Source organism: Rhinoraja longicauda, chromosome 43, assembly GCF_053455715.1.
Source record: "Rhinoraja longicauda isolate Sanriku21f chromosome 43, sRhiLon1.1, whole genome shotgun sequence".
Classification (NCBI taxonomy): Eukaryota; Metazoa; Chordata; class Chondrichthyes; order Rajiformes; family Arhynchobatidae; genus Rhinoraja; species Rhinoraja longicauda.
Window position 1 is genome coordinate 4,360,452 of NC_135995.1, and position 71,775 is coordinate 4,432,226.

The window sequence follows — 71,775 nt, forward strand, 5'->3', positions numbered from 1 at the left end:
CCCCTCCCTCCCCTCCCCCCTACCCCCTCCCCCCTTCCCTCCCCCTTCCCCCCTCCCCTTCCCCCCTCCCCTCCCCCCCTGCCTCCCCCTCCCCTCCTCCCTCCACACCTCCCTCCACACCTCCCTCCTCCCTCCCTCCCCCCCTCCCGGTTACAATGGAAACCCTACGAGGATGGGCCCAACGGGAAAAGAGGGGTACTGGGAAAAGGGGAGGTCCCCCTTCCCCCCTCAACCCCTTCATCCCCCCTCCTTCCCACCTCCATCCCCACTCCCTCCCCCCTCCTCCCCCTCCCTCCCCAACTCCCTCCCCCCTCCCTCCCCCCTAACTCCCCCCTCCCTCCTTCCCTCCATCCCTCCCTCCCCCAATCCCTCCCCCTCCCTCCACCCTTCCATCCCTCTCCCCCTCCCCCCTCCTTCCACCCTCCCCCCCCCTCCCCGTTACAATTGAAACCCTACGAGGACGGGCCCAACGGGGAAAGAGGGGTACTGGGAAAAGGGGAGGTCCCCCTCCCTCCCCCCTTCCCCCTCCCCTCCCCCCCTCCCCTCCCCCCTACCCCCCTCCCTACCCTCCCCCCTCCCTCCCCTCCCCTCCTCCCTCCACACCTCCCTCCTCCCTCCCTCCCCCTTCCCTCCCTCCCCTCCTCCCGGTTACAATGGAAACCCTACGAGGACGGGCCCAACGGGGAAAGAGGGGTACTGGGAAAAGTGGAGGTCCCCCTCCCTCCTCCCTTCCCCCCCTACCCACCTCCCTCCCCCCCTTCCCTCCTCCCTTCCCCCCTCCCCTCCCCCCTCCCCTCCCCCCTCCCCTCCCCCCTCCCCCTCCCCTCCACACCTCCCTCCTCCCTCCCCCTTCCCTCCCCCCCACTCCCCTCCCGGTTACAATGGAAACCCTACGAGGACGGGCCCAACGGGCACACTTGTGCTAGTAACATATAACATATAACAACTACAGCATGGAAACAGGCCTGTCCGGCCCTATCAGTCCACGCTGACCATTCTCCCTGACCTAGTCTCATCTACCTGCACTCAGACCATAACCCTCCAATCCCCTCCTATCCATATACCTATCCAATTTACTCTTAAATAATAAAATCGAGCCAGCCTCCACCACTTCCACCGGAAGCCCATTCCATACAGCCACAACCCTCTGAGTAAAGAAGTTCCCCCTCATGTTACCCCTAAACCTTTGTCCCTCAATTCTGAAGCTATGTCCCCTTGTTGGAATCTTCCCCACTCTCATTGGGAAAAGCCTACCCACGTCAACTCTGTCCGTCCCTCTCAAAATTTTAAAACCTCTATCAAGTCCCCCCTCAACCTTCTACGCTCCAAAGAATAAAGACCCAACCTGTTCAACCTCTCTCTGTAGCCTAAGTGCTGAAACCCAGGCAACATTCTAGTAAATCTCCTCTGTACCCTCTCCATTTTGTCGACATCCTTCCTATAATTTGGCGACCAGAACTGCACACCATACTCCAGATTTGGCCTCACCAATGCCCTGTACAATTTCAACATTACATCCCAACTTCTATACTCGATGCTCTGATTTATAAAGGCAAGCATATCAAACGCCTTCTTCACCACCCTATCCACATGAGATTCCACCTTCAGGGAACAATGCACAGTTATTCCCAGATCCCTCTGTTCCACTGCATTCCTCAAATTAGTAGTCTAATGTAAATAAAAAACAAAACAAAAAAACAATATATATATATATATAATATATTATATATACACCGATGAGGCAAAAATTATGACCTGTTGAGCCAAAACATTATGCCCACCTGCCTAATATGCTGTTGGTCCTCCGTGTGCAGCCCCATACGCGGCAGGGTGCGATGCACTGTGTATTGTGACACATTCCTCCCCTCACCACCTTTAACATTTTCTGTGACTTGTGCCACAGTCGACCTTCTGTCGGTTCGGACAGACGGGATAGCCTTCGTTGCCCTCGTGCATCGATGAGCCTTGCGCACCCAACACCCTGTCTGTCGCCAGTTTGTGGTTTGTCCCTGCTCGGACCACTGTCGGTAGGTACTCACCACTGGAGCACCCCACAAGCCTTGCCGTTTCACAGATGCTCTGACCCAGTCGTCTGGCCAGAACAATTTGGCCCTTGTCAAAGTCGCTCAGGTCTTTACTCCTGCCCATTTCTCCTGCATCCAACACATCAACTTCAAGAACTGACTGTTCACTTGCTGCCTAATATATCCCACCCCTTGACAGGTGCCATTGTAACAAGATAATCAATGTTATTCACTTCGCCTGTCAGTGGTCATAATGTTTTGGCTGATCAGTGTAAATATATATATTGTATGTGTTATACTATATATATATATTATATATATTATATGTAGTCTAAAATAATTAAATCAAAATAAAAACAAAAACAAAAACAATTTTTTTTAAAAAATCCAAATAAATCCGTCTAAAATAAATAAATCGAATAATAAAAACGAAACAACAAAAAAAAAAACTTTTTTTTTTAAATCCAAAAAATAACAAAAATATCTATGTACAAACTCTCGTTTGTTTGTTTGTTTGTGATTGAACTACAGCCAAAACGGTACACGATAGCCAAGTCAAGTCAAGTTTATTTGTCACATACATATACAAGATGTGCAGTGAAATGAAAGTGGCAATATAGAAACATAGAAAGGTGCAGGAGTAGGCTATTCGGCCCTTCGAGCCTGTACGCACCGCCATTCAATATGATCATGGCTGATCATCCAACTCAGTATCCTGTACCTGCCTTCTCTCCATACCCCCTGATCCCTTTAGCCACAAGGGCCACATCGAACTCCCTCTTAAATATAGCCAATGAACTGGCCTCAACTACCCGATTTCCTCTTTCACTTGGGATAATAAATGCTTTTGATATTAGTGTTAATTATCCTTTCAGATCGAAAGCCGTGCTGAACTACTGCCCTATCTCATTGGTGACGCTCGGACGATCCTTGATCGGACTTGATCCAGTCTGAAGAAGGGTCTCGACCCGAAACGTCACCCATTCCTTCTCTCTCCCGAGATGCTGCCTGACCCACTGAGTTACTCCAGATTTAAACCAGCATCTGCAGTTTTTATTTCCTACACTTGATCGGACTTTGCTGGCTTTAACTTGGATTGTGCTAAACTACAAAACAGAATAGAAAAAATAGCGCAACAATTTTAGGCCCACCTTACTCACCGTCGTCGCTTTAATGGCAAGTAGTTTCATTGAAATCGGTGTTACATTTTTAAAGTTATTAACATTCTAAAGTTTTAAAGCTATCTCCTAGGGAAGGAGGAGGGAGGGAGGGGGGTGGAGAGAGGGAGGGAGGATAAGGGGGGGTTGGGGGGAGGGGAAGGGGGGAAGGAGGGGAGGGGAGGGGGATGGAGGGAGGGGTGGGGGTGGAAAGGTTGCTGCACCAATGCAGGAGAGATTGGGCCCAACGGGTTCTAGTATAATTTAAAATCAAAAAATTAAAATTAAAAAAATTAAACAGAAAATAACTTTTTTTTAAATCAAGTCAAGCGTGTTTTTATTCATATCATATCATATCATATCATTCATATCATAATACATACAGCCGGAAACAGGCCTTTTCGGCCCTCCAAGTCCGTGCCGCCCAGTGATCCCCGTACATTAACATTATCCTACACCCACTAGGGACAATTTTTACATTTACCCAGCCAATTAACCTACATACCTGTACGTCTTTGGAGTGTGGGAGGAAACCGAAGATCTCGGAGTAAACCCACGCAGGTCACGGGGAGAACGTACAAACTCCTTACAGTGCAGCACCCGTAGTCAGGATCGAACCTGAGTCTCCGGCGCTGCATTCGCTGTAAAAGCAGCAACTCTACCGCTGCGCTACCGTGCCGCCCAAATTTGTCAGATAGAACAATGAAATTCTTACTTGCTGCAGCACAACAGAATATGTAAACATAGTAGACTGTAAACAACATAATAAGCAAGAGAAAAAAAGGTTCAGTGTGTATATGCACACATACTCACAAGTACACACACATGTAATGTATACATATACACAAACACATATACACATACTCAATAACACATATACACATACTCAGCCATGATCGCATTGAATGACGGTGCTGGCTCGAAGGCTGAATGGCCTCCTCCTGCACCTATTGTCTATTGTCTATTGTCTACAACAAACAATAGTAGTGTAATAATAACAATAACTAGACCAAGTGGGCCCATTGGGCCCAACCCACTCCTGTATTGGTGCAATACTCTCTCCTCCTCCTCCTCTCTCCCCCCCCCCCCCACTCCCCCCTCCCCTCTACCCCCCTCCCCTCTCCCCCCCTTCCCCTCTCCCCCCCTCCTTCCCTCCCCCTCCTCCCCCTCCCCCCTAGGAATACCTCTCCTCCATTGGTGCAGCACCCTCTCCCGCCCACTCCCCCCTCCCCTCTCCCCCCCCTCCCCCCCCCACTCCCCTCTCTCCCCCCCCCCTCCTTCCCTCCCCCTCTCCCCCCTAGGAATACCTCTCCTACATTGGTGCAGCACCCTCTCCCCCCGCCACTCCCTCCTCCCCCTTCCTCCACCCCCCTTCTCTCCCTGCTCCATTCTCTCCCCCTCCACCCCCCAACCCCTCCCCCTTCCCCTAACCCCTTTCCCTCCCCCACTCCATCCCCTTCAATCCCCCTTATCTTCCCTCCTCCCCCCTCCCTCCCTCCTCCCCTCCTTCCACTCCCCTCCCTCATTCCCTCCCTCCCAAGAGATAGATTTAAACCTTAAAATGTGAATAACACTGATTTCAATGAAACTTCTTCCATTAGCACCGTAGGGACGACGGTGAGTAAGGTGGGTCTAAAAGTGTTGCGCTATCGTGTACCGTTTTGGCTGTAGTTCAGGAACAAACAACGAAAAAAACGAGAGTATCTAGTATCTAGATAATAACAGTCTATTGTAGTTCAGAACTTATTTGGAGTTGTAGTGTTAATAGCCTGATAGCTGTGGGGCAGAAGCTGTTCCTGAACATGGACGTTACCGTTTTCAGGCTCCTGTACCTTCTTCCGATGGCAGGGGTGAGATAATAGACAATAGACAATAGGTGCAGGAGGAGGCCATTCAGCCTTCGAGCCAGCACCGCCATTCAATGCGATCATGCTGATCACTCTCAATCAGTACTCCGTTCCTGCCTTCTCCCCATACCTCCTCACTCCGCTATCCTTAAGAGCTCTATCCAGCTCTCTCTTGAAGCATCCAACGAACTGGCCTCCACTGCCTTCTGAGGCAGAGAATTCCACAGATTCACAACTCTCTGACTGAAAAAGTTCTTCCTCGTCTCCGTTCTAAATGGCCTACCCCTTATTCTTAAACTGTGGCCCCTTGTTCTGGACTCCCCCAACAATGGGAACATGTTTCCTGCCTCTAATGTGTCCAATCCCCTAATTATCTTATATGTTTCAATAAGATCCCCCCTCATCCTTCTAAATTCCAGTGTATACAAGCCTAATTGCTCCAGCCTTTCAACATACGACAGTCCCGCCATTCCGGGAATTAACCTAGTGAACCTACGCTGCACGCCCTCATGAGAGATGAGAGTGTGGCCAGGCTGGTGTGGGTCTCTGATGATGCTGGGCAGGAAAATCAGAGACCGGATGCTTCTTTGAGAGGGACATTAATTTGTCTGTTTTTCCCCCTTTTCCTCTCTCATAAAGTCACAGAGTCATAGAGTGATACAGTGTGGAAACAGGCCCTTCAGCCCAACTTACCCACACTGGCCAACATGTCTTATTGAAACATATAAGATAATTAGGGGATTGGACACATTAGAGGCAGGAAACATGTTCCCAATGTTGGGGGAGTCCAGAACAAGGGGCCACAGTTTAAGAATAAGGGGTCGGCCATTTAGAACGGAGATGAGGGAAGAACTTTTTCAGTCAGAGAGTGGTGAAGGTGTGGGATTCTCTGCCTCAGAAGGCAGTGGAGGCCAGTTCGTTGGATGCTTTCAAGAGAGAGCTGGATAGAGCTCTTAAGGATAGCGGAGTGAGGGGGTATGGGGAGAAGGCAGGACGGGGTACTGATTGAGAGTGATCAGCCATGATCGCATTGAATGGCGGTGCTGGCTCGAAGGGCTGAATGCCTCCTCCTGCACCTATTGTCTATTGTCTATTGTCCCATCTACACAATACAATACAATATATCTTTATTGTCATTGTACAGGGGTACAACACGATTGGGAATGCGCCTCCCATAAGATGCAATAAATTAATTAGCTAGGCAGTATTAATTTAAACAACGCAATGAAACAAATTAGAACAGTTTTAAAACAGAATAAAGTGCAAGTAGATCTGTGCCGGTTCACTGTGCGATGTGACCATCCAGCTCAGCAGGACCGGTTCATAGCAGCTATGGCCCTGGGGATGAAACTGTTCCTGAGTCTGGAGGTGCGGGCGTAGAAGGCCTTGTATCGTCTGCCCGATGGTAGAAGTTCGAACAGACTGTTGCAGGGGTGTGAAGAGTCTTTGTGGATGCTGGTGGCTTTTCTGAGGCACTAGTCATAGAATGATACATTGCGGAAACAGGCCCTTTAGCCCAACTCAGCCACACCGGCCAACATGTCCCAGCTACACTAAGTCATAGTGATACAGTATGAAAACAGGCCCTTCGGCCGAACTTGCCCACACCGGCCAACAATGGCCCAGCTACACTAGTCCCACCTGCCTGCGCTTGGTCCATATCCCTCATAACCTGTCCTATCCATGCACCTGTCTAACTGTTTCTTAAATGTTGGGATAGTCCCAGCCTCAACTACCTCCTCAGGCAACTCGTTCCATACACCCACCACCCTCTGTGTGGAAAAGTTATCCCTATTCCTATTAAATCTTTTCCTATTAAATTAATTTGGATTCCCATTAAATCTTTTCCCCTTCACCTTGAACCTATGTCCTCTGGTCTTCGATTCCCCTACTCTGGGCAAGAGACTCTGTGCGTCTACCCGATCTATTCCTCTCATGATTTTGTACACCTCTATAAGATCACCCCTCATCCTCCTGCGCTCCAAGTAATAGAGACCCAGCCTGCCCCAACCTCTCCCTGTACAGGAGCTCCTCAGCATCCGATAGGGTTCCGTTCAGAGAAACCCATCGGAAACCGAAAGTATTGTAAGTCGAAATGCAACGAATAGGTGCGATCACGTGGCCGGAAGCAAGCCGCGGCTCGCTAAGGGTTGCTGCCGTTTGCACCAGCGCAAGTCGAAACATCGTAAGCCGGGAAGCACCCTCTAGTCCTGGCAACATCCTTGTAAATCATCTCTGTACATATCATATCATATCATATATATACAGCGCGGAAACAGGCCTTTTCGGCCCACCAAGTCCGCGCCGCCCAGCGATCCCCGTACATTAACACTATCCTACACCCACTAGGGACAATTTTTACATTTACCCAGCCAATTAACCTACATACCCGTACGTCTTTGGAGTGTGGGAGGAAACCGAAGATCTCGGAGAAAACCCACGCAGGTCACGGGGAGAACGTACAAACTCCTTACAGTGCAGCACCCGTAGTCAGGATCGAACCTGAGTCTCCGGCGCTGCATTCGCTGTAAAGCAGCAACTCTACCGCTGCGCTACCGTGCCGCCAAGCTTGACAATATCTTTCCTAGAACATGGTGCCCAGAACTGAACACAATGCGGTCTCACCAACGTCTTATACAACTGCAACATGACCTCCCAACTTCTATACTCAATACTCTGACTGATGGCCAAAGTGCCAAAAGTGCTTTTTTGATCACCTTATCTACCTGCGACTCGACCTTCAAGGAACCATGCACCTGTGCTCCTAGATCCCTCTACCCTACATCACTCCCCAGAGGCCAATGGAGAACAATAGGATTTCAAGAGTCAAGAGAGTTTTATTGTCATTTGTCCCTATCAGAACAATGAAATTCTTAAGATCGTCACAAAATGCTGGAGTAACTCAACGGGTCAGGCAGCATCTCTGGAGAGAAGGAATGGGTGACGTTTTGGGTCGAGAACCTTCTCCAGACTGATGTCAGGGGAGAGGGAGATACATCGATAAGTAAGTGTGAGGTCTGAAACCAGGATAAAGGGGATGCTGGAGTATGTTTGTAATAGATAGGTTTATAAAATACTAGACCAAGTTGGGCCCAAACCTCTCCTGCATTGGTGCAGCACCCTCTCCTCCCCTACTACACCTCTCCCCCCTCCCCCCCTCCCTCCTTCCCCCTCCCCTCCCACCTCCCTCCTCCCCTTCCTCCCTTCCTCCCTCCACCCCCTCCCCCTCCCCGTCCCCTCCCCCCCACTCCATCCCCCTCAACCCCCCTTATCCTCTCTCCCTCCCTCCCTCCCTCCCTCCCTCCCTCCCTCCCTCCCTCCCTCCCTCCCTCCCTCCCTCCCCTCCCTCCCTCCCTCCCTCCCAAGGAGATAGATTTAAACTTTAAAATGTGAATAACTTTAAAAATATAACACTGATTTCAATGAAACCTCTTCCATTAGCACCAAAGGGACGACGGTGAGTAAAGTGGGCCTAGAATTGTCGCGCTATCGTGTACTGCTTTGGCTGTCGTTCAGGAACAAACAAACAAACAAACAAGAGTTTTAGTGTATAGATGTCAGTCGATAAGACAGATCGGTATCGACACATCTATTATAAACCCATTGGCTCCCACGGCTATCTAGACGAAACTTCTTCCCACCCTGCTACCTGTAAAGATTCTATTCCCGACTCCCAAATCCTCCGTCTATGCCGCCTCTGCGCCCAAGAGGAGGTGTTCCATACCAGGACATCCGAGATGTCCTCATTCTTTAGGGAAGTGGGGTTCCCCTCTCCCATCATGGATGAGGCCCTTGCTCGTGTCTCCTCGGTACCCCGCCGCGTCACCCTTGCTCCCCCTCCCCCTAGTCACAACATAGACAGAGTCCCCCTAGTCCCCACCTTCCACCCCATCAGCCGTCACGTACAACACATAATCCTCCAACATTTCCGTCACCTCCACCACCACTAGTCACATCTTCCCATCTCCACCCCTTTCTGCTTTCCACAGAGACCGTTCCCTCCGCAACTCCCTGGTCCACTCGTCCCTTCCCACCCAAACCACCCCCTCCCCAGATACCTTCCCCTGCAACCGCAGGAAACGCAACACCTGTCACTATACCTCCCCCCCTCGACTGTGTCCAGGGACCCCGACAGTCCATTCAGGTGAGACAGAGATTCACTTGCACCTCCTCCAACCTCATCTACTGTATCTGCTGTTCAAGATGTGGGCCGGTGATACATCGGTGAGACCAAACGCAGACTGGGCGATTGTTTCGCTGAACACCTCCGCTCAGTCTGCCTGGACCTACCTGATCTCCCGGTTGCCAAACATTTTAACTCCCCCTCCCATTCCCACACTGACCTCTCTGTCCTGGGCCTCCTCCACTGTCAGAGTGAGGCCCAGCGCAAATTGGAGGAACAGCACCTCATATTTCGCTTGGGCAGCTTACACCCCAGCGGTATGAACATTGACTTCTCTAACTTCAAGTAACCCCGGCATTCCCTCTCTCTCCATCCCTCCCCTTCCCAGTTCTCCGACCAGTCTGACTGTCTCGAAGGGCTGAATGGCCTACTCCTGCACCTATTGTCTATTGTCTGTTGTCTATTGTCTCTGACTAAATATTATCTCTATTTGCTTTGTTGTTACCTTCTCCCAGCCAACAATGATCTATGTTACATTTTCTGTTACTGTTTGTCATCAATATCAATTTGGATGAGAACATACAGGGGGGCCAGGTTAGCAAGTTTGCAGATGAGACAAAAGTGAGTGATTTTGCAGATACTGAAGATGGTTGTGAACGATTGCAGCAGGATCTGGATCTCTGTACTCCCTCTAAGGCAAGAACGTCTTCGATTGGCCAGGTGGGCGGAGGAATGGTTGATGGAATTTAATACAGAGAAATGTGATGTGCTGCATTTTGAGAAGTCTAACATGGGCAGGATCTACACAGTGAATGGTAGGGCTCTGGGGAGTGTTGTAGAGCAGAGGGATCTAGGAGTACAGGTTCCTTGGCATTCATAGCAAGAGGATTTGAGTTTAGGAGCAGGGAGGTTCTGCTGCAGTTGTACAGGGCCTTGGTGAGACCGCACCTGGAGTATTGTGTGCAGTTTTGGTCTCTTAATCTGAGGAAAGACGTTCTTGCCTTAGAGGGAGTACAGAGAAGGTTCACCAGATTAATCCCTGGGATGGCGGGAGTTGCATATGAGGAAAGACTGGATAGACTGGGCTTGTACTCGCTGGAATTTAGAAGACTGAGGGGGGATCTTATAGAAACATATAAAATTCTTAAGGGGTTGGAGAGGCTAGATGCGGGAAGATTGTTCCCGATGTTGAGGGAGTCCAGAACCAGGGGTCACAGCTTAAGGATAAGGGGGAAGTCTTTTAGGACCGAGATGAGAAAACATTTCTTCACACAGAGAGTGGTGAGTCTGTGGAATTCTCTGCCACAGAAGGTAGTTGAGGCCAGTTCATTGGCTATATTTAAGAGGGAGTTAGATGTGGCCCTTTTTGCTAAAGGGATCAGGGGGTATGGAGAGAAGGCAGGTACAGGTTACTGAGCTGGATGATCAGCCATGATCATATTGAATGGCGGTGCAGGCTCGAAGGGCCGAATGGCCTACTCCTGCACCTACTTTCTATGTTTCTATGAGTCGCAGGTAGATAAGGTGATCAAAAAGGCTTTTGGCACTTTGGCCTTCATCAGTCAGAGTATTGAGTATAGAAGTTGGGAGGTCATATTGCTGTTGTATAAGACGTTAGTGAGGCCACATTTAGAGCATTGTGTTCAGTTCTGGGCACAATGTTTTTTATTTTTTTATATTTTTATTTTTGAAAAGCATATGTACAAATAGAAATAAAAGACACATTTGTTACAGAGTTCTTACATAGCTTCAATTTTTAAATTTTTAAAGAGAGAAAATAAAAAATAAAGAAGAAAGGAAAAAAAAACAACAAAAAAAAACTATAAACTATTGGGAAGAGGGAATAAGAGGATTAAAAAAACGATATAACTATAAAAATTAAAGGGAGTAGATCCGGGAGACAATAACCACAGTTGTACATCCAACCCTTAACTCAAGTTTCAACTTTTAATTTACATTTTTTATTTTAGTCCTGTGCCAAACCCATTTACTTTTCTAAAAATTCAATAAATGGAGACCATATTTTAAAAAATAACTCAGGTTTGTCAATTAAGGCAAATCTTATTTTTTCCAAATGCAGGGTCTCTGTCATTTCCGTAGTCCACATTTTAATTGTGGGGGTTATTGTTTTTTTCCAAAATGTAAGTATTAATTTTTTCGCAGTTATTAGACTGTAATCAAGAAAATGTACCTGACTTGTTGTAAAGTTTGTAGTATGTTCTGATAATCCTAATATAATTAATTTTGGATCCATATCCAATTGCTTGTTAATAACTTTAGAAACTATTTAAAAAATCTCCAACCAGAAGTTTTGCATTTTTATACAAGTTATGAAAATATGAGTTAAATTAGCTTCTTGAAATTGACATTTATCACAAATAGGAGAGATACTAGGAAAAATCCTATTTAATTTCGTCTTCGAATAATGTAATCTATGTATTATTTTAAATTGTATTAAGGAATGTCTAGTATTTAATGAACATTGGTGTATATGTTGTAAACTTCCATCCCATATATCTTGCATTATAAGTTGATTCAATTCGTCCTCCCATGCTCGTCTATATGATTCTGATGACAGAATGTCAGTGTCAAGGAGAGTATTATAAATAAAGGATATTAATTTATTTGAATTATAATGTCGATTCAGGCATACATCAAGTGTTTCTGGACCTCTAAACTTATATTCTTGCATGTGTAATTTTACATAATCTCTAAGTTGTAAATATCTAAAATAATTATTAACATGTAATCCGTACTTCTGCTGTAAATCCTGAAAAGAAAGAAAAGTTCCCTTATGATAAAGATCTCCCACCCTTTTAATTCCATAACTTTTCCATTGAGCAAATCCTCTATCTAAGACAGACGGTTTAAAAGAAGGGTTATTCGCAATAGGAAGGAAAACAGATAATTTACTCAATTTTAACGTAAGATTTAATTGTTTCCAGATACGGGTAACACTGTGTATAATGGGATTACCTCCATATGTTTTTTTATTTAAATTTATTGGAGCTCAGAGGATCGCACCGATATCAAATGGTAAACAATCCTCTTTCTCCATCTTTAACCAATCCGGTTGTTGATCAGAATCATCCAACCAGCAGGTTATATTTTTAATCTTAACCGCCCAATAATAAAATAAAAAGTTAGGTAAAGCAATTCCTCCATTAGTTTTAGACTTACATAGATGTCTTTTGTTTATTCTATGAGTCTTGTAGTCCCAAATAAAATTAGTAACAATTGAATCAATTTTTAAAAAAAACTTTTTTGGAAGATAGATCGGAATTGCTTGAAATAAGTATAGTAGCTGTGGAAGAAAGATCATCTTTATAGCATTACTACGACCAACTAATGATATAGGAAGTGTTTTCCAAAATTGGATATTTCTGTGTAATTTAGTGAGTAAAGGAGGAAAATTTAATTTAAATAAAGAAGTATATTTCCTAGTCACGTAAATTCCAAGATATTTAAACTTTTCATAGGCAATTTTAAAAGGAAATTGTTGAAGTATGGCCGGATTATGCTCCATTATTGGCATAATTTCACTTTTGTACCAGTTAATTCTATAACCTGAAAATGAACCAAATTGAGTTATGAGATTTAATAATGTTATAGGAAAGATGTTGTCAAGCTTGAAAGAGTACAGAAAAGATTTTCGAGGATGTTGCCAGGACCAGAGGGTGTGAGCTACAGGGAGAGGTTGAGTAGGCTTGGTCTCTATTCCTTGGAGCGCAGGAGGATGAGGGGTGATCTTATCAAGGTGTACAAAATCATGAGAGGAATAGATTGGGTAGATGCACAGAGTCTCTTGTCTAGAGTAAGGAAATCGAGGACCAGAGGACATAGGATCAAGGTGAAGGGGAAAAGATTTAATAGGAATCTGAGGGGTAACATTTTCACACAGAGGGTGGTGGGTGTATGGAACGCGCTGCCAGAGGAGGTAGCTGAGGCTGGGACTATTCCAACATTTAAGAAACAGGTTAGACAGGTACATGGATAGGACAGGTTTGAAGGGATCTGAACCAAATGTTGGCCTGTGTGGGCAAGTTGGGCCAAAGGGCCTGTTTCCACCCTGAATCACTCGATGACTCTTTGACACATAAACACCCAGTCTGCGTTTGGTCTCTCCGATGTATAAGAGCCCACATCATGAACAACAGATACAGTAGATGAGGTTGGAGGAGATGCAAGTGAACCTCTGCCTAACCTGAAATGACTGTCAAGGTGCCTGGACAGACTCGAGGGAGAAGATACAGGGGGACAGGTGTTGCATCTCCTGCGGTTGCAGGGGAAGGTACCTGGGGAGGGGGTGGTTTGTGTGGGAGGGGACGAGTGGACCAGGGAATGGCGGAGGGAAGGCGGAAAGGGGTGGAGATGGGAAGATGTCACTCATGCGATGGCATTGGAGGTGGCAAAAATGTCGGAGGATTATGTGTTGTATGCGACGGCTGATCAGGATTAGATCCAGGCACCTCCTCCAACCTCATCTACTGTACCCGTTGTGACAATTGACAATAATTGACAATTGACAATAGGTGCAGGAGGAGGCCATTCGGCCCTTCGAGCCAGCACCGCCATTCAATGTGATCATGGCTGATCATTCTCTATCAGTACCCCGTTCCTGCCTTCTCCCCATACCCCCTGACTCCGCTATCCTTAAGAGCTCTATCTAGATGTGGGCTGATACATCGGCAAGATCTAAACGCAGACTGGGCGATCGTTTCGCTGAACACCTTCGCTCAGTCCGCCTGGTCTAGTATATGTGTGTGTATACAACAGAATATGTAAACAAAGCAGACACAAAATGCTGGAGTAACTCAGCGGGACGGGCAGCATCTCTGGAGAGAAGGAATCCCGGTTGCCAAACACTTTAACTCCCCCTCCCACTCCCACACTGACCTTTCTGCCCTGGGCCTCCTCCACTGTCAGAGTGAGGCCCAGCGCAAATTGGACGAACAGCACCTCATATTTCGCTTGGGCAGCTTACACCCCAGCGGTATGAACACTGACTTCTCTAACTTCAAGTAGCCCCGGCATTCCCTCTCTCTCCATCCCTCCCCCACCCAAGTCGCACCAGCTTCTCGTTCTCACCTCGCCCACTGCTAACAATGGCCTGTTTCCATTATCATCGTTACTTTTTTGCATATCTTTCATTCATTTGTTCTATATCTCTCCACATCACTGTCTATATCTCTCGGTTCCCTCCCCCCTAACTCTCCCTTCACCCATTCCTTCTCTCCAGCAGCTATTTACGATATACATCAATGACTTGGATGAAGGGATTAAAAGTACCATTAGCAAATTTGCAGATGATACAAAGCTGGGTGGCAGTGTGAACTGTGAGGAAGATGCTATGAGGTTCAGGGTGACTTGGGCAGGTTGTGTGAGTGGGCGGATGCTTGGCAGATGCAGTTTAATGTGGATAAGTGTGAGGTTATTATTATCTGAATCGTGTCAAGTTAGGAAAAGGGGACGTACAACGTGATCTGGGTGTCCTAGTGCATCAGTCACTGAAAGGAAGCATGCAGGTACAGCAGGCAGTGAAGAAAGCCAATGGAATGTTGGCCTTCATAACAAGAGGTGTTGAGTATAGGAGCAAAGAGGTCCTTCTGCAGTTGTACAGGGCCCTAGTGAGACCGCACCTGGAGTACTGTGTGCAGTTTTGGTCTCCAAATTTGAGGAAGGATATTCTTGCTATTGAGGGCGTGCAGCGTAGGTTTACTAGGTTAATTCCCGGAATGGCGGGACTGTCATATGTTGAAAGACTGGAGCGACTAGGCTTGTTTACACTGGAATTTAGAAGGATGAGAGGGGATCTTATCGAAACATATAAGATAATTAGGGGATTGGACACATTAGAGGCAGGAAACATGTTCCCAATGTTGGGGGAGTCCAGAACCGGGGGCCACGGTTTAAGAATAAGGGGTAGGCCATTTAGAACAGAGATGAGGAAAAACTTTTTCAGTCAGAGAGTTGTGAATCTGTGGAATTCTCTGCCTCAGAAGGCAGTGGAGGCCAATTCCCTGAATACATTCAAGAGAGAGCTAGATAGAGCTCTTAAGGATAGCGGAGTCAGGGGGTATGAGGAGAAAGCAGGAACGGGGTACTGATTGAGAATGATCAGCCATGATCACATTGAATGGCGGTGCTGGCTCGATGGGCCGAATGGCCTACTCCTGCACCTATTATCTATTGTCTAAGAATAAGGGGTAGGCCATTTAGGACTGAGATCAGGAAAAACTCTTTCAACCAGAGTGTTGTGAATCTGTGGAATTCTCTGCCACAGAAGGCAGTGGAGGCCAATTCACTTGACGTTTTCAAGAGAGAGATAGATTTGGCTCTTGGGGCTAACGGAATCAAGGGATGGTAGCGCAGCGGTAGAGTTGCTGCTTTACAGCGAATGCAGCGTCGGAGACTCAGGTTCGATCCTGACTACGGGTGCTGCACTGTAAGGAGTTTGTACGTTCTCCCCGTGACCTGCGTGGGTTTTCTCCGAGATCTTCGGTTTCCTCCCACACTCCAAAGACGTAAAGGTATGTAGGTTAATTGGCTGGGTAAATGTAAAAAATTGTCCCTAGTGGGTGTAGGATAGTGTTAATGTGCGGGGATCGCTGGGCGGCACGGACTTGGTGGGCCGAAAAGGCCTGTTTCCGGCTGTATATATATGATATGATATGATATGATATGGGGAGAAAGCAGAAAGACCGTGGATGATCAACCATGTTGGTATTGGATGGTGGTGCTGGCTCGAAGGGCCGAAGGGCCTACTCCTGCACTTATTTTTCTATGTTTCCATTTTCCTGTGCCTTAAAGATATCCACTGATATTATAATTTACATGTGTTCATTATAATATACTTCACATGTGTAAATTATAATGTTTTATTCTGAATTGTTTACTGTATGTCGTGTTGTTGCTTGTGAGTGGAGCAGCAAGGCAAATTCCTTGTATGTGTACACACTTGGCGAATAAAATTTATTCTATTCAATTCAATTGGTGTTTTATCCCCCCTCCCCCCGAGGAGTTTGCATCATGGGAACGTCTGACGTCATAAGGTGCGGGCGGGGGGGGGGGGGGGGGGGGGCGCCCGGGGAGGGGGCGGGACACGACACATACGGGCGTAAGAACGTAAGCAACTGATGCGGCCCTTTTATATATCAAAAAATGTATTCAATTATTTAATAATAATAATAATGCATTTTATTTATATAGCGGTTTTCATATACTCAAAGACGCTTTACAGAGATTTAGAGAATATAGGGAAATGAATAAATAGATAAATAAGTAAATAAGTAAACGAACAGAGAAAGGAGACAGAAGGTGAGGTGACCTTCGGTGGTTGAAGGCAGTGCTGAACAGGTGAGACTTCAGCGATGTTTTGAATGTGGTGAGTGAGGAGGAGTCTCTGACGGTTTGGGGTAGTGAGTTCCATAGGGTGGGAGCAGCGATGGAGAAAGCCCTGTCCCCCCAGGATCTGAGTTTGGTCCGGATGTGGGGGGACAGGAGGTTGGCAGCAGCAGAGCGGAGGGTGCAGGTGGGAGTGTGTCTGTGGAGGAGGTCAGTCAGGTAGGATGGGGCCAGGTTATGGAGGGCTTTGTAGGTCATGAGGAGGATTTTGTACTGGATTCTCTGGGGGATGGGGAGCCAGTGGAGTTTGTAAAGGACGGGGGTGATATGGTCACGGATCGGGGTGTGGGTGAGTAGACGGGCAGCGGAGTTTTGAATGTATTGAAGTTTACTGATGATTTTTGAGGGTGCGCCATAGAGGAGGCTGTTGCAGTAATCCAGACGGGAGGTGATGAAGGCGTGGATGAGGGTTTCTGCAGCTGTGGCCACCAGAATACGATACAAACAAATATACCAAATGAAACTACTATACAACTATATTACAATCCCTATCCAGGATGTATTCCACCCCCTGCAGTGCCCAGTGGTCCCGGAAATCCCCCACGGTGCCCATGGACAGCGCGTAGTCCCTCTCTAACACCACCCGGGCGTGGACGTAACCCCGGAAAAGGGGCAGGCAGCCGGCTCGGGCAGAGCCCTCTTCCGCCTGGCGCCGTGACTCACGGATGGCCAGCTTGGCCAGGCCCAGGAGCAACCCAACCAGGACATTCTTGGCCCTACCCTCTCCCCTACCGACACACAGGGTGTCCAAAGATGAGGATGGTGGGTGTGAAGTGCAGCCAGAAGGCAAGGAGCAGCCCCTTTAGATATACTGATGCTGCCCTGGCCTGGATGTCTACCCTGGACCTACAACTTTAGGCTGTGCATGCCATACGCAAGAAGCAGACTGTATGTGTCGTGTTGTTGCTTGTGAGTGGAGCAGCAAGGCACATTTCCTTATATGTGTACACACTTGGCCAATATCATTTATTCCATTCAATTCAATTGGTGTTTTATCCCCCCTACCCCCTGCGACATGGGGAACGTCTGACATCATGAGGAGTGGGGCGGGGGAGACTTCTGGTCCTGGTTCTGGTTGATTACTGCGCAAACACCTCATAAGTGGTGATCTGGTGCAGGTCGGAGTGAGTAGAGTAGTGATTAAATTTTGAAGTGGGCCTTTTTGAGATCTAGTTGCTCAATCCCCTGTTTAAATGACTTAACACCGGGAGCGGCACGTGTGTTGGGTGGTAACATATTCCATTCCCTTATCGTCCTTAGGTAAAGGGAATATTGGTAGCAATGTTTATTGAAATTCAGCGAGTTGATGATGTAGGGACTGGTATTTTGTCTCGTTTCATGGCAGTTGGTGCTCTGGGATGACGGGAGATTTGATGGCGTGATTTTGTGAATCTCTTTGTAAATTGCAATAAGTCTTAGCCTGATTCTGCCGAGCTCTACGGTATCCCATCGGAGAGAAGTCAGCATATTATTCACACTTGATTTGCACTTGTAGTCATATAACCATATAACCATATAACAACTACAGCACGGAAACAGGCCCGTTCGGCCCTACCAGTCCACGCCGACCATTCTCCCTGACCTAGTCTCATCTACCTGCACTCAGACCATAACCCTCCAATCCCCTCCTATCCATATACCTATCCAATTTACTCTTAAATAATAAAATCGAGCCTGCCTCCACCACTTCCACCGGAAGCCCATTCCATACAGCCACCACCCTCTGAGTAAAGAAGTTACCCCACATGTTACCCCTAAACTTTTGTCCCTCAATTCTGAAGCTATGTCCCCTTGTTGGAATCTTCCCCACTCTCAAAGGGAAAAGCCTACCCACGTCAACTCTGTCCGTCCCTCTCAAAATTTTAAAAACCTCTATCAAGTCCCCCCTCAACCTTCTACGCTCCAAAGAATAAAGACCCAACCTGTTCAACCTCTCTCTGTAGCTTAAGTGCTGAAACCCAGGCAACATTCTAGTAAATCTCCTCTGTACCCTCTCCATTTTGTCGACATCCTTCCTATAATTTGGCGACCAGAACTGCACACCATACTCCAGATTCGGCCTCACCAATGCCCTGTACAATTTTAACATTACATCCCAACTTCTATACTCGATGCTCTGATTTATAAAGGCAAGCATACCAAACGCCTTCTTCACCACCCTATCCACATGAGATTCCACCTTCAGGGAACAACGCACAGTTATTCCCAGATCCCTCTGTTCCACTGCATTCCTCAATTCCCTACCATTTACCCTGTACGTCCTATTTTGATTTGTCCTACCAAAATGCAGCACCTCACACTTATCAGCTTACATACAAAGCGAGTTGCTCGGCCTTGTACTTTCTCCAGGGTGATCTTGTTGTTGTTGTTGAAAGGATCCCATACAGCTCCACAATACTCCAATTTGGGCCTGACCAGGGACTTGTAGGCGTTCTCTTTGACCAATGTACTACACGCATGAAAATTTCTTTTAAGAAGGCTGAGCGTTCTATTTGCTTTGTTAGACACTTGACCAATATGCATCGCCTAACTTAAATCTTTGCTTAATTCGACTCCTGGATATGCGTGATGGTCGACAGCAAGTAATGTATGGCTACCAATGTTGTATTCCAATAAAAGTGGTTTAGTCTTGTGTGGGACATGCACGGTGTGACATTTGGTTGTATTGAATGACATCTGCCCCACTCACAGAGAGCATCCAGATCCTTCTGTAAGGACAAGCCGTCTTCAGGTGTTTTAATCTCTCTATAAATTGTGGCATCATCTGCGAAGAGTCGAACTCTGGGCGAAACTGCATGTGGAATGTCATTGACAATAGACAATAGACAATAGGTGCAGGAGTAGGCCATTCAGCCCTTCGAGCCTGTACGCACCGCCATTCAATGCGATCATGGCTGATCACTCTCAATCAGTACCCCGTTCCTGCCTTCTCCCCATACCCCCTCACTCCGCTATCCTTAAGGGCTCTATCCAGCTCTCTCTTGAAAGCATCCAACGAACTGGCCTCCACTGCCTTCTGAGGCAGAGAATTCCACACCTTCACCACTCTCTGACTGAAAAAGTTCTTCCTCATCTCCGTTCTAAATGGCCTACCCCTTATTATTAAACTGTGGCCCCTTGTTCTGGACTCCCCCAACATTGGGAACATGTTTCCTGCCTCTAATGTGTCCAATCCCCTAATGATCTTATATGTTTCAATAAGATCCCCCCTCATCCTTCTAAATTCCAGTGTATACAAACCTAATTGCTCCAGCCTTTCAACATACGACAGTCCCGCCATTCCGGGAATTAACCTAGTGAACCTATGCTGCACGATATACAGTAGGAAGAGCAATGGACCCATGACAGTTCCCTGTGGCACACCTGATGTCACAGGAGTTTCAATAGCCGTCTCTCCCTCCAAGAGAACTCGCTAGTGTCTCCTTGTCAAGAAGATCTCAGTCCATTTTAAGAGTTTGCTGTCTATTCCTGCATGGTTGAGCTTGTACAGGAGCCGCTTCTGGGGAACCTTATCAAAAGCCTTACTGAAGTCTAATATAATCAGGTCAATCTGACCCTTGTTATCGAGTGACCTGGCTAGGTCATCGAGTTGGGTTTCGCATGATTGACCCTGTCAAAAGCCATGTTGGTGGTTTGTTAGTACCTTGTGGAAGTCAATATGGTGCATGATGTGTCGGTGGATTATATGTTTGAGAATCTTGCATGGCGTGGAGGTCAGTGGAACTGGGCGATAGTTTGCAGGATTTATCCTACCTCCTTTTTTATAGATGGGGAGGCGCGCACGTACAGACGTGCGTGAGCGGGCAACGACGTTGGGGAGGGGCATCGTTGCGTCATACAGAACGCCTGACGTCATAAGGAGCGGGGAGGGTGGGGGGCCCGCCGGTGGAGGGGGGGAAACGGGCACGTACGGACTTACGGACGTAAGGGCGTACGTACGTGCGTGGGCGGGCACCGACGTTTTTTAAGAAAGGAGGGAGAGAGAAAACGGGTAATTATAGACCAGTTAGTCTGACATCAGTGGTGGGGAAGATGCTGGAGTCAATTATAAAAGACGAAATTGCTGAGCATTTGGATAGCAGTAACTGGATCATTCCGAGTCAGCATGGATTTACGAAGGGGAAATCATGCTTGACAAATCTACTGGAATTTTTTGAGGATGTAACTAGGAAAATTGACAGGGGAGAGTCAGTGGATGTGGTGTACCTCGACTTTCAGAAAGCCTTCGACAAGGTCCCACATAGGAGATTAGTGGGAAAAATTAGGGCACATGGTATTGGGGGTAGGGTACTGACATGGATAGAAAATTGGTTGACAGACAGAAAGCAAAGAGTGGGGATAAATGGGGCCCTTTCGGAATGGCAGGCAGTGACCAGTGGGGTACCGCAAGGTTCGGTGCTGGGACCCCAGCTATTTACGATATACATTAATGACTTAGACGAAGGGATTAAAAGTACCATTAGCAAATTTGCAGATGATACTAAACTGGGGGGTAGTGTGAATTGTGAGGAAGATGCAATAAGGCTGCAGGGTTTATTCACAAAATGCTGGAGTAATTCAGCAGGTCAGGCAGCATCTCGGGAGAGAAGGAATGGGTGACGTTTCGGGTCGAGACCCTTCTTCAGACTGATGTCGGGGGTGGGACAAAGGAAGGATATAGGTGGAGACAGGAAGATAGAGGGAGCTCTGGGAAGGAGGAGGGGAAGGGAGGGACAGAGGAGCTATCTGAAGTTGGAGAAGTCGACGTTCATACCACCGGGCTGCAAACTGCCCAGGCGAAATATGAGGTGCTGCTCCTCCAATTTCCGGCGGGCCTCACTATGGCACTGGAGGAGGCCCATGACAGAGAGGTCAGACTGGGAATGGGAGGGGGAGTTAAAGTGCTGGGCCACCGGGAGATCAGTTGCGTTAATGCGGACCGAGCGCAGGTGTTCAGCGAAGCGATCGCCGAGCCTGCGCTTGGTTTCGCCGATATAGATCAGTTGACATCTAGAGCAGCGGATGCAATAGATGAGGTTGGAGGAGGTGCAGGTGAACCTCTGTCTCACCTGGAAAGAATGTTTGGGTCCTTTGATGGAGTTGAGGGGGGAGGTAAAGGGACAGGTGTTGCATCTCGTGCGGTTGCAAGGGAAAGTGCCCGGGGTTAGGGTGGTTTGGGTAGGAAGGGACGAGTGGACCAGGGAGTTGCGGAGGGAACGGTCTCTGCGGAATGCAGAGAGGGGAGGGGATGGGAAGATATGGCCAGTGGTGGGGTCCTGTTGTAGGTGACGGAAATGTTGGTGGATGATATGTTGGATCCGCTGGCTGGTGGGGTGGAAGGTGAGAACGAGGGGGATCCTGTCCTTGTTGCGAGTGGGGGGATGGGGAGCAAGAGCGGAGCTGCGGGATGTAGAAGAAACCCTAGTGAGAGCCTCATCTATAATGGAGGAGGGGAAGCCCCATTTTCTGAAAAACGAGGACATCTCGGAAGCCCTAGTCTGAAACACCTCATCCCGGGCGCAGATGCGGCGTAGACGGAGGAATTGGGAGTAGGGGATAGACTTTTTGCAACTGATCTCCCGGTGGCCCAGCACTTTAACTCCCCCTCCCATTCCCAGTCTGACCTCTCTGTCATGGGCCTCCTCCAGTGCCATAGTGAGGCCCGCCGGAAATTGGAGGAGCAGCACCTCATATTTCGCCTGGGCAGTTTGCAGCCCGGTCGTATGAACGTCGACTTCTCCAACTTCAGATAGCTCCTCTGTCCCTCCCTTCCCCTCCTCCTTCCCAGAGCTCCCTCTATCTTCCTGTCTCCACCTATATCCTTCCTTTGTCCCACCCCCGACATCAGTCTGAAGAAGGGTCTCGACCCGAAACGTCACCCATTCCTTCTCTCCCGAGATGCTGCCTGACCTGCTGAATTACTCCAGCATTTTGTGAATAAATCGATTTGTACCAGCATCTGCAGTTATTTTCTTATACTAAAGGCTGCAGGGTGACTTGGACAGGTTGTGTGAGTGGGCGGATACTTGGCAGATGCAGTTTAATGTAGATAAGTGTGAGGTTATTCACTTTGGAAGTAAGAATAGAAAGGCAGATTATTATCTGAATGGTGTCAAGTTAGGAGGAGGGGGAGTTCAACGAGATCTGGGTGTCCTAGTGCATCAGTCGCACGGTAGCGCAGCGGTAGAGTTGCTGCTTTACAGCGAATGCAGCGCCGGAGACTCAGGTTCGATCCTGACTACGGGTGCTGCACTGTAAGGAGTTTGTACGTTCTCCCCGTGACCTGCGTGGGTTTTCTCCGAGATCTTCGGTTTCCTCCCACACTCCAAAGACGTACAGGTATGTAGGTTAATTGGCTGGGTAAATGTAAAAATTGTCCCTAGTGGGTGTAGGATAGTGTTAATGTACGGGGATCGCTGGGCGGCCCGGACTTGGAGGGCCGAAAAGGCCTGTTTCCGGCTGTATATATATATGATATGATATGATAGTCAATGAAAGGAAGCATGCAGGTACAGCAGGCAGTGAAGAAAGCCAATGGAATGTTGGCCTTCATAACAAGAGGAGTTGAGTATAGGAGCAAAGAGGTCCTTCTCCAGTTGTACCGGGCCCTGGTGAGACCGCACCTGGAGTACTGTGTGCAGTTTTGGTCTCCAAATTTGAGGAAGGATATTCTTGCTATGGAGGGCGTGCAGCGTAGGTTCACTAGGTTAATTCCCGGAATGGCGGGACTGTCGTATGTTGAAAGGCTGGAGCAATTAGGCTTGTATACACTGGAATTTAGAAGGATGAGAGGGGATCTTATTGAAACATATAAGATAATTAGGGGATTGGACACATTAGAGGCAGGAAACATGTTCCCAATGTTGGGGGAATCCAGAACAAGGGGCCACAGTTTAAGAATAAGGGGTCGGCCATTTAGAACGGAGATGAGGAAGAACCTTTTCAGTCAGAGAGTGGTGAAGGTGTGGAATTCTCTGCCTCAGAAGGCAGTGGAGGCCAGTTCGTTGGATGCTTTCAAGAGAGAGCTGGATAGAGCTCTTAAGGATAGCGGAGTGAGGGGTATGGGGAGAAGGCAGGAACGGGGTACTGATTGAGAGTGATCAGCCATGATCGCATTGAATGGCGGTGCGTACAGGCTCGAAGGGCTGAATGGCCTCCTCCTGCACCTGTTGTCTATTGTCTATTGACGTTGGGGAGGGGCGTCGCTGCGTCATACAGAACGCCTGACGTCATAAGGAGCGGGAGACGGGCACGTACGTACGTGTGCGTGCGGGCACCGGCGACGTCTGGGAGGTGCGTGGTTGCGTGTTATAGAACGCCTGACGTCATAAGGAGCGGGGTGGGGGAGACGTGCACGTAAGGTCGTACGTACGTACGTACTTGCGTGATCGGGCACCGGCGGCGGCGACATCGGAGAGGGGCGTGGTTGCGTCATACAGAACGCGTGGCGTCACAAGGAGCGGGGGCGCGCACGTCGGGCGGCGAGAAGGTGCCAGAAGGAGCAGCAGCTGCGGAGGAAGATGGCGACGGAGAGGGAGACGACGACGGGCCGTTTCGGGAGGCGGAGGCGCCAGGAGGCCCCGGCGGCCGCTGCAGCTGCCAAGCGGGCGCGCTGGTGGGGGGAGGAGGAGGCGCTGGCCCACTACCACATGCTGTCCCTGCACCAGATGTTCCAGCGTGTCGGCGCTCAGCTCAGCCCGGCCGACGTGGCCGCCCTGGCCTTGCTACTGCCCGACGGCCCCGACACCGGGCCCGGGCCCCCGACACGGACACCAGGCACCGGTAACCCCGGCACCCACACGCGGCCCCGGGCCCCCAGCGGCGTGCGTCTCCTCTACGACCTGGAGCGCCGCGGCCTGTGCGACGAGGCCCGACTCGGGCCGCTCCTCCAGCTGCTGCGCCGCATCACCCGCCACGACCTGCTGCCCAGTGTCGGCCAGAGGCGGGCGGCAGCAGGTGAGCCTGGGGGGGGGAGGGGATGGAATGGAAGGGTGGGGGCAGAGGAGAGGGGATGGGGGGTGGAAGGGTGGGGGCAGAGGGGATGGGGGGCAGGGGGTGGGGGAGAGGGGGCGGGGATGGAAGGGTGGGGGGGAGAGGGGATGGGACAACAGGAGGGAGAGGGTAAGAGGGGATAAGGGGAAGAAAGAGGATGAGAAAAGGGGGAGAGAGGACAGGAGAGGAGGAAGAGGGTGAAGAGGATATGAGGAGAGAAAAGGAGGAAGACATGAGGGGAAGAAAGAGGGTGGGGACAGGAGGGGAAAGATGGGGGAGAGGAGGACAGGAGGGAGAAGAGGGAAGGAAGAGAGAATAAGGCAGATGGGGGAGAGGAGAGAAAAGGAGGAAGAGGGTGACAGCAGGTGAGCAAGAGGGTGGAGGGAGAAGGGGGTGAGGGAAGAGGGGAAAAGAGGGGGAGGGGAGTGGACAGGGGAACGGGGAAGGATAGGGAGAAGAGGACAGATGGGGAAACGAGGGGAGAGAGGAGGAAAAAAGGGGGGAGATGGAGGACAGGCGGAGTGGGGAGAAGAGGGGAGGAGAGAATAAAGGAGAGAGCAGAGGACAGGAGGGAAAAAGAGGGGAGGGAGAGGACAGGAGAGGAGGAGGAAGATGAGAGGGGAGAGGAGGAAAAGTGGAGGGAAGAAGGAAGATAGGTGAGAGGGTGTGGGTTCTTAATTTACTCGGGTTGCATTCATCTTCCTCTGGGTGTGTAGGAAGGAACTGCAGGTGCCGGTTTACACCAAAGATAGACAAAATGCTGGAGTAACTCAGCGGGACAGGCAGCATCTCTGGAGAGAAGGAATGGGTGACGTTTCAAGTCGAGACACTGCTTCACACTGAGAGTCAGGGGAGAGGTAGACACAGAGACTCTGAGTTACTCAAGCTTTTTGTGTCTATTTTCTAAACCCCTCCATGTTTACAGAGGAAGTTGTGGAGGCAGTTACCAGAACTGCATTTAAAGGGCATTTGGACAACTAGATACATAGAAAATAGGTGCAGGAGGAGGCCATTCGGCCCTTCGAGCCAGCACCGCCATTAATTGTGACCATGGTTGATCATCCACAACCAGTAACCTGTGCCTGCCCTCTCCCCATATCCCTTGATTCCACTAGCCCTTGGGGCTCTATCTAACTCTCTTTTGAATGCATCCAGTGAATTGGCCTCCACTGCCTTCTGTGGCAGAGAATTCCACAAATTCACAACTCTCTGGGTGTGTAGGAAAGAACTGCAGAAGCTGATTTAAATCAAAGGTAGACACAAAATGCTGGAGTAACAGGCAGCATCGCTGGAGAGAAGGAATGGGTGACGTTTTGGGTCGAGACCTTTCTTCAGACTGGTGGACAACTACATGGATAGGAAAGGTTCCAGGGATAGGGTGAGACACGGGCAAATGGGTCTAACTCGGGAAGACGTTATATTGAAGATGAAGGCAGCATAATTAGGAATCGATATAGGGTGAGTACACAGCCTTATTGAAAGGATAGTGGAATCAAGAAACAGAAGGCATAGGTTTAAGGAAAGAGTGTCTTGCTGATGCATTTTTACCCCTCCATATTTATAGAGGAAGTAGTTTAGGCGGTTGCCATAACGGCGTTTAAAATACTTTTGGGGGGTAACTTTTTCACATAAAGGATGGTGGGTGTATGGAACGAGCTGCCAGAGGAGGTAGTTGAGGCTGGGACTATCCCATCATTTATGCCATAACAGCATTGAAAATACATTTGCACGGCTCCATGAGTGAAAGGTTTGAGGGGTAGATTTGAGACATTGGCAAAGGGGTCTAACTCTTGAAGAGATTCTATTGTTTGACTTTGTACTATTAGACTTTACGCTACTTTATTTGTTTTTATAACTTGAACTTTTTGTTTATTCTAGTGTCTCCTGAATGCTTTGTTTGCATATAGAGTCATAGAACGATACAGTGTGGAAACAGGCCTTCCAACCCAACTTGCCCACACCGGCCAACATGTCCCAGCTACACTACTCCCACCTGCCTGCTCTTGCCCCAGATCCCTCCAAACCTGTCCTATCCATGTACCTGTCTAACTGTTTCTTAAACGTTGGGATATTCCCTGCCTCAACTACCTCCTCTGGCAGCTCATTCAATACACACACCACCCTCTGTGTGAAAATGTTACCCTACGGATTCCTATTAAATCTTTTCCCCTTCACCTTGAACCTATGTCCTCTGGTCCTCGATTCGGACTCTGCCAGAGGGGGCAACTTTTTCCACAGTGAGCATGATGGTATATGGAATGAACTGCTAAAGGAGGTAGTTGAGATAGTTACAATTACATTTAAAAGAGGCATATGGATGGAAAATATTTAGTGTGATGTGTAGGAGGCACCTGCAGATACTGGTTTAAACCAAAGACAAACACAAAATGATGTAGGATATCAGCGGGACAGGCAGCATCTCTGGAGAGGAGGATTGGGTGACGTTTCAGGTCGAGACCCTTCTTCAGACTGGGGGGCGGTTAAGGCAGTTCAAGGCAGTTAACTTTACTAATGGCACACAGTTTCGGAAATGTCAATAACTGATGACAAGCAGTTGTACTACTCCTTGATAAAACGGCACCTGGTGTTTTGTGTATCATTGTTTTAACTGAAAGGAGGTGGTTGGCACAAAAGAAACTCCAAATAGCCTACCATATGAAGAGAGATTTGGTAGACTGGACCTGTATTCTCCAGATTTTAGTAGAATAAGATCTCTGCAAGTTGCCTCAAAGGGCTTAATAGTGTGAATGGGTAGAGGAAGAAACTGGAATAAATTAACTTCAAGTAACCCCTGCATTCCCCCTCTCCATCCCTCCCCCACCCAAGTTGCACTAGCGTCTCGTTCTCAATAAATGAAAATGACCATGAAATATCGCCTTAAAAATATCCATTGACCTGGCCTATGTGGCAAAAAATTCCACAGATTCGCCAACTTCTGACTTAAGAAATTCCTCCTCAACTCCTTAAAAGAATGTCCTTTAATTCTGAGGCTGTGACCTCCGGTCCAAGACTCTCCCACTAGTGGAAACATCCTCTCCACATCCACTCTATCCAGGCCACTCACTATTCTGTACGTTTCAATGAGCTTCGCCTCATTCGTCTAAACTCCAGCAAGTGTAGGCCCAGTGCCGTCAAACACTCTGGGCGAGTATAAACCTACTCATTCCTGGGATTGTTCTTGTGAACCTCCTCTGGGCCCTCTGCAGAGCCAGCACATCCTTCCTCAGATATGGTGCCCAAAATTGCTCACAAATTGCTCAGTTGATAATTCATAGCATCGCAGAAACATAGAAAATAGGCGCAGGAGGAGGCCATTCGGCCCTTCTAGTCAGCACTGCCATTCAATATGATCATCCAAAATCAGTACCCTGTTCTTGCTTCCCAATAGGATATTCAGAGAATTGAGGGATATGGGATTATTGCACGGAAATTGTTCTTGGAGAGATTATCCATAATCTGTGTGAATGGCCTGTCCAATCCTTTAAGAATGTTATATGTTTCTATAAGCTCCTCTCTCTTCCTTCAAAAATCCAGTGAATACAAGCCCAGTCGACCCATTCTTTTATCATATGTCAGTCCCGCCATCCCAGGAATTAACCTGGTGAACCTACGCTGCACTCCTTCAATAGCAAGAATGTCCTTCCTCAAATTAGTAGACCAAAATAAAAAATATTCATTGGCAGCCTCCACACCCTTCTGTGGTTATGAATTACACAGATTTACCACTGAAGAAATTCCTCCTCATCTCCTTCCTAAAGGAACGTTCTTTAATTCTGAGGCTGTGCCCTCTAGTCCTAGACTCTCCCACTAGTGGAAACATCCTCTCTACATTCACTCTATCTAAGCCTTTCACTATTCTGTATGTTTCAATGAGGTCCCCCCTCATCCTTCTAAACTCCAGCGAGTACAGGCCCAGTGCCAATAAACGCTTATCATATGTTAACCCACTCATTCCTGGGATCTTTCTCATAAACCTCTTCTGGACCCTCTCCAGAGCCAGCACATCCTTCTGCAGATAAGGGGCCCAAAATTGCTCACAATACTCCAAATGCGGCCTGACCAGCGCCTCAGCATTACATCCCTGTTTTTGTATTCTAGTCCTCTTGAAATAAATGCGAGCATTGCATTTGCCTTCCTTTGCCTTTGTTCTGTTTCTCTTCAGAGTGCTTCCAGTCTTTTCAGTTCCACTTCAGATTTCCAGCTTTTGCCGTTTTTAGTTTTGTTATTTTCTAATTGGAGTTAATGCCAGGATCAGATGTCAAATTTGGACAATGTTCTCTGAGCCTTATGGCTTGCTTGTTTTGTTGCTGAAATCTGACACAAGTCAAGGGGGATTTTCTTGAACGTGGAACCTGTCACCGCAAGTAATTGAGGTGAATAAAGAATCATTTGAAAAGATGCTCAAGCAGAAAGGACAGACATCATCAAATTTTTTAATTAAACTATTTGTCCTGTATCCATTGCTCCTTGTGGAAGGGTGTCATCCAAATTTTCTTCCAAGTGCCGCGGGGTTGTAGTAATATGTGACTAATGCTGTTTCCATTTTATATATAGAAATCTGTCATGGAAAAACTTTCTTCAAAACATGAAAGCAGTGTTTGACGGCACTGGGCCTGTTCCTTCCCCGTTCCTTCAGGAAGGAGATGAGGAGGGATTTCTTTGGTCAGAGGGTGGTGAATCTGTGGAATTCTTTGCCACAGAAGGCTGTGGAGATCAAGTCAGTGGATATTTTTAAGGCAGAGATTGATAGATTCTTGATTACTATGGGTGTCAGGGGTTATGGGGAGAAGGCAGGCGAATGGGGTTAGGAGGGAGAGATAGATCAGCCGTGATTGAATGGTGGAGTAGACTTGATGGGCCAAATGGCCTAATTCTTTCACTAATGAAAGGTTTTTGAGAGGACTCTCACAAAAAAAACTAGTGCTTGCATGATTCAGCAAGTGGCTGTAAGGAGTTTGAAAGAGATAGGATTAGCTTTAAAATTGGAATGGTGCTGGGTTTGAGCGGGGCACTCACCAGGTCTGATGTGGCCCTATTGAACTATTATGGATGGGCCATTGATCTGACCCTTCACACCCAGTTGGCATGCCCTCTGTAAGCTGTGGGTATCATTCCGATAATTTCTGTAAATTAATTAAAAACTAAAATTAGATCCAGAGATAAGGTGAGAAAACGAGAGCAAGATATTTAATTTGGATTATCGAACATGATATTGGAAGGAGGTGGACTGGGAGTTGAGTGTCCTATTTGTTTTTTTCCCCAATGTTCCTATTTTGCTGCTCTTTGTAGTCCTGTGGGTTATTTTCCATCATCCCTCTCTGGTTCCCATCTGATAAGCTCTTGATAATATGTTGTGTGACGTTGATGGAAGAATAATTACAGGCCAGCTCACTGGGGACGACTCTTTGCTTGGCTATGAAATGGTTCCAGGTGATCTCTAGTCCACCTGGGCAACCGAACAGGCAGTACCTCTGTTTGGTATCTCATCAGAGAGACATCTGACAACAGAGCTTGTCAGAATAGACAGACACAAAATGCTGGAGTAACTCAGTGGGACAGGCAACAGCTCCAGGGAGAAGGAATGGGTGGGGGGTGTCAATAGACAATAGGTGCAGGAGGAGGCCATTCGGCCCTTCGAGCCAGCCCCCCATTCAATGTGATCATATTTATTAATTATTTTCATATTTCAGATACAGCGCGGAAACGGGCCTTTTCGGCCCACCAAGTCCGCACCGCCCAGCGATCCCCGCACATTAACACTATCCTACACACACTAGGGACAATTTTTATATTTACCCAGTCAAATTAACCTACATACCTGTACGTCTTTGGAGTGTGGGAGGAAACCGAAGATCTCGGAGAAAGCCCACGCAGGTCACGGGGAGAACGTACAAACTCCTTACAGTACAGCACCCGTAGTCAGGATCAAACCTGAGTCTCCGGCGCTGCATTCGCTGTAAAGCAGCATCTCTACCGTTGCGACACCGTGCCGCCCCCAAATGATCATGGCTGATCATTCTTAATCAGTACCCCGTTCCTGCCTTCTCCGCATACCCCCTGACTCCGCTATCCTTAGGGGTCGAGACCCTTCTTCTGACTATATGAATATTGATTTCTCTAACTTCAAGTAACCCCTGTATTCCCTCTTCGCTCCATCCCTCCCCCACCCAAGTCTCTTTCTCACCTAACAAACAGCTAACAATGCCTGTTTCCTTTCTCATTGTTACTTTTTTGCATTTCTTTCATTCATTTGTTCTATATCTCGCTACATCACCATCTATTTCCCTTGTTTCCCTTTCCCCTGACTCTAGTCTGAAGAAGGGTCTCAACCCGAAACATCTCCAGAAATGCTGCCTGTCCCTCTGAGTTAGCCCAGCATTTTGTGTCTACGGTGTAAACCAGTATCTGCAGTTCCTTGCTACACATATCTTGTAAGCCATTTGGATCAAAAGGTTCACCGTGTCAGCCCCATGACATCAGTTCAGTTATTTTCCTTGCAAATTGTTCTCACTCCTGCGCATCGAATTCCCTTTGATTTTTGTCATCAGCGTACTCAACGTTACAGTAACCAACCAGCATTCTTTTGGAGTTTGGGAGCATCTGACATCCAAGGGTCTGGAAGTTGATTACGCAAACAACACGGTGGTGCAGTGGTAGAGTTGCTGCCTTGCGCTACGGGTGTTGCCTGTACGGAGTTTGTGCGTTCTCCCTGTGACCTGCGTGGGTTTTCTCCGAGATCTTCGGCTTCCTCCCGCACAAAGACATACAGGTTTGTAGGTTAATTGGCTTTCATGGGCGGCACGGTAGCGCAGCGGTAGAGTTGCTGCTTTACAGCGAATGCAGCGCCGGAGACACAGGTTCGATCCTGACTACGGGTGCTGCACTGTAAGGAGTTTGTACGTTCTCCCCGTGACCTGCGTGGGTTTTCTCCGAGATCTTCGGTTTCCTCCCACACTCCAAAGACGTACAGGTATGTAGGTTAATTGGCTGGGTAAATGTAAAAATTGTCCCTAGTGGGTGTAGGATAGTGTTAGTGTATGGCGGCACGGACTTGGAGGGCCGAAAAGGCCTGTTTCCGGCTGTAGATATATGATATGATATGATTAGTATACTTGGTAGAAGGGTAAGAAGGAATGGGTGACGTTTTGGGTCGAGACCCTTCAGACTGAGGTAGATTGTAAATTGTCCCGAGCGTGTGTCGGCTTGTGTTAGTCTGCGGGGATCGCTACTCGGTGGGCCGAAGGGCGTGTTTCCATGCTGCATCTCTAAACTAAAAGCCCATGGTCAAGATTCAGCCAAGTTCTTGGTGAAAGCAACAGCATTAACCTCGGCTGCTAACCTTAGCCGAGGGATTGCTTTTTGCAACTGACTTTATGCGATCGAATTAAAACACTTTACCATCATGGGAGATACAACGACATAAAATTAGATTTTTTTTAAATGGTACCTTGTATCAATTTTCGTACAGGAAATAAACATCAGTTCAAGATAATCCAGAAATAGTCACAGGAAGAATGTTGCTAAATTAAAAATTATTCCGGTCAATGTGAATGGTAAAAATATGATAGAAATTAAGACAACAAATCTCCAGCACAGTATTTACTTTGCACCTTAAAATAGAAATGGGGGCAATTGCAGATGTGTTGAACTGAATTTTCCAAATGGCTTTCAATTTCCAATTCGGTCCTTTTGGATAGTGGTCCCAGACACGATGTGGGTCTCAGCAGTGCTTGCGCTACGGTGTGAGACTTAGAGTATTGCAGGGGGAATAAGGTAGCCTTAGTGCAGGTGTGTGTGTGTGTGGTCAGGAGGTCACATGTAGGTTCAAGGCCACCAAAATTGTGAACCCAGTCTGGTTTGTCTCTGAAGAAGGGTCTCAACCCGAAACTTCACCCAGTCTTTCTCTCCAGAGATGCTGTCTGTGCCGCTGAGTTACTCCAGCATTTTGTGTCTTCCTTACCCTTCTACCAAGTATACTAATGCAAGCCAATTAACCTACAAACCTAATGAATTTACGCGTGAAGTTTCAGTCTGAAGATGTTTGGCACAATTGAAAGTTTGGGGGAGTCGGTCTAAATTTAGAAGTCAGCTACTTGGTGGAGAAAGCTTGAAGCACTTCACACGTGGACAAGGGTTTAGTTTAGAGAAACAGCACAGAAACAGATGACGAAGGACATTATTGCTATTGAGGGAGTGCAGCATAGGTTCACCAAGTTAATTCCTGGGATGGCGGGACTGATATACGATGAAGGAATGGGGCGACTGGGTTTTTATTCACTGGAATGTAGAAGGATGAGAGGGGATCTTATAGAATCATATAAAATTCTTAAAAGATTGGACAGGCTAGATGCAGGAAAAATGTTCCCTATGTTAGGGGAGTCCGGAACCTAGGGTCACAGTTTAAGAATAAGGGGTTGGCCATTTAGGACTGAGATGAGGAAAAACTTTTTCACCCAGAGAGTTGTGAATCTGGAATTCTCTGCCACAGAAGGCAGTGGAGGCCGATTCACTGGATGTTTTCAAGTGAGAGTTAGATTTAGCTCTCAGGGCTAACGGAATCAAGGGATGTGGGGGAAAAAGCAGGAAAGGGGTACTGATTTTGAATGATCAGCCAAGATCATATTGTATGGTGTGCTGGCACGAAGGGCCAATTGGCCTACTCAAGCACCTATTTTTGATGTTTCTATAAAACAGACCCTTTGGCCCACAGAGTCCACGCTGACCTGAGTGGGTTTTCTCCAAGATCTTCAGTTTCTTCCCACACTCAAGACGTGCGGGTTTGCAGGTTAATTGGCTTGGGTTTATAGACTTGGTACAAGTATAAATTGTCCCCAGTGTGTGTCAGCTTGTGTTAATGTGAGACTATTACTGGTCGGTGCAAACTCGGTGTCTCGAAACTAAAACTCAAGTAATCATGCAAGTTCCACATAGCACCCGAAGTCAGTATCAAACCAGTGTGTCTGGCGCTGTGAGGCAGCAGCTCTACCAGCTGCGCCACTGCCACCATTAATTTCAATTTTTTTGCCTGCCAAAAAGCTGATTGTTAAGCCAAGCTATCATTCCATGATGGTTTGAGGTTTTGTCCTCAGAGTATCATGAGATGGAAGCAATGATGTGCCATTGAGGTACTGGGATCGAATTTGACTCATGGAATGGATTTGAGCGACTGAATTTCTTGTTCGTGTTTCGGTGTTCCTATTACGAATAACTTTTATAAATCACAAATGAGATGCAAAGTGAGGTGGAAAGTTGGGTGGAAGGGCCTATTTCCACACTGTATCACTCTATGGTTCTATGAGAGAGATCACATTAATCAATAAGAAAGAAATTGAGAGGTATGGGAGAAGATAGAAAGTAATATCATGAGAACTGTTGCCTCAAGCCAGAGACCCGAGTTTGATGCTGACCATGGGTGCTGTAAGTGCGGAGTTTGCACGTTCCGCCTTCTCCCTCTGGGAGCTCCGTCCGGTTTCCTCCCACAACCCAAAGACTTGGAGCTATTTTCGGTTAATTGGACGCTGTAAATTGCCCATAATGTGCAGGGAGTGGGATAACATAGTACTAATGGAATGGGTGATTAATGGTCGGCTGGCGGACGTTTCCCTGTGTAGGAAGTTAACTGCGGAGGTTGGTTTACACCCAAGACGCACACTGGGACCTGCTGAATTACTCCAGCATTTTGTGTCTGTCTTTGGCCTGTTTCCATGCTGTCTCTCTGAAACTAATCATGAGATTTAAATATTTGTATAGATTTGACCCTTTCAAATTTGCACGCGTGATTTGAAAGATGAGTTTATTGGCAACATTTGGGACAACTTTTGAAGCAGTAAATCGTGGATTCAAGCGGACAAATTTGTAGGAAGAAACTGCAGGTGCACGTTTAAACCAAAGATAGACAAAATGCTGGAGTAACTCAGCGGGACAGGCAGCATCTCTGGAAAGAAGGAATGGGTGACGTTTCGGGTCATGACCCTTCAGACTGAGAGTTGGGGGAGAGGGAGACGCAGATATGGAAGGGTAAGGTGTGAAAGCACACATCAAATTAGGCGATGATATGGGAAATGTAGAATGGTTCATTGTTAGCTGAGGGGAAGGTGACAAGGTGGCATACAATCAGTAAAATGAATCAGGAGGACACAAAGTAGTCGGAGAAACATAGAAAATAAGTGCAGGAGGAGGCCATTTGGCCCTTCAAGCCAGCACCACCAATTATAGTGATCATGGCTGATCATCCACAATCAGTAACCTGTGCCTGCCTTCTCCCCATATCCCTTGATTCCACTAGCCCCTAGAGCTCTATCTAACTCCCTTTTAAATTCATCCAGTGAATTGGCCTCCACTGCCTTCTGTGGAAGAGAATTCCACAAATTCACAACTCTGGGTGAAAAGGTTTTTTTCACCTCAGTTTTAAATGGCCTCCCCTTTATTCTTAGACTGTGGCCCCTGGTTCTGGACTCGCCCCAACATTGGGAACATTTTTCCTGCATCTAGCTTGTCCAGTCCTTTTATATTTTTATAAGTCTCCATAAGATCCCCTCTCATCCTTCTAAACTCCAGTGAATACAAGCCCAGTCTTTCCAATCTTTCCTCATACGACAACACTAGGGTGAGGGAGGGACAGAGAGGGAGGGAAAGCAAGGGTTATTTGAAATAAGAGAAATCTTTTGCAAGCTGCCCAAATGAAATATAAGATAAATCTTTTTTACACATTGCCTTGTGTAATGAGATGAGAATATATAGTAATCTCACATTAAGAAAGCCTTTGTGGAAGAGTCGTGACAACGTGGTAGAATATTGGGCAATGCGAGGGGACAATTCAACCTGAAAGAGCTAGGTGAAAACCAATTACTCAAATGAGTACAGAGGGAATAAATTAAATTAAATAGTTTGTTGGCAAGTAAGCAATAAAATATATGTAAAGAAAGTCCTGAAGAAGGGTCTCGACCTGAAATGTCACCCATTCCTTCTCTCCAGAGATGCTGCCTGTCCCGCTGAGTTACTCCAGCACTTTGTGTCTATCATCTTTAATTCTCACATCCAGAACTAATAAAACAAATTGATGGAAGTATTTGACAAAGGGCCTATGTTGCAAAGAGTTTTGCAAACTGACTATGGATGAGAGAGATTATTCTGAATTTAAAGTGGATAATAAATCAATCAAAGTGTAGAAATATTTTGCCTCCTGTGGAAAAAAACGACTTCATGTTGAAAATCTTTAACTTTGGGGCCTTTTGATGAGAGAAACTGAGTACTGAGTACTGAGTAAGGGTGTAGGAAGGAACTGCAGCTGCTGGTCTGCAACGAAGGTAGACACAACATGCTGGAGTAACTCAGTACAGGCAGCATCTCTGGATAGAAGGAATAGAAGATATTTCGGGTCGAGGCCCTTCTTCCGACTGGGAATCGGGAGAGGGAAACAGATAAGGGAGTGTGATGTGTAAAAACGAGATATCACAGGGGAAGAAGAAAATGTAGAATAGATCATTGTTAGCTAGAAGAAGAAGCATACAGAGATAACATTTAATCAGGGGTCAGTCAGACTGGTGGGAGAACTAGGAAGGGATGAGAGAGAGGGCAAGCAACTTCTTGAAGTTAGAGAAGTCAATGTTCATACCGCTGGGGTGCAAGCTGCCCAAACGAAATATGAGTTGCTGTTCCTCCAATTTGCGCTGGGCCTCATTCTGACAGTGGAGTAGGCCCAGGACAGAAAGGTCAGTGTGGGAATGGGAGGGGGAGTTATGGTTTAGCAACCGGGTGATCAGGTGGGTTTAGGTCAGACTGAGCGGAGGTGTTCAGCAAAACGAATGCTGAGCCTGCACTTGATCTCGCAATATGTAGGAGATGACATATGAAAGAATGGGTCGACTGGGCTTGTATTCACTGAAATTTAGAGGATGAGAGGGAATCTTATAGAAACGTATTTAAAAAATTACGGGATTGGACAGGCTAGATACAGAAAAAATGTTCCCAATGTTGGAGTCCAGAACCACGGGTCACAGTTTAAGAATAAGGAGTAGGCCATGTAGGACTGCGATGAGCAAAAACCTTTTCACCCGAGAGTTGTGAATCTGGAATTCTCTGCCACAGAAGGCAGTGGAGGCCAATTCATTAGATGTTTTCAAGAGAGAGTAAGATTTAGCTCTTGGGGCTAACGGAATCAAGGGATATGGGGAGAAAGCAGCAACGAGGTACTGATTGTGGATGATCAGCCATGATCATATTGAATGGTGGTGCTGGCTCAAATGGCCAAATGGCCTCCTGCATCTATTTTCTATGAGTCCACACTGGAACAGCAGATATAGTAGATGGGGTTGGGAAAGGTGCAAGTGGCCTGTTGGAGTGAGGCAGAGGTTCTCTTGCAACTAGCTAACAATGATCTATTCGACATTTTCCTTGCCCCACATCCCCTTTGATTTCACGCCTTACACATCCTTATCTCTGTGTCTCCCTTTCCCCTGACTCTCTGTGTGAAGAAGTGTCTCGACCCAAAACGTTATCCATTCTGTCTCTCCAGAGATGCTGCCTGTCCCCGCTGAGTTACTCCAGCATTTTGCGTCCATCTGCTGAGTAAGGGCCTGTGTATGCGAGATCATTGTCAATTGGTTATAAGGAAGATTTAAGCAATGTAATTGTACCGGGTGTGCAAAGGTTGAAGCAGATAGCTGAGAAACCAGTAATTGAGACAATGCCTGAGAAAGTTGGGAACATCCTCGTGTGACAAATATTGTCCCGAGTCAGTACCAATTTAATCTCACTATATTGTACGACCATTTCTCACTGTGTATTGCATGACCATTTAAAATGGCTTGTATCCTACAATGGGTAAATAGGAAATGCAAACATGACCTGTATCAATATTGTCACATGAGGATGTTAGCAGATCTAGAAATAAATATCAAGAAAGGCTTTTGTCCCATTGGCCGTCAGTCAGAGTATTGCGTATAGAAGTTGGGAGGTCATGTTGCAGTTGTATAAGACGTCGGTGAGGCCGCATTTAGAGTGTTGTGTTCAGTTCTGGGCACCATGTTCTAGGAAAGATGTTTAGGAAGGAACTGCAGATGCTGGTTTACATCAAAGTCTGAAGAAGAGTCTTGACCTGAAATGTCACCCATTCCTTCTATCCAGAGATGCTGCCTCTCCTGCTGAGTTACTCCTCCATTTTGTGTCTATAGGAAAGATGTTGTCAAACTGGAAAGAGTACAGAAACGATTTGCAAGGATGTTGCCAGGATTCGCAGATCTGAGCTACAGGGAGTAGTTGCATAGGCTGGGGCACTATTCCTTGGAGTGCAGGAGGATGAGGGGTGATCTTATAGAGGTGTATAACATAATGAGAGGAGTAGATCGGGTAGATGCACAGAGTCTCTTGCCCAGAGTAGGGGAATCGAGGACCAGAGGACAGGTTTAAGGTGAAGGGGGAAAAAAATTAATAAGAATCTGAGGGGTAACTTTTTCACGCAAAGTGTGGTGGTCATACAGAATGAGCTGCCAGAGGATATAGTTGAGGCAGGAACTATTGCAACGTTTAATAAACAGGTGCATGGATCGGACAGGTAATGGAGGGATATGGGCCAAACGCAGGCAGATGAGACTAGTGTTGGTGGGACATGTTGGCCATTGTGGGCAAGATGGGCCGAAGGGCCTGTTTCCGAACCTTTATAGCACAATGGAGGAGCACTTTCTTACAAGTACTTTTCTGTAGTCCAGTCATTCCTGATGTGGCATTGACTATCTTACAGTGATAGAAAATAGGTGCAGGAGGATGCCATTTGGCCCTTTGAGCCAGACCGCCATTCATTGTGATCATGCCTAATCATCCACAATCAGTTACCCGTGCCTGCCTTCTCCCCATATCCATTGATTCCGCTAGCCCCAAGAGCTCTATCTAACTCTCTATTTAATTCATCCAGTGATACTAAGGAGATATGCCAGTTTAACTTCGAATCCTGTTTTTGTCCAAACTAGAAGCCATTAGCTCCACTAAAGCTCTATATTCACAGACTAATTCCACTGCTTGGCTTCTCATTATTTCTCCTGTTGGAATCGATGCAAGTTAACCGTTGAAATTGAACACCCTTGAATTTTGTGATGCCAAAACCACACCGTGATTGCATCGGTGGCGTTGTGCAGTCCCGTCGTATCGGTAAACAGTTCCTACCTTTTGATTCTGTCAGATTAGTCGGATGATTCCAAGGTTAATCCCACATCAGCCATTATTAGATTGTGGAACAGAGTGTTTCGCTTGGGCAGCTTACAACCCAGTGGTATGAATATTGATTTCTCCAATTTCAAGTAACCACGGCACTCCCTCCCTCTCTCTCTCCATCCCTCCCCCAACCAAGTCACGCCAGGTTCTTGATCTCACCTAGCAAACAGCTCACAAATGGCATATTTCCTTTATCATCGTTACTTTTTTGCATATCTTTCATTCATCTGTTCTATATCTCTCTACGTCATTGTCTGCATCTCTCGATTCCCTTTCCCCTGACTAGTCTGAAGACAGGTCTCGACCTGAAACATCACCCAGTTTCTTCTCTCCAGAGTTGCTGCCTGACCCGCTGAGTAACTATTGTGGCTAGGTTAGAATGTGAAACTTTGTTTCAAGGTAATTTGCCTTAAAAGAAAGCAGTTCTTTTGTGTGTCCCCCAACCTACAATCGTCTATGGATGCAAGTTGTTTTTTCAGCTTGGTGTGACTTTATTTCTATCCATTCTGCCAGTGTCTCCTGAGAGATGTGATGAAGGAAGATGGGTACCAGGAACGATGGACCAGATGGAAAGCTGCTTAAATTCCGAGCAGGCTGATTCAACACGGAGGAATTGGGAATCAGGTAATCCTCGTTCTTGTTCTCTGTCCTGTCCACAATCTACACTTCTGGTGGGTGTGGGTCTTGCCGACCAAATCACAATTCTGAAGGTATGAAGTTATGTGCTGTGTCTCGGGAAGTTGAACATGGGCAGGACCTGCACAGTGAATGGTTGGGCTCTGGGACGTGTTGTAGGGCAGAGGGATTCAGGAGTGCAGGTGTATGGTTCCTTGAAGTTGGACAAGGTGGTCAAAAGGGCGTTTGGCACATTGGCCTTCATCTGAGTATTGAGTTGGGAGGTCATGTTGCAGCTGTGCAAGATGTTGCTGAGACCACATTTAGAGTATTGTGTTCAGTTCTGGGCTCCAGGTTATAGGAAAGATATTGTCAAGCTGGATAGGGAACAGAAAAATTTACGAAGATGTTGCTAGGACTAGAGGGTCTGAACCATAGGGAGAGGTTGAGCAGGCTGGGTCTCTACCCCTTGGAGCGCAGGAGGATGAGGGGTGATCTAATGGAGGTGTAGAAAATCATGAGAGGAATAGATCGGGTAGACGCACAGAGTCTCGCCCAGAGTAGAGGAATCGAGGACCAGATTAGAAGGTGGAGTGGGGGACCTCATTGAAACTTACAGAATAATGAAAGGCATAGATAGAGTGGATGTGGAGAGGATGTTTCCACTGGTGGGAGAGTCTAGGACCAGAGGCCACAGCCTCAGAATTAAAGGGCAGTCTTTGAGAAAGGAGGTGAGGAGGAACTAGATAGTTAATCTGTGGAACTCATTGCCACAGAGGGCTGTGGAGGCCAAGTCAGTGGATATTTTTAAGGAAGAGAAAGACAAGTTCTTGATTAGAACAGGTGTCAAGGGTTATGGGGAGAAGGCAGGAGAATAGGATTTAGGAGGCAGAGATTCACCATGATTGATTGGCGGAGTCGACTTGATGAGCTGAATGGCCTAATTCTACTCTAACTTGTGCCCCCTGGACAGGAGCATCTTCAACCAAGCCACACATTACAGAACGCGGGAGAGGTCAGGCTGCTGGTAAACGGAGGGGCCGCAGGAGCAATGTGCCCTGTAACCAGGAAGCAGCAGACGAGCAGTCTCCCCAGTTACCAAAAGCAACCTGTGGTGAGTATTTCTTTTCCCTGTCCAGTCATTGTGCTTGCTTTAATGTTACACACAGTTTTCAGCGCCAGCTCTTTAAGGGGAAAGGACAGGTTTTTTTTGTGTGGCTGTCTGCTCAACTCTGCCTAGATGGCTGCACATTCATCAACCAAAGCTGAGTTTATTGGGTAGTAAATCCTGGTGGTTTTTAATAACTGCATATGCCCTCAATGTGAAATGGAGTTATTGTAATATTGAAAGATCGGGGGGGGTTTTAGACCCGACATGTTCGCGGGTCATGATGAATGAGACACCAGCAAAGATGTGTCCTATTAATGAACGCTTCCAACACAACTACTCAGCTGAGCAATTGCGACCCACCTCACCACCCCTAGAAGATTGGTCAGTGCAAAATTAATCTCTGGTGTTCACCAAATGAAAGTCATTATTTTGTGGACAGTTGAGTTTCCAGTAATCACGACAGCTAAACAACTGTGCCAAATTGGATGCGTTTTTATTTTTTCCCCACTATTCTGGAAGAGAAATTTTGCTTTGCCTTTAGGGGTAGCACCTCATGTTAACATATCTTGTAAACTTTGCGGTCCTTTTTCCGATATGTGAAAATCCATTTTTAATAGTGCTGCATACAAGAGGGGTTCCAAATATCTGTGTGGGCTCAGAGAAGAGTGACAGTACAATGAATAACTCTGAGGCAATGGTATGGCCTTTTAAGACCACTTTTCCGATCAAATTCTTAAAGTCTCATTTCTTGCCAGTAGTTGGGTTGGGGAGGTAATGATTTGGTGCAGAAATCTGCACCCGTGCTCACAAGTCAATGGTGTCCATCTTGGAGCGATTAGTCTGGGTTTTTTTCGCCCTTCTAAGTCCATAATGTTCCTCAATCCACTTTAAAGCAGCACAGTACGAGACTGCAATCTAAACAACCGCAGGAATAGAGCCAACACAAGCAAATCAAGTGTCGGAAGGAAGCACACGGTACCTGCATGCTTCCTGGGTACCCAACGGTCACAGATGTACTCAAATGCTCACAGACTGGTCTTCCATAGGATTTTACTAATCCTGCGCATCTAATGCTTTTTTAATACGAGAGATTTATTTCCTTTTCCCCAACAATGACAAACTTGTCGCACCTTTGATGTCTGCTTGTAATATCTGAGGGACACCTTTGATGTCATCTAACCGATGGGTGGAAAAGTGCATGTCACCTCAATGTTCAGTCAGTTTAACCGCATGCCTGGAGTTTGATGCCTTGATTGGCTTCCCTGGTAGGGCAGTAAAGTACTCAGTCAAATAGACAACAGCCAGTTCCAGACTTGGCGTGCTTTAACTTGCCGGATACGACAGAACTTCATTCATCCCTGGGGGGAAATTGGTCTGCCAACAGTCAGAACACAACAAGGTACACGAAAACTTGAAATCAGAATTAGATCAAACGTGGTGGGGGGGGGGGGGGGAAGAAAAAGACAAGAGCGACTATTGGCTGGCTACCTTGTGCTTAGTGCCTTCATCAGAACAAACAAACGTATGCATATCCCCTGGGCAGAGGATTCTAAAACTAGAGTGCCCCCCACACACCGGGTTACCCCTTTGTTCTCCCACTGTCCCTCACGGCGGTCCCCCCACGCCGGGCGTGTCCCCCCCCCACCACACTCATCGACCGTTGATCGCAGGTTGTTTACGAGGCTGTCGCCAAGGCTCCTGATGCCAGCTGAGGTGGGAAAGTGATTAGCTTGGCTCCTTCTTAACATGTTGTGGCTAAATGTATCTCTGGATCTACATGGGGAACTGGATTGACCCCTGATTTACCTCAGCTCACTTAGCAACAGAAGTCACGGGTTTTGCTACATTAGAGATATTTCCCAAATAGAAACTTTTCGCTGCTCCAAGATTATTTGGCAAAAGACAATGGGGGTTTTGAAATTTCCAATATTTCTCTCCCAGGGTGCATGAGATTTAATCATCCATAACTTTGCCACTATCTTTATGCGTTATGCTGCTGAAAGGTGGGCCTACATACTAGCCTCCCCTTGCTGACAACAGAATTCTGGGCACTTTTATGGATGGGATTAACGTAGAATCGGTAGGCTACAGAATCAAATTTACCAATCGATGTGGAAATCAAAGATGGACACAAAAAGCTGGAGTAACTCAGCAGGCCAGGCAGCATCTCGAAAGAAGGAATGGGTGACGTTTCGGGTTTCGACGTCTCACCCATTCCTTCTCTCCAGAGATGCTGCCTGTCCCGCTGAGTTACTCCAGCTTTTTGAATCCATCTTCAGTTTAAACCAGCCTCTGCAGTTCTGTGGATATCAAGCTTTTGGCTCTCAAATGAAAAATTTAACCTTTGACAACTAGCTGTGTTAAAGTTCAATCTGCAGTTCTAAAACTCTTTCAGCTGCAAAACCTCTAACATCCAGTGACCAGGGGCTTGTTCTTTTCCATTACTCACGTTTAAGTAGCCAGTGTGCACCAGTCTGTGAGCATCTTGTCATAAGTGCACAGTTGAAAGTGCTGAGCGTTCTGCTCCTGAATGAACTGGGATGGTGGCAGTACATTGGTCTTGAGTTCAGCTGTAATTTTGCAGTGCTGTCCCTGCAAGTGAACTGAGTGAGGACAGCAACCCTGCAGCCTGGCACCCTGTCAATTTGTGGACTGTTAACCTCCTGAGCCATGGTGGACCTCTCCCTCAGAGTTGTTTTTCTTGCATTTTCACACTTGAGTGGTAAACAATTGAATAAGTGGCGTGAGGAATTATATATATTTTTTGTGGAACGAAACGTTACTTTGCGAAAAGTCTGGTGAAATGTGTTGATCCTGTTTGTGTCCATGTTGCCTACGTGACAGCCATCCTCTGAGCGATCTGCGATCTGTGTTCAAACGAAGAGTCTTTCTATGCACACGTTCTTTCAAAAAACATAGGTTGGCTCTCTTGCACCACAGCTCCCTTCATGAAGTGGCAACAGAAGTTTCTGGTAGGTCCGATCACAACATCTACGACAAAAAGCAGTATGTGATTTTCTTCAAATATTAATCTAAAAAAAAATCTTAATTCTTTAAAAAGCAGTTCAAGGACTCGTTTTTATGTACATACAATGATAGAACATAGATTCTAACTGCATTTCGTTGAAAAGTAGTGTAACTTATTTTGTACATGAACACACTTCAGTTTCTGTCATGAGATCTGGTTTTTTTTTGTGAGGATGTTTGTGATCAAACATTTAATTACAGGTGTACCACTCAAAGGTTGGTGATAACTCTCCTCTCTCTCCTCTCTCTCTCCTCTCTCTCTCTCCCTCCCTCTCTCCCTCCCCTCTTCCCCCCCCCCTCTCTCTCTCTCTCTCTCTCTCTCTTTCTCTCTCTTCTCTCTCTCCTCTCTCTCTTCTCTCTCTGTCTGTGTCTGTCTGTCTGTCACTCTGTCTCTCTCTCTGTCTCTGCCTCTCTCTCTTACTCTCTCTCTCTCTCTCTCTCTGTCTCTCTCATGAAATATCCTCTGTCTCTGACAAAGATTCATCTTTCTGGAAATAGAACAAGGTAAACCTTTAAGCTTGTTGAGTGGACTTGCTAGACTAAAGTAGTGGCCAGAGAAGACACATTGAGATTAGCCCCTGTTCACGGAGCACGAGTTCTGTTCTCGTTTTAAAAAACAAGTTCTGAACTGTGGCCTCAGTCAACTTAGAGACATAGAAAATAGGTGCAGGAGTAGGCCATTCAGCCCCCACGAGACAGCATGGCTGACCATCCAAAATCAGTACCCTGTTCCTGCTTTCTGTTGATTCCGTTAGCCCTAAGAGCTAAATCGGAGTCTCTTGAAAACATCCAGTGAATTGGCTTCCACTGCCTTCTGTGGCAGAGAATTCCACAGATTCACAACTGCGTGATAACGTTTTTCCTCATCTCAGTCCTAAAAGGCCGATCCCTTATTCTTAAACTGTGACCTCCTGGTTCTGAACTCCCCCAACATGTGGAACATTTTCCCTGCATCTAGCCTGTCCAATCCCTTAACAATTTTATATGTTTGTATAAGATCCCATCTCATCCTTGGAAGTTCTAGTGAACACAAGCCCAATCGACCCATTCTTTCATCATATGTCAATCCTGCCATCCCGGGGATTAACCTGGTGAATCTCAATAGCAACAATGTACTTCTAAAATTAGGAGACCAAAACTGCACACAGTACTCCAGGTGCGGTCTCACCAGGGCCCTGTACAACTGCAGAAGGATGTCCTTGCTCTGAAACTCAAAAACTTAAAGAAAGTTGCTTTAAACTAAAGGCAAGAATTCTTGGAATGGCTAACCTTTTAACCATTTAACCTTTCTTAAAGGAAAAACTCACAACTGTAACATACTGAAGAGTGAAGCTGAAATATCCTGTGTCTTTACCTCCATTTTATTGTTTGCTTTAGCAGCTGGCCTCCATTCTCCATCTGGGTTAGATTTTACCGATTAACACAGAGTGATCTTACCTGGTCCTTGCCTTAATTTTCTCTTTTTTAAAGCCCCTGGTGATTCGTAAGTGAGCATCTCAACAACTCTCACAACTCCCTCAAATATGTTGCTTGCAGACCCTTGGTCGGAATAGAAAATAGGTGCAGGAGGAGGCCATTCGGCCCTTCGAGCCAGCGCCGCCATTCAATATGACCATGGCTGATCATTCACAATCCGAAACCCATGCCTGCCTTCGCCCCATATCCCTAGATTCTGTTAGCCCCGAAGAGCTAAATCTAACTCTCTCTAGAAACATTGGTGTGTATTAGCTTCCTCTGTTGGTAAATGGACTGGAGTTTTGACTACCATGTTCTTGTGGGATTGGATACCTGGGTTGTTCCTGAAAATATGTTTTGAGGTATTGCGAGGTCTGGCTGATGCTGGATTTAGAAACGTAGCAACATGGAAAATAGGTGCACGAGGAGACCATGCGGTCCTTCGAGCCATTCATTCATTGTGATCATGGCTGATCGTCCACAATCAGTAACCCGTGCCTGCCTTCTCCCCATATCCCTTGATTCCACTAGCCCCTAGAGCTCTATCTCACTCTTTTTTAAATTCATCCTGTGAATTGGCCTCCACTGCCCTCTGTGGCAGAGAATTACACAAATTCACAACTCTCTGGGTGAAAAAGTTTTTTCTCACCTCAGTTTTAAATGGCCTCCCCTTTATTTTTAGACTGTGGCCCCTGGATCTGAATTCCCCCAACATTGGGAACATTTTTCCTGCATCTAGCTTGTTCAGTCCTTTTAAAATTTTGTATGTTATATTCCATCGTGTGTGTCCCTTTGAATCAATTGCTAGCTGTATCTATTTTTTTGACCATTATGACACTGGTTTCAGAACACACGTCAAAAACCAAATACACCCCCAAAAACTTAATCTCCCAAAAAACATTTGACTATTTCAGAAAACTGCTCGTAATTATTAATATGGCGGCACGGTGGCATAGCGATATAGTTGCTGCCTTACAGCTTTGGAGACCCGGATTCAATCCCGACTATGGGGTGCTGTCCATATGGAGTTTGTACGTTCACCCCTTAACCGCATGGGTTTTCTTCCAGATCTTCGATTTCCTTCCACACTCCAAAGAAGTACGACCATGTAGGTTAATTGGCTTTGTGTTTGTGTAAATTATCCCTAGTGTGTGTAGGATAGTGTTAGTGTGGGGGGATCGCTGGTCGGTGCGGACTCGGTGGGCCGAAGGGCCTGTTTCCGTGCTGTGTCACTAAACTAAACTATTGCTCAAAGCCAATTTTGTTTTTTAAATTGGAGAGGTGAAATACACTTTGTGGCAGTAGTGACACTTTTGAGATGCTCTCTGAGATGGATGTCATTGGCTTGAACGTCCATGGTTATTTTCAATTGCCCAACTTCAGAGTTCCGGGGTCCTGAGTTATGTGGGGGGGGGGCAGAGGCCCCTTCCTCTGCTGCTTTCCATGAACAAATTGGAACGATCCGAGCTGGTTTTTAAGGGCAGATTTAACAACCAATGTCATTTGCCATTCTGTTCACCCTTAAACCAATGTAAATACTATTGGGTAACTAACCCCAGGGCTTGCTGGCACTAAGAATGCCATTTCAATACAAACACATTTTCACAATAAACGACATGAACACCAAATTGCCTTTTTACAGCTCTCTTGTTATATAAATGGGGAGATTCTGAAGAGGACGCAGATTTTTAAATATCTTTGGCCCTGGAATGCACATTTGTTCTGGGGTGAAGCTGCCCCATAACTCTGCTCCCTCTATTATCTCCCCATTTCCTCTGGCCCGGCCCACCCTCCCGGAATGATGACCGTAAGTTGATGCCCGTGCACCAGTTCACCCTTTGCTCTCCCGCACTTCAGGGAACAGCCGCCGGTACCAATGGCTCAACAGGTGTCTTTAAGGCAGAGTAGGTCCTTGCAGCAGGAAACACAGAAACATAGAAAATAGGTGCAGGAGTAGGCCATTCGCCCTTCGAGCCTGCACCAGCATTCAATATAATCATGGCTTATCGTTCAAAATCAGTACCCCGTTCCTGCTTTCTCCCCATGTCCCTTGATTCTGTTAGCCCCAAGAGCTATATCCATCTCTCTCTCTTGAAAACATCCAGTGAATTGGCCTCCACTGCCTTCAGAGAATTCCACAGATTCACAACTCTGGGTGAAAAGGTTTTTCCTCATCTCAGTCCGAAATAGCCTCCCCTTATTCTTAAACTGTGGTCCTGGTTCTGAGCTCCCCTAACATGGGGAGCATTTTTCGTGCGTCTTGCCTGTCCAATCCCTTAAGAATTTTACATGAAGGAACTATGTACCTGCACTCCTCGATCCCTCTGATTGACAACACTCCCTATCTACCTGTGACGCCACTTTCAGGGAACTATGTACCTGCACTCCTAGAGCCCTCTGCTCTACAACACTTCCCCCAACATGGGGAACATTTTTCCTGTGTCTACCCTGTCCAATCCCTTAAGAATTTTTAATGTTTCTCTTGAAAACATCCAGTGAATTGGCCTTCGCTGGCTTCTGTGGCAGAGAACTCCACAGATTCACAACTCTCAGGGTGAAAGACACCAACACACACACACACACACACGCAAACCTTGGGAATATGTAGCGAATGGCCTACCTGCCGTGGTTTTGCTGGGAATTTTTAAGTTTTGGGCTTGTCGTGAAGGTGAGGCCTGTCTGTGTTGCTGGTTGTGTGGTCTGAGCTGTGCGTACGAATTATCTGTTCTGTTAAATGAAAGATTTATCAAGTGGCGGAGAATGTTTTTTAAAAGTCAAAACCTGTCTCTCTCAGTTCCACAGTTAACACTCTGCAGCAAGATGATAAAGTAGACGCACAGAAAAAAAGCTGGTGGGCTCATTGTTACCACCCAAAAACGCAGGAGTTAAAACAAACGGGTCCCCTCAGCTTCACGGAAACCAACTTGCATAGGAATTACACTCAAAACAATCTGCTCTCCTGTTTCTTCGTTGTCCTTTGGACTCAGGTGCACATCTTCTCACAAAATGAAGCTGGAGCTAGGGGATCTTTATCCCCTGCAATAACCAAAAGGTTGGAAAATGCTCGAGGTGGTGTCAATGAATGCTCCTGTTCAGAAATGTCTTTCCATATCCAGGATACCTGCCGCTCCGTTTCACATCCAGTAGGGGGGGAAAGGCAACCCTGTGACAGGGTATAAAAGTTGTACTGAATGTAACGATGCCGACAAGTGCGTTCAAGATTATGCCAGTACCATGGGAGAGGTTGGATTTTAAACAAAATGTTTTTGCCGGCAAAGTCTCTCCTGCCCAGACATGCAACTGCTTCTCAGTCATAACTCAGCTGGCTGGGTGTAAAGTTCAAATCTGGAGGTGAACTCAGTTTTTAGGTCCACCTCAGCCATTTCAAAGTCCAAAAACATGCAAGGAAATGACTGTCGGACACCTCCGCTGCTTCGGGGAATGGTTAAAAGTGCGTCCGGCCTGGTACCGTCCTTTGTGTCTCTCTGAGGGGAACAGTGGTGGTTCGGCATTTGCTGGGAAAGCCCTGCGGTATTTGGAGCTCTTCCGCCCAGGAGGCTTGCCATCTGCTCGCGGGACAGGCACGTTCTGGACTGGTGGCCCTCGCTATGGGAGCGGGCCACCTTGTGTTGATGCTACAGAAGGTTGTTGACAGGTGCTCGCTCTCTCAGGGTATCGGGCTGTGTGTGTGATGGCCCAAGGTTGTGCCCGGCATCTGTGTGTGCCTCGGCCTTGCTTCATGCTGTGTCTCTGTCGTGTCGTGCAGAACCCATAAGGATCTGATGATTTCTGAAAGTTCATACAGGCAGCCTGAGATTCAATTTAAATTCTGCCCCCCCCCATAAAAAAACTGGTCGGCACCTCAATAGGGGTGGCACAGTGACGCAGCGGTAGAGTTGCTGCCTTACAGCGCTTGCAGCCAGAGACCCGAGTTCCATCCCCACTATGGAGTTTGTACCTTCTCCCCGTCACCTGCGTGGGTTTTCTCCCATACTCCAAACACATACAGATTTATAGGTAAATGTAAAATTGTCCCTACTGTGTGTAGGATAGTGTTAACATCGTTGGTTTCCTCCCACACTCCAAAGACGTACGGGTATGTAGGCTAATTGGCTTGGTAAATGTAAACAAAAATGTCTCTTGTGTGTGTGTGTAGGATAGTGTTAATATGCAGGGATCACTGGTTGGTGCGGACCTGTTTCCGCATTGTATCCCTAAACTACACTACACTTTGGTCAGAAAGTAAACTGCCAGCCGTGGATGTTTGGCTGTGTAACCCCACCTCCTGCCTTTAGCATGAGTCCTGTCCTTTCCAATAGCAAGCCTTTGGGCATTCTGAGCACTGGTGGCTGTGGGAACAGTAGATAGACCCAGTGAAATCACTGAACTGCCTTTATTTCCTTGTGGGTCTCTGTAAATGTAACCATTCCATGTCTCTGTGACCTTTTCAATCACTGTGTGCTGGTTGACCGTACTTCATTGACACGCACTCCAAGAAAAATCAGGCAATATTTCCCACCAATTTTTACCAATAAACGTGGGGAAATTTTCTTGTTCATTGTTCCAAGATTCCACTCTATCTTGAGAGAGAGGGGAGGGGGAGAAAATGTCCAAGGTGCTCAAACTGATTTGACAGCCGCCTGTTACTGATGGTGTCTTGTGTGTCCGGCCCTGGTGGGAAGCTCACCAAGTTAACGCTTGGAGTGCCACGTTGGGTGTGTGTGGTTACGTTTTGTCACGACCAAGGGGAGTCTTTTTTTTTTGTGGGGGGGGGGTGTTTAAAATGGCCGCCTATGCTCCTCTGACCTATGACCCGCTGAGTTACTCCAGCATTGTGTGTCTGACTATCTTCTAATTTTTGTGTTCAGAAGGGTGGCCGTAACAATGTTGGCTCTGCCAGCTGCCCGTGAATGGGCGGAAGGGTCAGAACGGTCCTCTTTGCAAAGGCTGCCGCCTCTCCCTCCCAACTTTAACCCATATTGTTATTGCTGTCAAATCTGCTGTGAAAATGAAGAGCTCCCTAGATGCTGAAGAGTAAATTTGATGTGAGGAATGTCGGTAATTGCTGGATCCACTGCCTGTATGGGGAGGGCTTCAGCGATGTGATTTTGCGAGTTGCTGCTTCCACAGGTGTCCGTCCATGAAGGGAAAGTGATGTAAAGACAATTGATGGTGCCCAGCGTATGTAAATTCCTTCAATCCACCTGCATTTTTTTTACTACATGGTATAAACTGATTTGCTCGCCCTTTGCTCAGTGTTTTTAAAAAAAGGGAGAAGTGGGAGTGTTATAAGCTGGCTAAAAAGAGAGTTAACTGCCCTCATGTCAGAGATTTCAGGTGTAAAGTCAGTAACAGTGCCAACCCCGATCTGTTTAAGTAGCACCCTCAGCTTGAGTTCAGTCCGCAGAAGCAAAAGATCACGGGACCATTTGAAACAGGCTTTCCAGTTTTAAATTCCTAGGTCCACAATGAAGGTGCGTGCGGTGGTGTGGTCTTTGCCCGTTTCCTCATCCCAAAGGTTTAGTAACGGTTGCATGGGAAGTGAAGTGTGATTAGGGGTAAACGCCTCCCGGCGTGTTGTTTCCACCACGTCTCTTTGCCCTCCTGGCAAACTCGTGTTTGGGACGTGCCCTGCACCCACGGCTTTGTGCAGAGAATAGATTCACTTTCCAGGCGCTTCCAACCGTTTTGATTTTTTTTTACTGCACAAATTCAAGGCCATGCCAGTCCGTTTGTGCTTCCAATTCCTGCGGCCTTGCGCGCTCGTGTCTTAATGCTTCCTTGGGTGGTACTGTAAGGCAGCGGTAAAGTTGCTGCCTTACAGCGCATGCAGCGCCGGAGACCCGACTACGGGCGCTGTCGGTACCGAGTTTGCACGCTCTCCCCGTGACCCGAGTGGGTTTCCTCCCAGATCATCGGTTTCCTCCCACACTCCAAAGACGAGCAGGTTCGTAGGTTAATTGGCTTGGTAAATGTAACAAAAATTGTCCCTAGTGTGTGTAGGATAGTGTTAGTGTGTGGGGATCGCTGGTCGGCGCGGACCCGGTGGGCCGATAGGGCCTGTTTCCACGCTGTATCTCTAAACTACACTAAACTGAAGGAAATCATGGAGGTAAGCAACACCTAAACCCACTTGTATAAAAGCCCACTAATGGCAGTCGGAGCCGTGATGGTTCTGACCGGCTCTGTAAATCGATCCATCAACGGATGGGGGGGGGAGAGAAGGGATCTCTTGACCGATGTGATCTAAATGGATATGCTAGTTTGCCTCTAAACTCTCAACGTCCTCCAACTGTGGTCGGGTACAAATATTGTACTTGGCATTCGGGCTGTAACCAGGGCAATCTGAAGACTTGTCCAAAAACAAATCATCTGCAGTCCAACAGACACAAGTTGCCTTGTTCACGCACTCTGAGTCGTAAAATGGCGATTTGCTCTTGGCTTGTTAGTCTGTCTAAACTTGGAGATGCCCAGATGGCAGTGGTACATTCACATGGCATCAATTGCTTCCTGCTGTCCTCCATCACTTTGTATTTTCACAAAGTAATCGAACGCTGACAGAAACGGGAGAGATGATATTTTTGTTCCTGACTCCCACCTTTATCACTCCGTTGAAAACCAAACTGATTGTGCCACCTCTTTTTAACAAACCAAGAGATAAACCCCGGCTTCCACTTGCCCGAGTGAAAAGGTTCAGTTCTGCCACCGTAACTGGAACCTGGTGCTAAATAGCAGGTTGGTTGTAGGTCTTCAAAAGAGCAATGCGAGCATTTAGTGTGGGCAACAGCCAGGTCTGCTCATTGCATGAATATCTTGACTTCGTCGGGAGGGGAGGGGGGGTGTTCTGGGCAAAGCCCCGTCGACAGGATGGAGTTATCAGGAACCCGGTGCTTGGAAAGTGTTTGGGGGCAGGGCCGTGATTGAGTTGATTGCGAGATGCAGCGCGGAAACGGGGCCCTTCAGACCATCGATCACCTGTTCACACTATGAAGAAGGGTGTGGACCCGAAACGTCACCCGTTCCTCCTCTCCAGAGATGCTGCCCATCCCGCTGAGTTGCTCCAGCATTTTGTGTCTACTCGTCCAATTTCTTTTGCATCCGCTCCAGGGCGAGTGGGAGGGGGAGGAAACCCAGCCAGGGAGAGCGTGCAAACTCCGTGCGGGCAGCGCCCGAGGTCGGGGTCGAATCTGGCTCTCCACTGAAAGAGATCGTGTGCGCTTCAATTTTCGCCCCTTGCAGATAGCCCAATAATTTGCCCCTTGCCCCACCACGACAGCAAATTCAACTGCAACCCAATTCGTGGGTGGCACGGCAGCGCAGCGGCAGGTTTCCGGTCTTGCAGCTCCGGAAACCTGGGTTCCATCCCGACCACGGGCGCTGTCTGCGCGGAGTTTGTTTGTACGTTCTCCCCGTGACCCGCATGGGTTTTCTCCGGTTTCCCTCGCACTCCAAAGACAGACAGGTTTATAGGTTAATTGGCTTGGTGTATGTGTAAAAATCATCCCTTGTGTGTGTCGGATAGTGTTCATCATTGGTCGGCACGGACTCGGTGGGCTGAAGGGCCTGTTTCCGTGCCGTATCTCTAAACTAAATTAAGGGAGTGTGTGAACGGGGGATCGCTGGTCGGCGTGGGCCGAAAGGCCTGTTTCCGTGCTGTATCTCTAAACAAAATCGAACTAGTGTGTGAACGGGTGATCGCTGGTCTGTGTGGGCTTGGCGGGCTGAAGGGCTTGTTTCTCTAAACAGCCCTCGTGTGTGTGTGTGTGCGTGTTCCTGATGGCAGCATCCTCTCGGCAAGTGTTGAAGTGAGTGGGGGGGGGGGGTTGGGACACGGCGTGCACAGCGGGAACACTAACACGTGTCCTCCGCTGTTTTCTCTCCCCCACTGCAGACATCAGGCTGCGGGTGAGGGCGGTGTTTTGCGACCAGCACTCGGTGCTGCGAGGCAACGTGGCCTCAGCCAAGGCGGAGCCCCTGGACCGCTGCTTCGACCTGTTTGGGCAGGCCAACACCATCTTGAAATCCCGCGACCTGGGATCCATTATCTGTGACATTAAGTTCTCCGAGCTGTCGTACCTCGACGCCTTCTGGAACGACTACATCAACGGCTCGCTGCTGGAGGCCCTCAAAGGCGTCTTCATCACCGACTCACTGAAACAAGCCGTCGGACAAGAGGTAATTCAGCTTCTGGTCAACGTGGACGAAGATGATTATGAAGAGGGCAGGCAGATCCTGCTTCAGAATATTTCTCCATAAAGGGGGGGGGGTGAGGGGGGCTGCTTCTGCTGCCAGGGTGACGACGATGTTAGATTTCTAAGCTAATTAACTTTATATGAGGTAAAAATAAAGAGAATAATTAGCCCTTTATTCCACATTCTGTTTCATTCGGTCCTGTGCTGGGCACTACCGTAGGCATTTCAGTCAGCGGTAAAATTCCTTTTCCGAGTGTAAAATGACATCTTGTGCGATCAGGACAGCAAAACGTCACCCATTCCTTCTCTCCAGAGATGCTGCCAGACCCGCTGAGTTACTCCAGCACTTTGTACCTGTCCACGTTCTCCAGAGATACTGCCTGACCCGCTGAGTTACTCCAGCACTTTGTGTCCACCTTTGATTTAAACCAGCATCTCCAGTTCTTTCCTACAGAGGAAAACAACTGCCCAGTTTGTGGTCTTTTCGTCTAATTAACCTTTTTCTTGTGGGGGGGGGGGGGGGGAGAGGTGGCAGGTGCTTGTCTTGGGCTGACTCGAGGTTGGCCAATTCTAGGCCATTTAAAAGCCGTTTAGGTTGCAGCCCAGTGTAGATTTTTGCACCATTCTGGCAATTGTTCCTTACAAAATGAAGGTAGACACCAAATGCCGGAGTAACTCAACGGGACAGGCAGCATCTCTGGAGAGAAGGAATGGGTGACATTTCAGGTCAAGGCCCTTCAGAAGAGTCTCGGCCTGAAATGTCACCGATTCCTTCACTCCAGAGATGCTGCCTTGCTCCAGCAGTTTGTGTCCACCTTCGATTTAAACCAGCATCTGCAGTTCTTTCCCACACATCCTTGCAAATTGACTTTGGCGGCCTGCAGCCTAATTGACCACAACCTGCACCTTTCCAATCGCAGCTGGAGTTGGGAGCAGGAGGATGAGGGGGAGGTGGTGAGAGGTTTTTTGCAGGTAATGTCGAGAAACAAACCTCAGAGGGAGAGGGGGAGGGAGAGTTAATGTGGTTAACGCTGGTGTAGTTAACGCTGATGTGGTATTTGGCATAATTCCAAGCTATGTGCTTGAATTTTAGTGTTTTGTTTTGTGTTAGGCATGCCTCAATTTGTCAAGTCTACAATTTCTGGTTTAAAATCGGAAATCCAAAGGCCAGCCTCATTATTGTCAAATACATTTCTAACCCACTGCTTTTCCACATGTTTGACATTTCTGTTCCATTTACGGTAGGTGGAACCATTATTTCCCCTTGTTTCTTTCTGCCCCTTCTGTTTATCTCTTCCCCTTTAATCCAGCTCTCTACCTCTATCTCTCCTGTTTCTCCCTCTTCCTCTCTCTCTCTCTCTCTCTCTCTCTCTCTCTCTCTCTCTCTCTCTCTCTCTCTCTCTCTCTCTCCCCCTCCCGCCCCCCCCTTTCTCTCTCTCTCTCTCTCTCTCTCTCTCTCTCTCCCTCCAGTTCAACAGTTGGACAGGTACATGGATAGGACAGGTTTGGATATGGACAAAACACAGGCAGATTGGACTAATGTAGATGGGACATGTTGGCCGGTGTGGGCAAGTTGGGCCGAAGGGCCTGTTTCCACACTATCAATCTATGACTATATGACATGTCCCATCTACCTGCGTTTGGTCCATATCCCTCCAAACCTGTCTAACTGTTTCTTAAACGATGGGATAGTCCCAGCCTCAACTACCTCCTCTGGCAGCTCGTTCCATACACCCACCACTCTCTGTGAAAAAGTTACCCCTCAGATCCCTATTAAATCTTTCACCTTGAACCTATGTCCTCTGGTCCTCGATTCCCCTACTCTGGGCAAGAGACTCTGTGCATCTACCTGATCTATTCGTCTCATGATTTTGTACACCTCTATAAGATCACCCCTCATCCTCCTGCGTGCCCAGCCTTGAATGGACCATGGAGTGAGAATCTGTAAATGTTCTGCATGCTTGGGCCAAAGTCTCGCTGGGCACCTTCCACGCAAGGGAGACAGTGGCTTTGAGTGGAGGCCCTCAAAGGCGTCTTTTTTGCCTGGTGCTCTAATTGCTTTTTTGCCTGGTGCCTGTCCAAAGGATTCATCCGAAGACAGACAAAACCCTGGTGCTGTCTGCCCACGCTGGTACTCCAGCCTTTGTGCCTATCTTCGGTTGAAACCAACATCTGTAGTTCCTTAGCGGGTCAGGCAGCATCTCCGGAGAGAAGGTTTCAGGTCGAGACCCTTCTTCAGACACATCAGTTTGAAGAAGTGTCTCGACCCAAAACGTCACCCATTCCTTCTCTCCAGAGGTGCTGCCTGTCCCGCTGAGTTACTCCAGCTGTTTTGTGTGTCTTGATGTGTTGCTGCTGAGTGGACAGATTGGGAGAGATGGGCCGCCCGCCGCCTTCTGCTCAGCTTCCTGGGGGGAGGTGGGTTTTCCCATTTGGGCGGGAGAACTGAATGGGTGTGAAGGGATATTAATGTCCCCCCCTGTCCTCTTGGAGCTACACCCCCCCTCCCCCCCAGCTGGGTTACTCCAGCATTTTGTGTCTACCTTCAATAGGATCATGGCTGATCATCCACAATCAGTGCCCCGTTCCTGCTTTCTCCCCATATCCCTTGATTCCGTTAGCCCCAAGAGCTCTATCTAACTCTTGAAAACATCCAGAGAATTGGCCTCCACTGCCTTCTGTGGCAGAGAATTCCACAGATTCACAACTCTCTGGGTGAAAAAGTTTTTCCTCCTCTCAGTCCTAAATGGCCGACCCCTTATTCTTAAACTGTGGCCACGTTGGGGGAGTTCTGGACTCCCCCAACATGGGGAACATTTTCCTACTCCTGAACATTTTTCACGTGAACATACCCCGGAGACATCTGCCCCGGTGGTCTTGCATTAAGGCTCGGAATCACGACAAGCCCGTGTTTCTCGCCCCTTGGGCGGCTTGGAGGAGCTGATACCCACTCACCCCCCCCCCCCCCCCCTTGAGCTTTTGGTCGATGCCTCAAATCCCACGAGGATGGGAAGTCAGGAGAGTTGGCTGCCTCCGTGGAGCATGCCGGCAGTCCAAAGTACCCAGCCCCTTGGGAACGGTTATCAGAAGTCCTCTGTTGGCCGGTCACCAGTTCACAGGTCGCAGGGGAGGAATTAGGTCCTTCGGCCCATCCAGTCCACTCCGCCATTCAATTGTGGTGGATCTATCTCTGCCTCATCCCATTCTCCTGCCTTCTCCCCAATTGATGACAAACAGTAACGAGCCCAGCACCGAACCCTGAGGCACACCACTAGTCACAGGCCGCCAGTCCAAAAAGCACCCTCTGCTTCATCAGGTCATAAGTTCCATCCCGACTACGGGTGCTGTCTGTACGGAGTTTGTACGTTCTCCCCGTGACCTGCGTGGGTATTCTCCGAGATCTTCGGTTTCCTCCCACACTCCAAAGACGCACAGGTTTGTAGGTTAATTGACTTGGTGTATGTGTAAATTGTCCTTAGTGTGTATAGGATAGTGTTAATGTGCGGGGATCGCTGGTCGGCGCGGACTCGGTGGGCCAAAGGGCCTATTTCTGCGTTGAATCTCTAAACTAAACTAAAAAAACGAACAGGAGCAGAATTGGGCCATTCTGCCCATCAAGTCTACTCTGCCATTCAAGCGCGTCTATCTCTGCCTCCTCATATCATTCTCCTGCCTTCTCCCCATAACCCCCTGACACCCGCACTAATCAAGAATTTGTCTGATCTCTGACTTGGCAGTGAGTTCCACAGATTCACCAGCCTCTTGACTAAAGAAATTCCTTCTCACCTCCTTCCTGAAAGAGTGCCCTTTAATTCTGAGGCGATGACCTCTGGACCTAGACTCTCCCAACAGTGGGGAAACATCCTCTCCACATCCACTCTCTCGAAGCCTTTCATTATTCTGTAAGTTTCAATGTGGTCTCGCCTCCCTCAACCTTCTAAACTCCAGCGAGTACAGGCCCAGAGCCGTCAAACGCAGGCCAACTGGACACGAGGCCCAGATGTACTCCATTCCTCTCTGAGTCATAGTCATAGAGTGATACAGTGTGGAAACAGGCCCTTCGGCCCAACTTGCCCACACCGGCCAACATGTCCCAGCTACACTAGTCCAACCTGCCTGTGTTTGGACCATATCCTTCCAAACCTGTCTTATCCATGTACCTGTCTAACTGTTTCTTAAACATTACAATAGTCCCTGCCTCAACTACCTCCTCTGGCAGCTCGTTCCGTACACCCACCACCCTCTGTGTGACAAATTACCCCTTAGATTCCCAGTCAATCGTTTCCCCTTCATCTTAAACCTATGTCCTCTGGTCCTCGATTCCCCTACTCTGGGCAAAAGATTCTGTGCATCTACCCGATCTATTCCTCATGATTTTGCACACCTCTATAAGATCACCCCTCATCCTCCTGCGCTCCAAGGAATAGAGACCCAGCCTACTCAACCTTTCCCTGTAGCTCACACCCTCTAGTCCTGGAAACATCCTTGTAAATTTTCTCCGAACCCTTTCAAGCTTGACAATGTCTTTCCCTTAACACGGTGCCCAGAACTGAACACAAGACTCTAAATGCGGTCTTATGAACGCTTTATACAACTGCAACATGACCTGCCAGCTTCTATACTCAATACTATACTGAGCTGACAGAAATCCTGTTCGGGATCACATGACGTATCCACGTTGGACCTCGTACCTGTTGGTGGAGCTGGTAGGTGCGGAGTTCCCTACCCACCATTCGAAGTTGCCATTGTGGTCCATTAATTACTGCTAGCTAGGTAGGCAGCTACGTCAAGGCCCAACAGCCTAACTACCTTGCAACCAGCTTCTCAATAGCCATGTATCCTAAAAGCATTGTTCCGTTCTAGATCATTAAAATATCGTTGAATTTTTTTTTTGTGTGTAGCCACTGTTCGGTATATGTTTAAAAATATAAATATATGTGGGTGGAATTTAGCCTTTTAGATAAATTTGGCTGACGTTTTTCTAGATTTGTTTGCAACGAAGGCTATGTGCAAATGCACAGGTGTTTGGGGGATTATCTTTTGTAATGCTTGCATTCAATAAAGGTTGTCGAAAAAATCTTGTGTTTTCTTGGCAAAACCAAGGTGTGGGAGGCAAGATTGGTGCATGTGACAATAAATGGGTACCTTAATTGGTACATGTGACAATAAATTGGTACTTAAATGGTACATATGTGACAATAAATTGATCTTGAAGATTTGGACTTTGGATTCCACGCCAACTAACGATGTTGAGAGGTAAGTAAATTGACCTTTAACTGTAAGTACAGGAATGTAGGTGGACTGAGGTCCATAGAAAATAGGTGCAGGAGTAGGCCATTCGGCCCTTCGAGCCAGCGAATTCGGCCCTTCGAGCCATTCAATATGATCATCCCTGAAGAAGAGTCTCGACCCGAAACGTCACCCATTCCTTCTCTCCTGAGATGCTGCCTGACCCACTGAGTTACTCCAGTATTTTGTGTCTACCTTCAATATGATCATAGCTGAACATCCAGAATCTGCCCCATTCCTGCTTTTTCCCCATATTCAAAACATCACTGAAGTCTCACCTATTCAGTACTGCCTTCAACCACTGAAGGTCACCCCACCCTCTGTCTCCTTTCTCTGTTCATTTACTTATTTATCTATTTATTCACTTCCCTATGTTCTCTAAATCCCTGTAAAGCGTCTTTGAGTATATGAAAAGCGCTATATAAATGTAATGTATTATTATTATTATTATTATTATTATTCCTTGATTCCGTTAGCTCTATGCGCTAAATCTAACTAGAAAACTTCCTGTGAATTGGCCTCCACTGCCTTTTGTGGCAGAGAATTCCACAGATTTACAACTCTGGGTGAAAAGGTTTTTCTTCATCTCAGTCCAAAATAGCCTACTCTTTATTCTTAAACTGTGACCCCTGGTTCTGGACTCCCCCAACATGGGTAATATCTTTCCTGCATCTAGCCTGTCCAATCCCTTAAGAATTTTATGTTTCTATAAGATCCTCTCTCATCCTTCTAAATTCCAGTGAATACAAGCCCAGACGATCCAATCTTTCCTCATATGACAGTCCCGCCATCCCGGGAATTAACCTGGTGAACCTACGCTGCACTGCCTCAATAGCAAGGATGTCCTTCCTCAAATTAGGAGACCAAAACTGCACACAGTACTCCAGGTAGGCTTGCCAACTGTCCCGTATTAGCCGGGACATCCCGTATATTGGGCTAAATTGGTTTGTCCCGTACGGGACTGCCCTTGTTCCGTATTAGGCTGGGGGGGGGGGGGGGGGGGGCACCGTAGGCCCGTCATCCCAGACAGTGTAGGCCTGGGTGCTGCCGAATGGAGGTTGTGTAGCGACCCGCCCGGGCAACCGCCAATGGTGGAGCGGGAGCACGTGGCTGCTGGCTGAGTGAGGGCGTGGGTGGTGTCACCTTTAGTCCCTTATTTGGGAGTGAGAAAGTTGGCAAAACTAGCTGGCAGGTGCGGTCTCACCAGGGCCCTGTACAACTGCAGTAGGACTTCCTTGCTCCTAAACTCAAATCCTCTCGCTATAAAGGCCAACATGCCATTTGCTTTCTCCATTGTTCTGCGATTCAAGAAACTAGCTGTGGTTAGAGGTAGTGGTACAGATGGGAAACAGGCCCTTCGGCCCAATTTGGTAATGCCAGCCCCAGATGCCCCAGCGAAGATAAGTCCCATTTCCTCAACCTATCCTCCAGGTACCTGTCCAAATGTCTTTTAAATGGTGTCAAATGCTCCCTCTGGCAGCTCGTTCCATATACCCACCACCCTCTGCGTGGGAATTCTCTGCCGCAGAAGGTAGTTGAGGCCAGTTCATTGGCTATATTTAAGAGGGAGTTAGATGTGGCCCTTGTGGCTAAAGGGACCAGGGGGTATGGAGAGAAGGCAGGTACGGGATACTGAGTTGGATGATCAGCCATGATCATATTGAATGGCCGTGCGTACAGGCTCAAAGGGCCGAATGGCCTACTCCTGTACCTTTTTTCTATGTTTCCATGTAAAAGATTGCCACTCAGGTTCCCGTTAACTCTTTCCCCTCGCATTAAACCTGTGCCCTAGTTTTACACACCCCCAACCATGAGGGGATACTATCTCCATGCACGCACCCTGTCTACCCCCACTCATGATTTCATTTACCTGTATAAGATCGACACAAAGATGGACACCAAAAGCTGGAGTAACAGCGGGCTGGGCAGCGTCTCTGGAGAGAAGGAATAGGTGACGTTTCAGGTCGAGACCCTTCTTCAGACTGAGCGTCAGGGAGTTATCTACAGACCCCCAAACAGTAGCCTGAATATAGGGTGCAAGTAGCAGCAGGAGTTAAAATTGGTATGTACCAAAGGTAATGCTGCTGTAGTTATGGGGGATTTCAATATGCAGGTAGACTGGGAAAATCAGGTTGGTTCTGGGAAGTTCTAGATGGGATAAGAGAGTAAGGTCAGGGCCAATCGCGACCGGTGTGAGAGGGGAGGAGAGGGAAAGTGTTGTATTTAAATGCACGAAGTATAAAAAATAAAGTGGATGATCTTGAGGCTCAGTTAGATATTGGCAAGTATGATGTGGGAATTACAGAGACATGGCTACAATACAATATATCTTTATTGTCATTGCACAGGGGTACAAAGAGATTGGGAATGCGCCTCCCATACGATGCAATAAATGAATTAGCTAGTCAATATAAATTTATACAACCAAGTGAAACAAAATTAGAAACCGTTTTAAAACAGTATAAAGTTCAAATAGGTCTGTGCCGGATCACTGTGCGATGTGACCATCCGGCTCAGCAGGACCGGTTCATAGCAGCTATGGCCTGGCTGTTCCTGAGTCTGGAGGTGCGGGCGTAGAAGGCCTTGTATCGTCTGCCCGATGGTAGAAGTTCGAACAGACTGTTGCAGGGGTGTGAAGAGTCTTTGTGGATGCTGGTGGCTTTTCTGAGGCATCGTGTGTTGTAGATGTCCTCCAAGGCTGGTAGCTGTGTTCCGATGGTCCTCTGAGCTCTATGGACTACCTGCTGAAGAGCTTTCCTCTCTGCCTCCGTGCAGCTGAGATACCACACAGGGATGCCATGTGTTAGGATGCTCTCTATGGTGCAGCGGTAGAATGTCGTCAGCAGCTGTTGGGGCAGACCGGACTTTTTCAGCGTTCTCAGGTAGAACAGTCGTTGCTGTGCCTTCTTGACCAGCGCAGCAGTGTTAGTGGACCATGTGAGATCCTCCGAAATGTGAGTGCCCAGAAACTTGAAGCTTGGCACTCTCTCCACACTGTCCCCATTGATAAAGACCGGGGCATATTCCCCTTTGTATGATCTATGGAAGTTGATGATCAGCTCCTTGGTCTTGGAGGTGTTTAGGGACAGGTTGTTATCTGAGCACCAGTCCGCCAGGTTCTGCACCTTCGCTCTAGTTTGTTTCATCACCAGTGCTGGGAACTGAATATTCAGGGGTGCACAATGTATAGGAAAGACAGACAGGTGGGCAGAGGAGGTGGGGTCACTGTTGGTAAGGAATGATATTCACTCCCTTGCAAGAGGTGACCTAGAATCAGGAGATGTAGAATCAGTATTAATAGAAATGAGGAATTGTAAGGGTAAAAAGATCCTAATGGGAGTTATCTACAGGCCCCCAAACAGTAGCCTCGACATAGGGTGCAAGTTGAATCAAGAGCTCAAATTGGCATGTCACAAATGTAATGCTGCGGTGGTTATGGGAGATTTCAACATGCAGGTAGACTGGGAAAATCAGGTTGGTAATGGACCCCAGGAAAGAGAGTTTGTGGAGTGTCTCCGAGATGGATTCTTAGAACAGCTTGTACTGGAGCCTACTAGGGAGAAGGCAATTCTGGATTTAGTGTTGTGTAATGAACCTGATCTGATAAGGGGACTCGAGGTAAAAGAGCCATTAGGAGGCAGTGATCATAATATGATAAGTTTTACTCTACAAATTGAGAGGGAGATGGGGAAATCGGAAGTGTCAGTGTTACAGTATAGCAATGGGGATTACAGAGGCATGAGGCAGGAGCTGGCCAGATTTGACTGGAAGGAGGTCCTAGCAGGGAAGACGGTGGAACAGCAATGGCAGGTATTCCTGGGAATAATGCAGAAGTTGCAGAATCAATTTATCCCAAAGAGGAGGGAAGATTCTAAGGGGAGTAAGAGGCACCTGTGGCTGACAAGGGAAGTCAAGGACAACATAAAAATAAAAGGGAAGAAGTATAACATAGCAAAGAAGAGTGGGAAGCCAGGGGATTGGGACTCTTTTAAAGAGCAACAGAAGAGAACTAAAGAGGCAATACGGGGAGAAAAGATGAGATACGAGGGTAAACTAGCCAATAATATAAAGGAGGATAGTAGGTATGTGAAGAGGTATGTGAAGAGGAAAAAAATAGTCACGGCAAATGTGGGTCCCTTGAAGACAGAAGCAGGGGAATTTATTACGGGGAACAAGGAAATGGCAGACGAGTTGAACCGGTACTTTGGATCTGTCTTCACTAAGGAAGACACAAACAATCTCCCAGATGTTCTAGTGGCCAGAGATCCTAGAGTGACGGAGGAACTGAAGGAAATTCACATTAGGCAGTAAATGGTGTCTGGTAGACTGATGGGACTGAAGGCTGATAAATCCCCAGGGCCTAATGGTCTGCATCCCAGGGTACTCAAGAAGGTGGCTCTAGAAATCGTGGACTCATCCAATGTTCAATAGATTCAGGATCAGTTCCTGAGGATTGGAGGGTAGCTAATGTTATCCCACTTTTCAAGAAAGGAGGGAGAGAGAAAAAGGGGAATTACAGACCAGTTAGCCTGACATCGGTGGCGGGGAAGATGCTGGAGTCAATTATTAAAGAGGTAATAACGGTGCATTTGGATAGCGGTAACAGGATTGGTCCAGGTCAGCATGGATTTATGAAAGAGAAATGCTTGACTAATCTTCTGGAATTTTTTGAGGATGTGACAAGTAAAATGGATGAAGGGGAGCCAGTGGATGTAGTGTATCTAGACTTTCAGAAAGCCTTTGATAAGGTCCCACACGGGAGGTTGGTGACTAAAATTAGAGCACATGGTATTGGGGGTAGGGTGTTGACATGGATAGAGAATTGGTTGGCAGACAGGAAGCAAAGAGTAGGAGTAAACGGGTCCTTTTCAGAATGGCAGGCAGTGGCGAGTGGAGTGCCGCAAGGCTCGGTGTTGGGGCCGCAACTGTTTACCATATATATTAATGATTTAGATGATGGAATTAGAAGCAACACTAGCAAGTTTGCGGATGACACAAAGCTGGGTGGCAGTGTGAACTGCGAAGAGGATGTTAGGAGGTTGCAGGGTGACCTGGACAGGTTGAGTGAGTGGGCAGATGCGTGGCAGATGCAGTATAATGTAGATAAATGACAGGTTATCCACTTTGGCGGCAAAAACAAGGAGGCAGATTATTATCACAATGGTGTCAGATTAGGTAAAGGGGAAGTGCAACGAGACCTGGGTGTCCTTGTACACCAGTCACTGAAAGTAAGCGTGCAGGTACAGCAGGCAGTGAAGAAAGCTAATGGCATGTTGGCCTTCATAACGAGAGGATTTGAGTACAGGAGCAAAGAGGTCCTGCAGTTGTACAGGGCCTTGGTGAGACCACATATAGAGTATTGTGTACAGTTTTGGTCTCCTCATTTGAGGAAGGACGTCTTTGCTATTGAGGCAGTGCAGCGTCGGTTCACCAGGTTAATCCCTGGGATGGAAGGACTGTCATATGAGGAAAGGCTGGAAAGACTGGGCTTGTGTTCACGGAAGTTTAGAAGGATGAGAGGGGATCTTATAGAGATGTATAAAATTATAAAAGGACTAAACAAGCTAGATGCAGGAAAAATGTTTCCAACGTTGGGGGAGTCCAGAACCAGGGGCCACAGTCTAAGAATAAAGAGGTTACTGATTGTGGATGATCAACCATGATCACAATGATTGGTAGTGCTGTCTTGAAGGGCCAAATGGCCTCCCCCTGCACCTATTTTCTATGTTTCTAAAGGGGTACGAGATCTTGACGATGATGTAGAAAGATGAAGGATAATGAATGAAAGATAGTCAAAAAAGTACCGATGATCAAGGAAATGGACCATTGTGAGATGTTTATAGGCACCAAAAGTGCTGGCGTAACAGGCAGCATCTCTGGAGACAAGGAATGGGTGACGTTTCTGGTTGAGACCCTTCTTCAGACTCAATCCGGAAATGTTACCCCTGCCTTCACTCCAGAGATGTTATAGACAATAGACAATAGGTGCAGGAGGAGGCCATTAGGTCCTTCGAGCCTGTACGCACCGCCATTCAATGTGATCATGGCTGATCATTCTCAATCAGTACCCCGTTCCTGCCTTCTCCCCATACCCCCTGACTCCGCTGTCCTTAAGAGCTCTATCTAGCTCTCTCTTGAATGCATTCAGAGAATTGGCCTCCACTGCCTTCTGAGGCAGAGAATCCCACAGATTCACAACTCTCTGACTGAATTTTTTTCATGTTGCCTGGCCCCGCTGATGTACTCCAGCATTTTGTGTCTATCTTTGGTTTAAACCAGCATCTGCAGTCCCTTACACATTGTTAGCTGTTTGCTGGGTGAGAACGAGAAGCTGGTGCGACTTGGGTGGGGGAGGAACAGAGAGAGAGGGAATGCTGGGGTTACTTGAAGTTAGAGAAGTCAATGTTCATACCGCTGGGGTGTAAGCTGCCCAAGTGAAATATGACGTGCTGTTCCTCCAATTTGCGCTGGGCCTCACTCTGACAGTGGAGGAGGCCCAGGACAGAAAGGTCAGTGTGGGAGTGGGAGGGGGAGTTAAAGTGTTTGGCAACCGGGAGATCAGGTAGGTCCGGGCGGACTGAGCGGAGGTGTTCAGCAAAACGATGGCCCAGTCTGCGCTTGGTCTCACCGATGTGTAAGAGTCCACACCTTGACAAAGATCATTCGTCTGGCTCCTGTTCTCCAAGGAATACAATTCTAGCCTGCACAACAGCATGAAAATTGTCCCCCAATGTTGGGGGTGTCCACAACCAGGGGCCACAGTCTAAGAATAAAGGGGAGGTCATTTAAAACTATGGTAAGAAAAAACCTTTCCAACCAGAGTTGTGAATTTGTGGAATTCTCTGCCACAGAGGGCAGTGGAGGCCAAATCACTTGATGAATTTAAAAGGGAGTTAGATAGTGCTCTAGGGGCTAGTGGAATCAAGGGGTATGGGGAGAAGGCAGGCACGGGTTACTGATTGTGGATGATCAGTCATGATCACAATGAATGGTGGTGCTGGCTCGAAGGGCCGAATGCCCTCCTCCTGCACCTATTGTCTATGATTCCCCGTAGGTCTGGCCCTTGAGTTCATAACAACATCCTCAAGGGTGGGAGGGGGGGGGGGGTTGGGGTGGGGAAACCTTTTGTTCTAAATCTCCCCCTCAACGGAGATGCGACCTATTTCCATGTCGTATATCCGTTCGCGCTATGGAGTTGGCGGCCTCCAGCTGGGTTCGACCTTGAAGGCTCCGGTCGCAGGGCCTGGACTTACCATCCCAGAGGCTTCGGCCGTGGGCCCTGCAGACCGCAACATCGGGAGTTCGCAGGTCCCTGGCTGGCGACTGGCTTTCGGGAGCTCCAGCCGTAGCAGTTTCGACCGCCCCGAACCGCCAGGCTTGATCGACCCGTTCGCAGGACATTCATCGGCCTGCTCGGCTCGGCCCTGGGACCTTCCATCGCCCGGCGGGGGCTTCAGGAGTCGGTGGCCTCGATCACTTCGAGGCAGCAGTTTGACTGCCTGAGGAACGGAGAGGAACGAAGGAGGAGATAAGACTTTTCTTTGCCTTCCATCACAGTGAGGGTGTGCCTGGAGGAATCACTGTGATGGTTGTCTGTGTTAAGCTGTAATTGTGTGTCTTGTGCTCTTTACTGCATGGTAACAACAATTTTGTTCAATTCATTTTGAATGACAATAAAAGCTATTTGATTTGATTTGGATGAGGGGATCTTATAGAAACATATAAAATTCTTAAGGGATTGGACAGGCTGGATGCAGGGAAAATGTTCTGATGTTGGGGGAGTCCAGAACCAGGGGTCACACAATTTAAGAATAAGGGGTCGGCCATTTAGGACTGAGATGAGGAAAACCTTTTTCACCCAGAGAGTTGTGAATCTGTGGAATTCTCTGCCTCTAAAGGCAGTGGAGGCCAATTCACTGGATGTTTTCAAGAGAGATTTATATTTAGCTCTTGGGGCTAACGGAATCAAGGGATATATCGGGAGAAAGCAGGAACGGGAAACTGATTCTGGATGATCATGATCATAGTGAATGGCGGTGCTGGCTCGAAGGGCTGAATGGCCTACTCCTACACCTATTTTTATGTTAGTGTTGTACAAAGCATTGGTGTGGCCACATTTACAGTACTGTGTTCCGTTTTGGTCACCCTTTTACGGGAAAGGTGTTGCCAAGTTGGATTGGGCGCAGAGATGATGTACGAAGCTGTTGCCAGGACCGGACAGTGTGAGCTACAACCATTGTGGTGATGGGGGGTTTCAATATGCAGGTAGACTGGGAAAATCAGGTTGGTTCTGGACCCCAAGAAAGAGAGTTTGTAGAGTGCCTCCGAGATGGATTCTTAGAGCAGCTTGTAATGGAGCCGACCAGAGAAAAGGCAATTCTGGATTTAGTGTTGTCCAATGAACCAGATTTGATAAGAGAACTCGAGGTAAAGGACCCACTTGGAGGTATTGATCATAATATGATTAGTTTTAATCTGTAATTTGAGAAGGAGAAGGTTAAATCGGAAGTGTCAGTGTTGCAGTTGAACAAAGGGGACTATGAAGGCATGAGAGAGGAGCTGGCCAAGGTCGACTGGAAAGGGATCCATGCAGGAATGACGATGGAACAGCAATGGCAAGAATTTCTGGGCATAATCCGGAAGATGCAGGATCATTTCATTCCAAAGAGGAAGAAAGATTCTAAGGGGAGTAGGAGGCAACCGTGGCTGACAAGGGAAGTCAGGGATGGAATAAAACTAAAAGAAAAGATGTATAACACGGCAAAGAGTAGCGGGAAGCCAGAGGATTGGGGAACTTTCATAGAACAACAGAAGGAAACAAAACGGGTAACACGGGCTGAAAAGATGAAGTACGAGGGGAAGCTGGCCAAGAATATAAAGAAGGACAGGAAAAGCTTCTTTAGATATGTTAAGAGAAAAAGAGTAGCAAAGTCAAATGTGGGTCCCTTGAAGGCAGACACGGGTAAAATTATTATGGGTAACAAGGAAATGGCAGAAGAGTTGAACAGGTACTTCGGATCTTTCTTCACTAAGGAAGGGTGTTGACATGGATAGAAAAATTGGTTGGCAGACAGGAAGCAAAGGGTCGGAGTAAACGGGTCCTTTTCAGAATGGCAGGCAGTGGCGAGTGGAGTGCCGCAAGGCTCGGTGTTGGGGCCGCAACTGTTTACCATATATATTAATGATTTGGATGAGGGAATTAGAAGCAACACCAGCAAGTTTGCGGATGACACAAAGCTGGGTGGCAGTGTGAACTGCGAGGAGGATGTTAGGAGGTTGCAGGGTGACCTGGACAGGTTGAGTGAGTGGGCAGATGCGTGGCAGATGCAGTATAATATAGATAAATGTGAGGTTTTCCACATTGGCGGCAAAAACAAGGAGGCAGATTATTATCTCAATGGAGTTAGGTTAGGACGGGGGAGGTGCAGCGAGACCTGGGTGTCCTTGTACACCAGTCACTGAAAGTAGGCGTGCAGGTACAGCAGGCAGTGAAGAAAGCTAATGGCATGTTGGCCTTCATAACGAGAGGATTTCAATATAGGAGTAAAGAGGTTCTGCTGCAGTTGTACAGGGCCCTGGTAAAACCACATCTGGAGTATTGTGTAGTTTTGGTCTCTAATTTGAGGAAGGACATCCTTGTAATTGAGGCAGTGCAGCGTAGGTTCACGAGATTGATCCTGGGATGGCGGGACTGTCATATGAGGAAAGATTGAAAAGACTCGGCTTGTATTCACTGGAGTTTAGAAGGATGAGAGAGGTTCTGATAGACACATATAAAATTATAAAAGGACTGGACAAGCTAGATGCAGGAAAAATGTTCCCAATGTTGGGCGAGTCCAGAACCAGGGGCCACAGTCTTAGAATAACCATATAACCATATAACAACTACAGCACGGAAACAGGCCCGTTCGGCCCTACCAGTCCACGCCGACCACTCTCCCTGACCTAGTCTCATCTACCTGCACTCAGACCATAACCCTCTAATCCCCTCCTATCCATATACCTATCCAATTTACTCTTAAATAATAAAATCGAGCCTGCCTCCACCACTTCCACCAGAAGCCCATTCCATACAGCCACCACCCTCTGAGTAAAGAAGTTCCCCCTCATGTTACCCCTAAACTTTTGTCCCTCAATTCTGAAGCTATGTCCCCTTGTTGGAATCTTCCCCACTCTCAAAGGGAAAAGCCTACCCACGTCAACTCTGTCCGTCCCTCTCAAAATTTTAAAAACCTCTATCAAGTCCCCCCTCAACCTTCTACGCTCCAAAGAATAAAGACCCAACCTGTTCAACCTCTCTCTGTAGCCTAAGTGCTGAAACCCAGGCAACATTCTAGTAAATCTTCTCTGTACCCTCTCCATTTTGTCGACATCCTTCCTATAATTTGGCGACCAGAACTGCACACCATACTCCAGATTCGGCCTCACCAATGCCCTGTACAATTTTAACATTACATCCCAACTTCTATACTCGATGCTCTGATTTATAAAGGCAAGCATACCAAACGCCTTCTTCACCACCCTATCCACATGAGATTCCACCTTCAGGGAACAATGCACAGTTATTCCCAGATCCCTCTGCCAATAGTCAATAGTCGTTTATTTGTTACATACACATAAATGTGTAGTGAAATGTAACATTACCCGCAGTTGAACAATAAGACCAATAAGATTAATCAATAAAAATGCAATAACACATACAATCACAACTAACACCAAACAAAAAGAAACATCCATCACAGTGAGTCTCCTCCAGTCCCTCCTCACTGTGATGGAAGGCCAGAATGTCTTTTTCTCTTCCCTGCCGTCTTGTCCCGCGGTCAGGCTGTTGGAGTTGCCACGTCGGGGCGGTCGGGGCTCCCGATATTGAAGCCCCCGCTGGGCGGTGAAAAAAAATCCCGCGGCCTATTTCAGGCCGCGCCGGACGGTGAAAGGTCCGTGGCGGGCCGACCCAAGCCCCGCGATTCGGGGCGGGCGAACACGTTGCCTCTGCCGCTGCCGGAGCTCCCGATGTCGGCCCCCATCCAGGGGCCTGCGGGCTTCCGACGTCCACGCGGCCCGCCCCGGAGCCTCCGGAGACGAGTCGCAGCCGTTCCCGCAGCATTCGCAGGCAGCCAGCGCCGCAGGTGGTGAGTCCGGACCGCGGACTCTGCGAACCAGAGACCCAGGTGTTCCCAGGTGCATGGCCGGTGGTAGGCCGCAACGGGAACGGAGACACGACACAGAAACAAAGGTCGCGTCTCCGTTCTGGAGAGAGAATGTTACAGTTACAGTTCCCGTTCCCTCCCACCCCCCCCCCCCCCCCCCAAAACATAACATACAACACTACATCATATTAACACTACAATTGAGACAAAAACAACAAAAAACACAAAAGACAGACGGACTGCAGGCAAGCCGCAGCTGCGACGGCAGCGCTGGTTCCACTGCATTCCTCAATTCCCTACCATTTACCCGTACGTCCTATTTTGATTTGTCCTACCAAAATGCAGCACCTCACACTTATAAAGGGGAGGCCATTTAAAACTGAGGTGAGAAGGAACTTTTCCACCCAGAGAGTTGTGAATTTGTGGGATACTCTGCCACAGAGGGCAGTGGAGGCCAATTCACTGGATGGATTTAAGAGAGAGTCAGATAGAGCTCTAGGGGCTAGTGGAATCAAGGAATATGGGGAGAAGGCAGGCACGGGTTATTGATTGTGGACGATCAGCCATGATCACAATGAATGGCAGTGCTGGCTCAAAGGGCTGAATGGCCTCCTCCAGCACCTATTTTCTATGTTTTTATGAGAGGTTGAGTAGGCTGGGTCTCTATTCCATGGAGCGCAGGAGGATGAGGGGTGATCTTATAGAGGTGTATAAAATCATGAGAGGAATAGACCGGGTAGATGCACAGAGTCTCTTGCCCAGAGTATGGTAATCAAGGACCAGAGGACATAGGTTTAAGGTGAGAGGAGATAGACTTAATAGGAAGGCGGCACGGTAGCACAGCGGTAGAGTTGCTGCTCTACAGCGAATGCAGCGCCGGAGACTCAGGTTCGATCCTGACTACGGGTGCTGCACTGTAAGGAGTTTGTACGTTCTCCCCGTGACCTGCGTGGGTTTTCTCCGAGATCTTCGGTTTCCTCCCACACTCCAAAGACGTGCAGGTATGTAGGTTAATTGGTTTGGTAAATGTAAAAATTGTCCCTAGTGGGTGTAGGATAGTGTTAGTGTACGGGGATCGCTGGGCGGCACGGACTTGGAGGGCCGAAAAGGCCTGTTTCCGGCTGTATATATATGATATGATATGATATGAGAACCTAAAGGGTTCACTTTTTTACATATGGTGCATGGAACAAGCTGCCGGAGGAGGTAGTTGAGGCTGGGACTATAATAACATTTAAGAAACAGTTAGACAAGTACATGGATAGGACGGGTTTGGAGGGATATGGACCAAACGCAGGCAGGTGGGACTAGTGTAGATGGGAAGAGTGTAGGAAGGAACAGCAGATGCTAGTTTATACCACAAGATGGACACAATTGGTGGAGTAACTCAGCGGGACTGGCAGCATCCCTGGAGATACGGAATTGGTGATGTTTCGGGTCGAGACCCTTCTTTAGACTGATGTCAGAGGTGAGGGAGATACATAGATAAGGACGTGTTCATTAATATACATTAATGACTTAGATGAAGGGATTAAAAGTACCATTAGCAAATTTGCAGATGATACTAAGCTGGGGGGTAGTGTGAATTGTGTGGAAGATGCAATAAGGCTGCAGGGTGACTTGGACAGGTTGTGTGAGTGGGCGGATACATGGCAGATGCAGTTTAATGTGGATAAGTGTGAGGTTATTCACTTTGGAAGTAAGAATAGAAAGGCAGATTATTATCTGAATGGTGTCAAGTTAGGAAGAGGGGATGTTCAACGAGATCTGGGTGTCCTAGTGCATCAGTCACTGAAAGGAAGCATGCAGGTCCAGAAAGCCAATGGCCTTCATAACAAGAGGAGTTGAGTACAGGAGCAAAGAGGTCCTTCTGCAGTTGTACCGGGCCCTGGTGAGACCGCACCTGGAGTACTGTGTGCAGTTTTGGTCTCCAAATTTGAGGAAGGATATTCTTGCTATTGAGGGCGTGCAGCGTAGGTTTACTAGGTTAATTCCCGGAATGGCGGGACTGTCGTATGTTGAAAGACTGGAGCGATTAGGCTTGTATACACTGGAATTTAGAAGGATGAGGGGGGATCTTATTGAAACATATAAGATAATTAGGGGATTGGACACATTAGAGGCAGGAAACATGTTCCCAATGTTGGGGGAGTCCAGAACAAGGGGCCACAGTTTAAGAATAAGGGGTCGGCCATTTAGAACGAAGAT

General features: G+C 47.5%; 1 protein-coding gene across 2 annotated transcripts; it reads left to right on the forward strand.

The window, feature by feature from the left end:
* Positions 1 to 24,009: 24,009 nt before the first annotated feature.
* LOC144612185 (DNA-binding death effector domain-containing protein 2-like) lies at positions 24,010 to 58,258 on the forward strand. 2 transcript variants are annotated; one of them, XR_013549640.1, is made up of 7 exons: positions 24,010 to 24,490; positions 39,245 to 39,355; positions 40,320 to 40,460; positions 43,377 to 43,429; positions 43,963 to 43,988; positions 47,734 to 48,594; positions 52,831 to 52,951. XR_013549640.1 is itself a non-coding variant. In XM_078431742.1 (4 exons), exons 1-4 carry the CDS (start codon positions 24,055 to 24,057, stop codon positions 53,193 to 53,195), a joined length of 1,053 nt encoding a protein of 350 aa, XP_078287868.1. In that variant the 5' UTR covers positions 24,010 to 24,054; the 3' UTR covers positions 53,196 to 58,258. The 2 variants fall into 2 exon arrangements, 1 of the variants encoding a protein (XP_078287868.1); XM_078431742.1 differs by lacking the exons at positions 43,377 to 43,429; positions 43,963 to 43,988; positions 47,734 to 48,594 and having other exon boundaries at positions 52,831 to 58,258.
* The last annotated feature ends 13,517 nt before the right edge of the window (positions 58,259 to 71,775 follow it).

What these genes read in the sequence shown, in the direction of transcription:
- LOC144612185 (XM_078431742.1), top strand. Translation starts at nt 24,055, where the DNA reads ATGGCGACGGAGAGGGAGACGACGACGGGCCGTTTCGGGAGGCGGAGG. An exon ending in ACGGAGGAATTGGGAATCAG is followed by an intron (nt 39,356 to 40,319) that starts GTAATCCTCGTT and finishes CCCCCTGGACAG; the next exon opens with GAGCATCTTCAACCAAGCCA. An exon ending in GTTACCAAAAGCAACCTGTG is followed by an intron (nt 40,461 to 52,830) that starts GTGAGTATTTCT and finishes CCCCCACTGCAG; the next exon opens with ACATCAGGCTGCGGGTGAGG.